Source organism: Argiope bruennichi, chromosome 6 (genome assembly GCF_947563725.1).
Source record: "Argiope bruennichi chromosome 6, qqArgBrue1.1, whole genome shotgun sequence".
In the NCBI taxonomy this organism is placed as follows: Eukaryota; Metazoa; Arthropoda; class Arachnida; order Araneae; family Araneidae; genus Argiope; species Argiope bruennichi.
Genome location: NC_079156.1, coordinates 90,260,275 through 90,321,222, shown reverse-complemented (window position 1 = coordinate 90,321,222; position 60,948 = coordinate 90,260,275). Strand labels below are relative to the sequence as shown.

Below are 60,948 nucleotides of genomic sequence, written 5' to 3'. Positions count from 1 at the left end.
CGTCGGTGGAAATACGTAGAATTAGCACATCTTCTTTATTTGACTTTCCGTTAAGAATAATAATTGAATATCCTGCCGTCTGTTGGTCTATTGATTTTGATGCGCGTGATCGGTTAGCACATAGTCTTCTGATTCTTGCCGCATGTTGATCTTCAGATTCTGAAGCACGTGAATTTGCAATTTGTAAATGATCTGCTTCATTGTTTGTTTATCGTTCCTCGTTTATTTAAGAAGTTTGAATTCGCCTATTTCTACATGTTGCGCTGGTAGATCTACTAAGTGATGGAACGGTTGGAAGACATATTTTTTGACATAGAAATTAACATAATACACGCTTGTATAAACCGAAATATCGTTTGTTGATTCACAGAATGAATAAAAAAAATCGTTGTTTGCAATGAAAAATTTCCATTATATGCAACTTACCTTAATCGGCATCAATAATAATTCTATTTTGTATGTGTGAGATTAAAGTCTAAATAATATGTGCGGTCCGTCGCAGCCAAAATATCGCGCCCGTTGAGAGACAATATCTTGTGTAGATAACTATTCATGAACAGGGGAAAAAAAAACTGCACTTGCACTAAATCTTTTCGATTTCATTTCACTCACATTGATTGGCATCGATGACAACTTCATTTTGTTTGATATATATGCGATTAACTCCTAACGACATGCACCATTTGCCGATTCTCAATTTTAAAATAATGTAGAATAATAGAAAAGTATGAAACGATTTGGCTGCAAATTTTATTGTGTTCAAAATAAATGCTAATAACTGTATTATACCTATAACCTTCACGCAAGTACAAGCAATAAGTTGCTAAGTTTTTATCGCAATCGGATGAACAGTACGGCAGCGCATAAAATTCGAACAAATGAACACTTTTATATATTAGTTTTTTTCCCTGTGCATGTTATTAAGATTTCGATAGTAGCTACGATTTTTTATTTTATTTTTTAGATTTATATATTTTATAAGATCGTGATTTTGATTAATTTCAAGATTAAAGTATCTGCAGCAATTAATTTGTAATGCAGCTTAGCTACACAAAGGGAAATTATCTAAATTCATTTTCAAATGATAATCTTAATTAAATATCATATTTTAAAGAAATCATTCAGCTTAAAATAAATAATGTAAGAACCTAAATCATTAATTAGCTGCAAAATGTGCAGAGTATTTTCAATTTGCTCATGCATCAAAATTTAATTCATATATAATTCCATTTAATTTCTAATTATTTGCAACAATTAGTGTTTTCTTGTGTATCAAAAATGAAACAAGTTTAATTCTAAATTATGGGTAACATCAAGATATTAATGCCAATTTGTGGAATGCAAGTCCAAAAGTAGTTTATAAATTATTACTTGGGCTTATAACGATTTTGACCTTAGTGCCTCTTGGCATAAAGATTCAAGGAAAGAGAGAATTATGTGAATTGTAAATTTTTTAAAGGGAGGGGACATGTTTTAATATTTACCCTGGGTGCCATTTTATGCAGGTATACCTCTGCATGTAAGGGATGTTAAAGTTAGCATTGCAATTATTCATTACAAGCAATATAAAATACTTGTGTCAAGTTTATATCTGCAACATGCTGATAAATTACATCTTCAATCATTTGAATAGCATTAAAAGGAATTTACAGCTAAAGAATAATAATAATAAAATGCATAATCATATTCCATGAAAATTCTTTTAAATTTTTTTCTTTTAATAAAAATTCAATATTTTATTATATTTTTTACTAATTTAAAAAGAATCATAAAAATTACATAAAACTCCAGAATTATATAAAAATGCAAAAATTTTGTGTATGTAATGAAATATACGAAATTTCATTTAATAGAAATTAAAAAAATATTTATTTTTTTAATTAGTTGATGTTTGGGATTAAATCTTTTCATAGACAACATTTTTAATGTACATGAAATATATACAAATATTATAATGTACACAAAAGAAATATAATGTATTTTTGTATAAAATTTTATAATGTACAAAATCCTTTTGAAGATTCACATATTAAAATAAAAGAATTTTTTTTAAAAAGTAGCAATAGATTAGTTCAAAGATTTCATCTTCACAAAGGAGTATCTATAAATTTCACAAATTATTTTCTCAATTACAAATGAAAGAAAATTGCACAAAATTTAAATTGATATAATTGAAAAGGTAAAATTTCTCAATTTTATGATGGTGTAAATTTTTTCAGATTAACTTCCTCCTAAGTTTTTGTGAAATAAACACAAAATAATGATCTATGGAAGCAGCTGCTATCGATAAACATGTTCATTTCTTGCCCTCCATTTCAACAATTGACTTATGATAGATTTTTATGCACCTTAAAATCAATACGTTGAAACAAATGAAAATGAAGCATAAAGATATGTATTAAAATTAAACAGAAACTAAAAAATAATGAGAGTTGATCAATTTTTGTAATTAGTAAAATGAACAAAAATGCAAAGGAAAAAAAAAAAAAAAAAAGGATAATTATGCAATAATTTCAACAAATCACACATATCTAATTGCCTTATATTTCTTATCAAAAACCTCAAAGTTATTTACACTTCCTTAGTAGTAAAAGGTTTTATCTATATTTGTATAATGAATGATAATAAATTATGAAGCAATTTTTAGTTAACAAATGGATTTAAATGTGAAATATGTTTTAAGAAATATATATAAACACACAAGAATCACAGATCAATCATTGATGGAAAGTCAGCTATTCTGCTTCCATTTCTGCATCAATATCTTTAAATTTTCCTTTGGCATCCTTGTATTGCAGTATCCACTCTTCAGGTTTTGTATCGGGCATAATCTAGAATGAGAACAATGATACCTGCATTTATTTCCTAAATCAATAAAAATGTATAGCTTAGTAGAACTGTTGCATTAATTACAATTTTTGAAGCTGTATGTTCAACTACATAGATCGACACATATTTTGATGCTAGACTTTTAAACTAATTTTATGCATATTTAATATACTGGAAAGAGATGGAATTAATTTTTAGCTACCAGGCCTTATAAAATTTGGCAGTAAGGTTACTTAAGTTAATACGTTAAGCTTAGGGTAAAAGTGTTAAAAACTATTTTCATCATTAAATTATGCAAAAGAATTTAACCAAGTGGACCTTCTCTTCCCCCCTCCCCACATTCTTGAATCAACTTGATTTACACAATTAATCTTTTTATGATTCATTCCAGCATTATTTTGTTATTATATGATTATCATAGTATCTATCCTCTGTTGTTTATGGGTCCTGGAGAAATCCTTACTTTCATTTGTTTACAATGAATATTTATAATTAATAATTTACTAATATTGCCAAGAATTACAGAAAAATTATTTAAATGGCTGTGGTAGTAATGAAGATACTCATGCTGTGCGTCCACCAAAAGAACACTTCCAGACAAATGTCTATGCTTACGGCGGTCATTATAGAAACAGGTTACTGTAAGGAAGACTTTGTTTGCATAGGAAGAAATTCATTCAAGTTTCTTACATTCGCACGTTTAGTGCTAAATTAGTGATATTTGCTATTATAGCATTTAATTTTGAAAAAAAAAAAAAAAATCAAAAAACTTACTAAGTTGAAAATTATTTGAATACTCGGAATATTGAAAATATCTTATATTCCTGCCATATGTATACAAAGAACAATGTAAATCAAATAGAAAAATAATTATTTGTATGCCTAACAATTGCACAAGAAGAAAAAGAAGGAAAAAAAAAAAAAAAAAAAGATTAAGAAATCTGAAGTAGAATCATGCATGGCAAAAAATTAATCGTCTTCATTTCATTTGTTTTAAATTTATGTAAGTATTTAATATCAAATTCTCTGGAGCAAATGGGAGATAATCTGCCTAATTTTACATAAAAACAATAAAATAATTAATCATAATTATTTCATAATTTCCAAAAAAACTTCAAAACTTTTTTTCACAGACTGTCATTTTAAATAATAGGGTGATGAGTCAACTTTTCTTTTCAATGTATATCATCAATAAAGAGTAGTATAGCAAAAAAAATCCAGAAATTTCTGCATTCATTTTATTATTTGGGGTTGAAAATTCTTCATGCCCAATATCACTTCAAATTGACGTCATGAAAAGAAATAATTCCCAGACTTCTGTCTGATTCCTCCTATTTGAAATGGATATTCCCTACAGAAACCTGTTTTTATAATGCCTGTCGTACACATAGACATTTGTCTTGTGGTGATCATACAGTACTAGATCCAAATTTCCAAAACTATTCATTTAATTTCTTCAACCTTGCTTAAGAAAGGAAAATTTTTAGCTTTCTACTTTTCTTTCATGTTACACTTTCTTGGTAATTTTCTTTCCAAATGTAAAATTTATAAAAATATATATTACTGAATATGCTTTATTGTGTGTTAACTGTTTTGGTAAAGATTTCAGCATGTGTTATTAAAAGTTGCTAATGTATATTAAAAGTTTTACGTTGATGCTTATAAGTATGTATTAATTTAACAGCAATCAGTAAAAGTTATTCAAGTAAAAAAAGAAAATTTATCTCTTTGTCAGATCAAAATATTTAATAAGATAACTACGAAATTTGAAAAGATTCATTTTCCAACTGTAAATGAATCAGGTGGAAAAGAATTTTTTTAAAAAAAACTCTCATAAATGGAATGCAACAAATGTGAATTAGAGAGCTGTAAAAATATAGATGACATACATTTTTGATAGATTATCTATTACTTAAAGAAAAATAATATTCAAATATATTGAAATTTAAAATTGTCCATTAAAAGTTTAAGAATAAAAGCATTAAGATAAATCTTTAACTTTATAGCACATTTCTTTATATAACAACATAAATTTCTTCTTGCATTTATTTAAATTTCTTACACTAATGCTTCATTTTTCATTTGAGCTCCAAAGAAGAAAAAAAAATTGTTTTTACTGATAGGGTTGCAGTGCATTTCTGCCCCACAAATAGCAGCACAATTAAAAAAAAAAGACTTCATATCATATACTCTTGCAGGGAGCAATGAAGGGATAACTTTATATAAAATTTTATTTTGTGGCATGAAAACTTTTGAATGCTTCTTTTTATTTTGACAAAAAATTGTGTAATTTCAATCTCGAATGGTGAAAGACTGCAGATACAATCATTTGTCTTGTTTATATATTGATTCAGTTATTATTATTATGAACCTAAAAATTTATTATGGGATGCAATTAATTCTAATATTACATTAGTATTAGATCAATTTCAGAATTTCCAAGAACCTTTTCTTTTTGTCTGTTGTTGAAAACTACAGAAGAATGGTAATAAATTTAATACAATTAAGTTGTAATTCACTATACTTTGAATATATTAATAAATTTATACAGAATAGTCTATAAAAAGATATAAGCAACACAGGAAAAAAAGGGGAGGGTTAGTAATCTGCCACCCAAAATTAAATTGCAAAGATGATTTTGCACATGAAAATGCTTTACAGTCTTATTATTATTATGTGTAAGAAAGATAAAATATTTTTTTTTTCTCTCTGAATTCTAAAAAAAAGTATAAAATGTGTATGAGAACTTACCTTGCAAACAAATTCTTCCAAAATATCTTCTTTCAAAACCTCTTTATGAGCTCGTTCTCCCCAAGTTAATTCAAATAGTGGTGGATCTTTTGATAATTGACGACGCACTAAATACATCTGTTTTACTAAAGTGCCAGTAATAAATTTTTGAACATCTCCAAAAATAGGATGGGGTTTTCGGGACCTAAAGGGGCATTTAAAAATATTAAAGAAATTTTATAAACTATACATTAAGTTCAAATATAAATAATTCAAATGACAAAAATGAAAATCAATTATATAGCTACTTTATTATTTCTCTTATTTTTGTTTGTTTTTGAAACATTTTTATATCAAAAATCTGATAGAAATATATATCCAGTCATTTATCTATCATGTCCTGCAATAATAATCTGAGTGTGAAAAATCAACCATTATATTATAGAAATATAAATAGGAAGTAAAAGCAATTAGTGCTATAAACTTATCAGCTCAAAATAAATTACTCACTGAAGTATGTAAGAATTGTGTAAGTGCTTAGTGAGCATAGCAAATTGAGAACTATATAAAGAAAAAGTGAAGACTGAAATAAGTCTTAGAAATATTACAATACAAATAAAAAATAGTTATATATCTTGCTAGAGTATTGCAACATTATCTCAAAAAATGTATACTTATTTAGTAACTAACCTCTTCTGATAACCACTTGGTTCACTGAAATCAATAATGAATATAAATCACTATTGATTATATAATAATAAATTTCAATATAATAAATGTTTTTAATTAATTATGTAATTTGGTCTTAATGGCTTCTCCAGGAAAATAATTTTACACTTAAGATTTTGATAAATATTTTATACATACAATCAGACCTCAATTTAACGAATTCAACAGGATGGAAAATTTTATTCATTAAATTAGGGTTATTCCTAATATTGAAGTTCAAAAATAAAAAAAAATTCAGTTAATTACCTTATGGAGCAACCCTATTAAGCAATTGCACAAAAATATCCATAATTAGAAATTGTACATTTTTTGGAGCTAATCCTTAACAAATAAGGTACGACATTTTTGTGTGGCTTAATGTATATTTCTCACCTACTTTATTTTCATATGAACACAAGTGAAAATATTTCCGCTAAATCACTGAATGCATTAAAGGACAAATCTGATAGCAACAAGTTTAAATGCCCATAAAAATTCAGCTTTAAATGATTGTTCTTAAACTAAAAAGGTCGAAATAGGTTTATTTTCTGACATTAAATCTAACGTTTTCGGATGTAACATTAGACACTAAGTTCAGTGTCAATGATAACTCTTTTGAGCTGGCACAGAGTCATTTATGTTATGTCTGATTATGTTATATGTTTACAGCAATTTTAAAAAGCATTAAGAACATAAATCATGAGCATGTTGGGATTGGAATGTTCATGTTGGGTGTCGGACTCCAATCACAATACTTTATTACAAAAATAAATTTATTTTTGTAGCATTAAAATTCAACAACACATTTTCATCCTAAGAACCGAGCCGAGCCTGACCACGTGCCGACGATTAGAGTGACGAGAGTATAGTGTGAATTCGTTTTCGATTAAGATCACGTCTGGATCACTAATGTGGCGGTTTGTGATGAGCGAGGATAGAACCTGGGACCTTGTGGTTCGCAGCCCAGTAACATGACCACAATACAAAAGCAATTGTTCGGGTAGCATAACTGTTAACTGGCTTATAAGCTTTCACCACAAGAATAAAATGTACATACTTGATTTCTATTCCAAGAGGTTCTAAGGCTTTCCACAACTCATCTAGAAAAAAAAATTTAGATTAAAAAATTATTATTTATTTATTTTTAATACATTAATGTCATATTCTCTTTAGAAGCAATTTCAAAACAACTAGAATTTTCAAAATATTTTGAATAATTTTCACAGAATTATATTTCACAGAAGATTGTTCTTTTAGGTATTTGACTTTAATTCTTTTATTACAAAAACTTTTTTAAAATATTTTTATCAGTTTCTCATGAGAAAATATTAAAAGTGCTTACATTATTTTCCACAATTTGCTTTTATTTTATATTTTTCTAAATACCCATGCAGAAAAAACTGTCATTACTGATCATTTCTGATCATTGAAGTTTCGAAAAAACTGGTATTACTACTCTACTTAGAAAAAAATTAAAATTAATATACAAATGCATTCGCTTTCTTTTATATGCTGTATTTTCAATAAATGAGGCAAAACGATTTTCATTTTACCAAAACAATTTCAAGCTAATTTTCTTGGATCAATATAACATAACATCTAAATATTTTGAAACTAAATGGCAGTTTTTCTGAAATATTTTAACGTGTTTAAAATAAGTGTTTGGTACTGTAATTTTAAATCAAAAATATACTTTACAGAAATATTAAGTATTTTAAAATTTTGTCTGCAGTGAGTTTAAGACAGACAAGAACTGATTTGTTCTGACAACTAAAATTTTGATACTTCATAAACACTAATCATGATTCCCTAAGATCCTTTTTTCGCAACAATAAATGTCAGAATTACATTTAGGATCAATTAAAAACTTCCTTCAAACAAGGAAAGGCATAAGGTTTGCCAGATTGATAAAGAGTTAAAAATGATATTATAATTTGGTCAAAGAAAGAAAAGAAGAAGAAAAATTATTTTCGAACAAGTCAAATTATCTTTAAACAAGCTGTAATAAATCTCATGTCATATGATTTGAAACCAAATTTTGGAAATTACTCCTTTTCAGTCTGATCATAACTTTTTACATCATCCCAAATTTCTAAAGTTCTAACTTGCATGTTATCCAGCCATCTATAGAGGAAAAAATTGAATGGCTTTTTTTTTAGAAGGAACTTTAGTATAGTCTTTTTTTCATGTACCAGGAAACCTTTACATAAACAATACAGAATTGTAAATACTATCCAAATTTCACATAGTTGCTCTATTTCCTAGTTTAAACACATCATTTAAAAACCACAGCTGCATACATTTAGCAATTCAGTATGGGACTCATCTTTGATTTGTTCTTGTATCGTGTGGAAGACTTTCCATTTAACTACTAATTACCCCAATGAAATCTGTATCATTTCCTAATATCTTTTGTGTGTGTGTGGCATTATTAAATGCTTTTGAAGCATCTTTTGCTGTGGATTGACCCATAAAAAGTGAGGTTAAATACCTTATTTGAACTTTTAGGGCATTTTACTTCCATCCTCTCTCTAACATGTTCATTTGTTTGCTTTGTACAGGCTTGTTTAATGTTTTTTTAGTTAATAAAGGATATTTTCAACATTCCATAGCGAATTATAGTGTAGTAAAATATGGATTAATTCCAAATGAACTATTTTACAATTCATTTAGCAAACTTTTTGATATGAAAGATCATCAAAATATTGTTTATCATTATATTTAAATATAGTTTTGTTTACTCTTAGATTTACAAATACAGTTATACTTCCAATATTAATTAGATTTTATTCTATTAACAGAAGTAAAGACTATTTAATATTATATAATGCTTCATTTTTCAAATATACTTAATATATAATTGCAAAAACATCTTTATACATAGTATTATTTAATGTTACACCAATGTTTTAAGAAAGTGAAAATACATTTTAAAACAACAAAAATAAGAAGGGAAAAAAAAAAAGGTTAATTTTTATGGTTTCAGTATGCATATACAGAAATATACACTTGAAAAGAATTTATAAGATTAAAATCCAAAAAGCAGATAAATGAGAATGAAATCTCATTGGCTTTTAATTAATCTGGTATTTTCAATTATAATCTTATATATTTAAGCCAATTTTTGAATTTAAATAAATCATTAATAATTTAAACTGAATTTTACCTTCCATGATAGAATTTTCATTCATGAAAATTAAGGTAAGTATATGGAATGTAAGTCCTTGTATCTGCCTCTCCATGCGAGAACTGGAAATAATAGAACACTTTAAAAATGGAGTTGTGAATTTAGTGAATAATTATTTTATTCAAAATTAAGCTCAGAATGTGAAAGATTTAACATCATTAATTGAAATGAATTATGACCTGCAATTAAGGCAACAAAGCTATTCACTGTAACTGATTAAATTGTTTTATAAAAATTGAATCTTTTTATTAACATTCCTCTAGTCTGATGAATCATATACATATAAGGAAAAGGTGCATATAAAAGGGAAAAAAAAAGGTGCATATTAGCAAAGCCTATTTAGACACAAAGTAACACATCAAAATACCCAATACAAAAAGTAAAATTCTCTAGCAATCTTCTTAAAATCACCATTTAAAAAATATTTTTTAAAGTGAAAACAAAGGTTACATAAGGATTTAAAAAAAACTGAAGCTGTATTATGTTTTAAAATTAAACATATTATTACTTAACTGAAATATTCTAAGATGAATCAAAAATATTAGAATACTCTAAGACAACAATAGTATATACTAAATATTAGCTTAAATATGTATAAAATTAAACAGCAAACTTATATTGATGATAAATGATTTCAAAATTCTTTTGCAGGACTTTAGCATTATCTCAATTCAATTCACAATGACTAAAAAAATATACCAATCTATATATATCCATTGATTTGTTTCAAAACTGAACAAGCCGATAAACATCATTTAGGAAACTTATTTAAAAGTACTTAAGTATTAGTATATCTCTTTCTTATTTCAAAAAATTAACTTTTTAATTTCTACAATGTGTATCATATATTTCATTCTTGTGAATCAAAACAAAGAGTATCATTTCTAACTTGAGATTTTTCAAGAAATTTCATTTTTCTTCTTACATAATAAAAGCAAATCTACATAAATAATTCTATAGTAGATTAGTTCATTTTTCCTGGGAAAAGTATATTAAGAATAAAGTATTTCATTTAAAATTTGCTCAATACTGAAATGCTTAGTATAATAACTCTTTAATAAATAATCATTCCACAAATTACTTACTCTAAATGTAAAAAACATATAATATGATTCTTCAGCACAAAAGTTGTTTATAAAGAGTTATCTATATAAATATAATCTGCACTATAAAAATCCACAACTACAACACTAAAATCTGACAATTTGAAACTCAGCACAAAAAGTGCATATTTATTTATTGGATATTTCATACAGTGACCAATCACACAAGAACAATAGATATCATGATATTCACTCTGCAGCAGCAAATTTCAGTTCTCTAAACCTACATTTAAAAAAAAAAAAAAAAAAATCCCACCATGCAATAAAAAGATTCATTGAATAATAACTAATCTTTTTCCTATGCCAAATAGTCAACAAACTATAGCTGAGTTTTTAAACTTTTAAGAAGCATTTATTTCATTCTGGTTTCAGTGATTAAGATAGTAGCCAATAATACAATCTGATGAGCAAACAATTATTGCAATACTAAAAGTGATTTATTTGAACATTTATTATATCACAGTAACTTTATTATGAATATAACTTATTTTTTATATGAACTTTTAAACACAGTGTTTATCTATCATTTTTTAAGTTTTGCTTTAAATAAGCAATCTTGTACAGTATCTATTGCAATTTTAAATCAAGAGTAACTATGATATCACTTGATTTATTTTAATTGATAATAATAAATAATTTAAACAGAAAATTTATACACAATTCGTATGCAGAAAAAAAATTAATGAATTACACAATATGTAAATTAAGATTACATGAAAGAAGGAATCCCCCCCACCCCAATTTGACAGTGATTTTTACTTTTTCAAATGCATTGTATATTAATTAGTTTATCAATTCCAGATTCATGTCAATCTTATAAACTGTCTTAGGTTAAAATAAATCAACTCACATCTAAGAAACAATCAAGCAGCATGAAGTAAAAATAAATAAATCTTACTATTCAGCGTATTCCTGAACATCATATTGATGGCACAAATTATTTACAAGTAAATATTCATTTTTATTGCTTTTAAGCTCCATAAGTTCAAATCCGAAAATCTGGAAAGAAGAAAAGATACATTAAATTTTAAAAACAAATTACAAAGTTTCTCTTATTCAAATTAAAATTAGATTTTTTTTTCCCACAATGTAAAAAAATAATGTCTGGTTTGGTTTCAATATACAAATTTTTTAAAAAATGGAAATTTTTCAGGAGACAATAGGAATTATTTAAAATGTTCATTAAGAATATGAATCTCATAACTGATTTAGAGGCTTTAAAATAATATTCCTTGATTTCTTATTGTCCCACATCTGAAATATACAAAAAGAAAGTATTGTAATTGTCAAAAAATTGCAACGATTCTCCACATTTCAGACTTCATCAAGTTCAAAAAACACATTTTTGGAATTAGGTCTATTTGTGAATGGAATAACTAAGAAAAATTTTGACCTAAATGAAGAAGCAAAAGAATTTCACAAATGATAAAAGACTATCATGCTAAATACAGGAATTTATTAAAGTGTAAAAGAAGAAAATATTCAGATAAGTTTGATTCCAACCTCACAGAATTTAGAGAAGAAACTAGACATTTATCTGATATTGCTGACTTGTATTAAAAAAAAAAAATGCCAGCTACGGAATAAAATGTTTTGAACAATCAATGCTCTAACAGGAAAATGGTTATAGGTAATATTGATATTGTTACTACAAGTGCTTTGAGGAAGAAAGAAGCAAGAAAGAGTAAAGAACTACAGAGAAAAGTTAAGTTTAATCAAGAACAGACACAAAATATTAGTGCATCAGAAATGATTACTGGCGACAATGACAACACTGAAGAACATCAGTGTTCTTTATAAAAAAGGGCAAACCAACCAAATCCATCAAATGAATTAGAAGAGATAAAACTACCAGGTGCCTGTGTGGTTTAATATTAAGTTACCTTTCACGTACTTATCGTTTCAAACGTTTTTTTAATCTTATCTCATATTCATGGTATCTCTCCAATAATCTCAAGAATGTTATAGACCAGATTATTCAAAGAAATGGGTACTTTGCTGCTTCAGAAAATATTTCGCCCATGTTAAGTGATGAATAAAAAATTCAAAGAGAACTTAGTTTACGACACGTTTTAAAGGCAAGAACAGAAAGTAAAGACAGAGCCAGGAAGTATAAAGTTTTAAAGATAAACGATGCAAATGATTAGATTAACGTGATCTCATGGTTTGAAAATGAATTAACTGAAGCCCCCCCTCCCCCGCTAAAGCATGTTTCCAATGACTCTCTCAAAGATTTTATACAGAAGGCATCTAAAGCTGAACCAAATATTAAAGGGGACTTGGTTATCGACTTTCCACGGTTTCCTTGTCACATGCATGCAGTGGAAGGAGCTGTGAAACTGGTTGCCAAATTGGCTCAAAATGTCTGTGGTGCAATTGCAAGAGAACAATACATAAGAGCAAAAATTGATTCACATGTGAATATGCCAAAATTTGATTTAAAAAAAAAACAGTTTAATGTGGCAATGATTTAGAAACAAAGATTTTGCAGCTGAAACATTTGTAATCATTAATTACATAAGAATGTAAAATTTGACAAAAATACTTTTTTTTTATTGTTATACTTTCTAATTAATATTTTTTTCCCAATTGTAATAATTATATATGTATTTAAAATCCTTTTTTGTAACATTATATGAATGAAAAATTCATAAAAATATTTTATCAAAGTTTACAATTTTTCATTTTTTATTTTATTTATTTATTTATTTTTTTACAAATGTTAAGCTCTTTACAGCACATCAAGATATTGTTGCATTGCAACCAGAATTTTTAAAAATTCTTTTTGAACCTAAAAGCTAACTTTTCTTCACTAATACTAAACTAAAATCTAGAAATATTTTTTAAAGGTCCTGCAGCGGCCAAACAGGCGATAAATGACTGTTTGTTTCGCCAGTTGGCGATAAGCATCAATCATGCCTTTGGAGATGAACTTTGCTCTCCAACGGATACGGAGTGACTCACTTCCTGCCTTCACGAGATGGCTTAGAACTTCTGCCTCGTGCTGGTAGATGGAATTACGGCCAATGTATCATGATATATATTTGTTAATTTAATTTCTAATTAAAATATATTATTTAAATGGCTGGCAGTTTTTATTAAGTAAAAATGTTTAATACTTTAATTTAAAGTAAATTTGGCAATGCGTGTTAAACCACGCACCAAAGTCCTTTATAAAAATTTCCATTTTTTTTAAAAAACAAATTTCATGCTTTTTGCGGCAACTAACTTTTTAAAAATTGTTTTTGAAACTAAAGGCAACTTTTCTGCACTATTACCAAACTAAAATCTAAGAAAAATTTGTAAAGGCCCATTTTAAAAATTTCCATTTTTTCAAATTTTTTATTAATTTCAAGCTTTTTGTGGCAACTCAAGATAATGTAATACTGCAACAATTTTTTTTAAAATTATTTTTGAACCTAAAAGGCAACTTTTCCACACTATTACCAAACTAAAATCTTTACAAAACACCTTAAGGCCATTTTTGTTCCACCTTAGTAGACAGTCTCTCATGTAGAGTATTAAAGCAAAATAATTTTGGTCAATAAACAGAAAACCCTTCAGTTTGGCAGAGAAGGTTGGACCTTGACTATATTTTCCAGAAAATTTATACAATTTAGATTTTGTTTTTGTTGTTTGCCTTTTTCAACATATTTACCACATTCTTTACAATTTCCATTACAAAATAAACATAATCAAATAGACATACTTTGAGTACTCTTTCAACAGCAGTTGCATTCTCTATCCACCTAGTTTTTACCAAAATTTTCAGGGGGATTTTACATTCCCTGAAAATTTTGTCTATCTCATAATTCTGCTTCTCTCTCATTAAAATCTTTGAATAAATGGCATGCACTAAATGAAAGGGCAGTGCCGGGGTAGCTTGGTTGGTAGGGCTTAGATTCGTGTCCCTTGGGTTGCGAGTTCGAACCCTGCCGGCCGAAGACCCTCCATGTGCGTGGTGGCTGGCGCACGTATAAAACTGTCGTGGCCACAAAGTCCTCCATGTCAAGAGTAATACCACTGGGGGTACTGGATCAGGGGTGATCGTTCTCTGATTCAGGTCTAAATTACAATCTGTGGATGAATTAATGAAGTTTGCCCCGTAAAAAGGGTTGTGACATCTGTGTAGCTATGTCGTATGTTTGACCCTAGATGGCGCTACTGAAAAAACAAGAGACGCACCCTTGGCTTAAAATCACTGACTTCTTAAGTCAGTGTGCTTGTCTATAACAAGTGCTATTAGAAACAACAACTAAATGAAAGTTGTTTAATATCTCATGTTGATATCATTTTGAATCTACCAAACTATATATTGACAACATGTAGGCTGCAGTTACTTCCATTTAATAAAAAATACTTAACCTGTTAATTATATTTTTTCTTTCAATAAGTAAAACTTTCCATTTTAGATGGGTCAATTAATAAGATCGGTAAAATGTTTCTCCAATTCAATTTTTTCAGACAATTTAAAATATCTTCGCTGCAGAATGAACACATGAAAATAGAAGACACATAGAGGTTTCGACCTTCCTTTTCATTCTTTTTTCATTTCAAAATTAGGATGTATAAATCCATTTGTACATTTGAAAAAAATTTCAGAATGCTTTTTCAAATAATAAGACTATACATCTTAAGATCAACCAAACACAATAATGTATTGAGAAATGTTAACAAAATTAAGGAAGAGCATTTAATTTTAAAGTATCCATTTAAGGTTTCACAGAATAGAAGGATAGGGGGGGGGGTCAATGTACTATTGTTTATTATATTACAACCAAAGTCTATATCCAATTAAAAATTACAATTACATTCCTGAAAAGAATATAGATAAGAGAAAAATTAGTTTTCACTCTTTAACATCTAAAGGGTGAAAAGAATTTGTAAGAATTACTTAAACAGAGACATAAGAATTTTATGCTGACCTTTTGAAGACAGGAAGCAGCCTTTTTTAATATTTCAGGAAACAGATGAGTATTTCGTCCATCAAACACATGGTGTATGATATCTGAAAAAGTATAAATTTTTGTATTAGCCAAGGGAGTAAATTACATTTAAATAATAACAAAGTATTATTAATTTTTTAATTATTGATGGAAAAAATTGTAAATTTTTATGGTGAAACTGGATAACAGTTTTCTTTTTTCCAAGTCCCTGAAAGACTTTAAGTTTCTTCTAAAAATTATCAATTTTTTTATCCCTCACTCATTAACAATAAACCAATCTACCTTATTTGAAATAGTAAAAAAGTGCGAGTAATATTATTTTGATAATGATTGAAGACCCAAAATGTAGGACCATAATGTGAGTGTGATCCTATATAGCAAGTTATATGGCATATGTACTTAATTTACAGGTAGAAAAAAAATGCACCAATATATATATATATATATATATATATATATATATATATATATATATATATATATATATATATATATATATAGCAACTTTGCTTAGTGAGCATAATTCATTCCTAATTCTTACTTATTATGCGAAACACTCATTAAGTAAAACACTTTTTCCACAGGAATCTATGCAAAATAGGATAATGCATTCCATTCTGAAAAAATACTCAAATTTATAGTGCTACGTAATTTATTATTTATAATGTACCTTTTTAGTATAAGAAAGTTGTCTAAAGACTTTTGCCTATAATTATGCCTTAAAATTTGTTGGAAATAAGATGCAGCATTACTGTCTGATTGGGGTGATACTCCTCAAAGAAATTTCTCAAAAATGTTAAACAGTTCCGATGATTTCAACATCTTCCTTATTTTCCTGGAAGTTTGTTCCTCTGTCAATTATATTCTTTCTACTTCTAACCAAATCCCAACATTGTCATTTTGCTGCAAAGCAAAACAACAGCTCCAAGAGCCCTTCGACAGTTATGTTTTCCCACAAGCTTATCAATGCCATTGCTATCTATTTTTAGCTCAATAATCTTTGCCAGTAACATAATTATATCAATTAAAGTTTCACAAATATTTGAAATATTCAAACTGTCAGGAATTCAATTTTCAAACCCACAGGAATTGCATTCAACAATGTTTTCAGAACAAGTTTCTTACATGTAGAAACAAGGACATGCAGCATGCCCATCCTGCATGTGACATCCCAAAATCTCGTCATTCATTTAGAGAACTCATTTGTTTAAGAAGTATATTTTTTTTCACACATTGTGTTGATTGTTTCATGAATTCTAACATTATGGGAGGTGCCCGTTAAGCAATACGTGACTGCATTATTTCTAATGCCCTAAAAAAAATTCCAATTCCAAGTGATATGATATACATTATAAAAAAATCTTTACCGAAAATCTAAAATCATTTAAAATATTTTTTTACAGGGAAAACAACTGCTCAAATTATCATTTTTTATGTCTTGAAATAGATAAATATTCTTCAGTATTAAAAATATTAACCTTAGCTTTATAATTAATTTAATATCCAATTAGAAAATATCAATATAAGAACTGTGAGAGCATTCAAAAAGTAATTCATTTTTATAAATTATGCAAAAATCCAAATCACATGAAAAATTCTGAGAAATATCGTTTAACATTTTTAAAGTGAATGAGCTATTTATTCCATTCAAATGTATTTTAATAACAAACAAAGTGTTACATTTGAAGGGATTCTATTTAGTGTAATTAGATATTAGTAAAAAAAATCAATTAGATTTTTTCATCAAACAAATTCAAATTTTGTTCAACCATTTTAAGTAACAATAATTTTGAAAATGTTGTTCTTGTTCAAGAATAACAATCGAAATTTTTGTAAAAATCATTAAGAATTTTTCATTTTACTATTTAAAAAAATCACTTATGACTACTAGACATATATGTTCAAGCCATTTATTAATGAGTACTCCATAAAGTTTTTTAAAAAATGGGTAAGGATAAAAGTAATATTTTTAATTGCTTTTAAATTCATAATGAATTGAATACATATTTTGCCAGCATATCGTTAAAAAGTCCTAAAACTTTTGTACAAAAAATTACTTGAATTTAAAACACAAAAATCCACTAATAGTGACTAAATATTGAAACATAATTTGCAATGATCTACAAATAATCATAAGTAGAAATGCCGTGTATGACAACAGCTGAGATTAATGTTAAAAACTAGCTTACATGGTTTTACATGAATATATAAAATTGTCTCTAAAGATAAACGATTTTTCCCCAATATACATAAGAAAAAAAAGACGAAAAAAGAGTTTAATTCGTGTAAAAGGTATATTTTAACCATACTATCAGTATTTCTAAATTAAAATATTTTTCTCTGTACCCTGAATTTATCACAAATCCACTGAGTATTGAAAGATGAAACACAACAAAGAAAATATAGTCATATAATTGGACAAACCTAACATGATTCTATAACATGATAAAATACCCCTCCCCTCGTGTCAGAAGAAGAAAAAAAAAAGTGTCTAAAATATAACAAGCACTTTTAAGACTCTTATATAAAGATTGTTAAAAATAAGCAGTTCATAAATATTTATAATGACGCTAAATATTCTGCACTCATATTCAAACTGTACTTGTACTTTTTATCTAATACAGCTGTAACAAATTCTTTTCCAGCCAGAATGAAACAGGTTATTCAGTGAGCAACTATTCTCATACTTGCACCAAGACTGGAAGCCGATACTGATACAAATATAATTCCAAATTGAGATTTCACTATTTTCGAAGAGTATCTGTTTGATACAGTATAGGCTAACTCCAGAAAGTTTCTCTAATTTGAATTTCTAAAAAAAGCAGCATCTTGAATTACACATTCCCTTCAAGTTTAAAACCATAATGGCTTCAACATTAAGGTTGAAAGAATGTATGAAAAATATATATTAAAAAATTGTATTATTATACAAAGGAATATAAAATAAGGCAGCCATGTTTTGCAGTATCAAATCGGTGAATCTTTATGAATCTGTAATATGACTTGAAATTGAGAGAAAAAGTAATTGAATGTTTTCTTTGGAGAGTTGATCACTAGGAAGTATTTTCAGAGTGCTTTGCACTCTTGTTGTCATTATAAATCCTGTCTTTGTCTTTTGATTGTGTTTTGTTACCTGTGTTTTTGTGCTTTCTTGTCAAAGCATTGATATCAGTAATCGAATTTTCTAGATTTTCTACCATATACTCACTGGATAGATTGTACTCTAACAATAATACCATGACTCAGTTTTTAAATAAGTACTAAAAGAAAGAAAATTTTGAACAAATTTTGATTTTCAGATTCAATTTTATTTTTTTTTTCACAGATAATTTCAAATGAAGTATTAAATGAGGATTTAAGTGCAATGCAGGAATAGCTAAATTGCAGCTTAATCATTTTTTTATTTATTTTTCTCATAAAGCTTTGGCTAGTATAAACAATTAAAAATTTAGTTCATTCTTATTTCAAAAATGCAAAACTAACGGAGATCAGAATTCATTAAATTAAAAGTAAGCGTTAAAAAATAAAATTAATATTACCTCGCTTTCTTATTGCTTTTTTACTTCGATCTGCAACCAATATGTAGAAAACACATTGATTAACCTAAAAAATAAAAAAGATATTAAATTTTCATCCTGAATTCAATATAAATTTAAATGATATATAAAATTTAGAAATACACTTACAAGATTGCTTGGATCCACTGATGAATTTTCACTCTGCAGTAAAAAATTTTAAAAATGCAAAAATTCAATCGACATTTTCTTTTAAAATTTACAAAAATAAGCATGATTTTTACATTTAAATTGTTCTTGTATTTTAAGCATAATTCATATCTGATTTTTTTAACAAAAAAAAAAAAACTATTTGAAAAATTGCTTGAAAACTTATGTAACATGAAGGAAAATTTTAGAAACAGTTAATAAATATTATCAGCCCACAATGTTATTTTTCATATGTATATTGCAGAAGAATCCAATTTTTAATTGCAATTTGCTACTTACTCTTACTGTCTTCTTTATTGAAGTTTCCTCAGCCTAAACAAAAAATATAGAAATGTTATTTATACAAATTTATAAGATTTTTAATAATAAAAAAAATAATAACTTAGACAGTATGATATTATATGATTAACATAGAAGTTTAAAAAAAATATTTTTCATTATCAAGAGGGAGAAAAAAACCATGAAAAAAAAATGTTTTAAAAAAATGTAGGAAAAAAAAAAAAAGAAGCAATGAGAATGAATGTAATTTAGTTTTACAAATGAGTGACAACGGGAAGATAAATTGGGGAGTTAACATCCAATTTATTTCCCCACAAAATGACATGACTGACACAAAGGGTGGAACGTGCCTATTTGCGCTGGGACAAGAAAAAAAGTCTCCCCCCTCCCTCCCTCCCTTCAGTGCTTTAACTGAGAGATTCTTATAAGGACTAATTTGAAACATATCAGTTTAGGAAAAGGAATCTGAAGTATCTTTGGAAGTTTTCCGGTGAGCATTAGGAATTTTTTTTTATTCCTTTGCCAGCTGCATAAGAGTTATATATATATATATATATATATATATATATATATATATATATATATATATGAAAGTTTTGCCAAAATATCTATATAATTTAGAACTTTTTTTTTAGTTTATAAAATTTATTTGGATAAACATGGGATGCACATCAGTTCCAAACCTTGCCAAAGACCTTTCTAGTAAACAATTATTTCTTTGTTTTTCACAGTGTATGCACTAATATATTTAAAGACAGATGAATACTGTTTTCAATAAGAATCCTGCTATTATGAATTATATATTATACACCATTCAAAAATTAAACACCATGTTTAAAAGCACTCAAGCGAAATACCTTTATTTATAGCTTTACACTCAAGAAAGCAGCATATAAAGGGGGAAAAAGAGGGGGATGAATGAAATAAAATGAAAGTTTTGTTTGCATGCAAAAACACATTGCTTGAAAAAGTGACACGACATATAATTTAGACTTTGTTCATCCACTTTAGTCATCATTTTGAAAACTCTAAAATCAGCAATGCAGCATTAATATTCCTTGATATATATATATATATATATATATTCCTTGAGAATACAGAATAATTACAAAATGGAATTTAAAAAAGAAAGAATCATTGTTCACTTGTAAAAATCAAGGAAAAAAATACAGCAATCATTCTCACTCCATTTAGAAAATCCTGAAATTAGTGTGAAGTAAAAATAAGATATAATATCAAATGATTTATAAGGTAAATGTGATGCACATAATACATTGATATATTAAAAAAAATCTTCAATACAAAAGGAAAACAATTTTCAAAAAATTATGAAAATTAATATACATTTCATTAATGAGCATATTTTTAAATATTTTTTGATGTTCATATTTTCAAACATTTCATTCAGCAAAGAAAATGGCAATTTTGAAAAGAATTATTCACTACATATTGCATAATATTACTCAGAATCCCCACCTCTACCCCTCCAACTTTTTTTTAAAAAACGATTGGTAAATTTTGGTTACTTCCTGCAAGGACTAGTAGTGCTTGGAACTGCTGTATTTTTATTTTTCTTAGCTTGTAAATGAAAGTTCAGTTTCATCAAGGCAATAGTTCTTCTTTTATTTCTTCTTAATCATTCCAGAATTTCTTTAGAATCTAAATTCCCTGTTAAAATATCTTATTAACTGAACTGAAAATGGAAAGAGATGGGCTCTTCAGAAATAAAAAATTTTGATCAGATGTCATAGATGTAAGATTCAATGAAATCTTGATTGATGGAGTTTTATAGAATTTTCTGACCTCAAACTTTAGCATGATTTTTTCATTAAAAGAAATAAATATTATTTTACAGTCTGAATAACATAAGACTGTATATACTCATAAATGTTCATCACTTATAAAATATTACCCAAATAATCAAATGTACTTTCAAAAATGTGTCCACGATAGAAAATAAAACAGATTTAATAGCTTTGTCAATATTAGGTAATTCATTTTTGCACCTTCTTTTAATTTAAATATTTCAAACCATTAAGTTCACAGCATCAGTGTCATTCTGCTATTGTCTAATGTTTAAGGCAATTGAATAATTATTTGACAATTTTTTATTTATCTCTTTCTATTTCCTTCACCATGAAGAGCAGAATTTAAATTATTAAATTTGATTAAGATATTTTTTCAGTATGTATACAGCTTATTTAAAGCCTATTTTTTTTAATGTATGATTTTATTTTCTAATGAGCAGACTTTGCCAAAATTCCTAATAAATTTAATAAATATATTTAGCCAAGAAAATTTAACAAAAATTAAGTAATTAGGAAGATGATTCATGAAATTCTGAATTTAAATCTCCAAACTTAAGTTAAATATTAAAATGATGTGTTTGTTCTAAATAGATCTAAAATTAACTAAAGTCTTGTCATTAGGGACTGCAATATTAGACCAAAAGTTCAATACCAGTATTCGGTATTTTTTAGATCTTAATACCGGGATACCGGTAGTAGAAATTTTAGAAAAAGACAGAAAACACAGGTGTTTCTTTGTTTTATTTGCCAGTTTTATTAGAGAGATATCACAAAAAAAATTGTAATTCATAAATTATAACAGTATATAAAGAATCCCAAAAAAGTAACAAACATCTTACTTATTTAAATCACAAAGAAGTGTATTCGGTCTGTGGTACTATTACAAATTTTTGAAATGCTTTGAATGCCAGGCTTAATGACATCAATTGTGCTGTCATTAAGCCTGGAATGTAATCATGTACAAAAATTACCAGATGTAGAAAACGCTCTTTCGGCATCTACGCCAGTTGGTGGTACTGTTAGCAATGCACAATATACTTTCTCCAAGTACGTATTTATCTCTAAAATCGATTTCTCGTCGGATGGTCTTGGATATAGCTGATTTCTGTATCGAATTTTGGTTTGATGAAATTTTTTTATTTATCGCTAATTCTAATTTTTGTTCAAGAGACAATTCCTTTTCACTATCGACATTAGTGTCATCATAATCTTCGATAACTGCCCGGAATTCTTCTGAATGTGGATAGGGTTGTGGGTAAACAATTTTATGAAAATTCACTATAAACTTGATCAGATTTGAATTGGTTAGTCTCTTTTTCGGGTTTTTCATTTTTATTTTTTAAAATCATTATAATTATGTTAACACCGTAAGGCATTTTCTATTTCGGTATACCTTTCTTCTGTGCGATTTTTCTATGTAATATATAATTCTTCATATAGTTGCAGTCCCTAATATTCTTTCATGGGCTGCAACAAGAAATTTATTGTTGCATTAGCTGTTAATAAATTAGAATCTCTCCGACATTATGCCTCAACAGCCAGTTTTATTGGAAGTAGAGCTGATACAGTTCTGGATATTAAGTTGAATTCACTATCTGAAAAATTAATTTGCAGGTTTAAGTCGATTATTGCTTTTTGTATTGAGTTTCTCAGTTTCAAAAATCGTTCCATCATCAGGAGTAAACTGTTCCAACGTGTTTTAGAATCTAATCTTAGCATATATTTTGATTTATTTTCAGTTAGTATATATTTTTGTAAGGGAATGTTTAAATATCTTAACAATTTTTCGAACTTTATAAATTGCAGGAAGCAATTCTTGATGGGTTAATATTTCATCCTCATTAACAATATCTTCTTCAACATTTACATTGTCATTATCTTCAATGTCAATATCACTCTCACTTTCACACTCTTCAAAGTCGGAATCCGAAGTTTCTATATCCACAGTATTTGGATTCTTCTGTTCTTTATTTTTTTTGGTATAATACATCTATTACTATTAATTGAATTCCATGAGTATAGCACAATTGTTGGTTTGCACCAATCAACTTTCCAACGTTTTCCATAATTGTTGCTCCATCAGTCGTTATGGATACAATATCTTCTTAGGAATAATCCATGTTTCGCTAATTTAGATGTAAGCCCTTCCACACATTTTTCGGCAGGCATACTTACCGAGACATGTGTAACTCCTATATTCCAATTTTTTTTCTTCCTGAATGAATATTTATTTTTAAATAGCGTCTATTTCTTACACTTGTCCATTCATCAAATGTAAGACTAAATTTTTCACCATTTACTTTTAATTGTATTTGCTCGTGTTTCAGAGAATTGCGAACACCGTTACTGTAGTTTATAACAGTTCTTCTTATAGTGTTAATCAATGTTGGTAGATTTTTAAAACCTCTGGCGGATAGTGATTTTCTTAATTCAGTAGAAGTGCAAAACACTCAAAATGGCAAACCATCTAATGCTGTCATTTTAGATCGGAGGGTTTTACAATCCGTTGCCAAATTGTATTTTATCACTTCTCTTGATTGTACGATGCAACTTTGTATTCACAATCTAATTAATTTCGCTCGTTAGGGGGACATAAAAACAAAAACGTATACTATTTTGCTGTGTTAGCGATCCCTGAGCATATAGTTTAGACACTTTAAAAAATTTCTAGTAAATATCGAAAAAAAGGTATTTAAACTTGTGAATACCGGTATTACAAAATTGTACAAATGGCTCAAAATACCGGTATTCGGTATCCCAGTATTGCAATCCCTACTTGTCACCTAGTTGGTGAATCATTCTCCAAATAGACACTATCTTGGATAATGACAAAAACTGAAGTTCTACTAAAGAAACATTTATTATTATTATTTTTAGGATTGAATTACAACGGCCTGAATGTTTACATATGATGAAATATTGTTTTTAAAAAATTCCAAGGAAAAAAATTTTACATTCCATGAAATACATATACTTATTACCAAACACTACTTTGTAAGCAAGGACAGTGAATTTCATTTACGCATTTCAATACAAATTGTTTTAAATAATAACACGAATTAAATATATTTGTTAAGTGTTTCAGCATTCTTTAGTACATTTTATTTGTATTATAATTTGCTTATAATGAAAAATCCAATAAAATGATAATTTTTACTACAATCTGCATCACTATAATGGGTTTTTATTGGCATTAAGATAACTAAGATATTTTAAAAGTTAACTTTTATGTAGAGTTTCAGGTAATTAAAAGAATAAAATATAGTATAAGTATTTTTCATCCCCCCCCCATTTTTAGAAATTCACTAATCAAACTCTTTTTAAAAATAAAAAATAATCAATAATAAAAACAGAATTGATTCATCTACGATATTTTGTTTTATTGACATTCTTTAAGGCTATTTTAATTTAATAAATTTTCAAAGAAAAAAAATACTAAAAAATAATTTAAAATATGTAACAACCTTTAAATGAGATCTTGCTTTAAATGTGATAATTCTCTTTAACAAATAATGTTAACGCAAATTTGTAATAAACTCTTACTTTTGCCTGAGCTTTAAGCTTCTTATCAGCTTGCTTTTTTAACAATTCTTCAAATTCAGATTCCTGAAATAAGAAAAATTTAATTTGGTTCGATAAATCATGCAACAAAATATTTATTTTACAATTAAATCTTATATATTTTACAATAAAATAATTACCTATTTTTCAAAGAATCATATTGTTTGGCTTGAAAACTTATTTCTTAAAGAAGTCATTTTATTGAAAAATTTTGCATATTGAATCAAAGAATTTTTTTAAAAATTATAAATAAAAAAAGTTAAAATGAAAACAAATTTTTTTTTGTGAAACAAATCAAAAATTCTTTTGGATGACCATCTATTAGCACTTTAAAATGAGAAATTATTAACCTTTAAATGCCCTAAGTCACAAATTTCATATCAAATTGAATTGTACACTTGCAATTGGTTTGTTTTTAATATTTGGTAGTAAGTATGTTACCACTGCATAATGTTCTTTTGAGCAAAAATTTAAAAAATAAAAGTCACTTATCAAAATTGTTCAAATAATACAACATTTCACTTTCTCAATGTATTGAACAAGTGACATATTTTTAGAAAAATTTCCGTGGAATAAATCTTTTGAGATAGGTGAGTATCTTATTTTTACTATAATCTGATTATTTTCAGCAAGGCCCTGATTTGCTTGAAGAAAATTTTGCTATCTTTGTGAGTATCAATTTTGATACTTAAGGCTTAATTATATATTGTGATTTTTCTTATTATTTTGCCCTTTATCTGGATACAGCAAAGAACATATTGATATTTTTTTTTTATTTGATTTCAAAATTTAGGCTAATAAAGGTTAAAATAAATGGTTTCAAAAGTAAATTTATCACAAAAAAATTATTAAATTATAACATTTATAATATAAAATGAAATTTTCTCTTAAACTCTTTTCTAAAGAGAATAGTTAATCCAAAATTAATTCATATATATATATTTAAAAGAAAATTGCTATAAACCAGCAATTTAATGCTGGAAGCATGCTTGCAATAACAATCTGGTTCATCATAAAAATAAAGAACCTTAAAAAATAAAACACAAAAAAAAATCCTACTTAAACATTCTCACATTGCTATCTGTTGTCAGGGTGCAATGAATGGATCATCATTTGGAATGGGTTTTGATTCATTTTAATTTATAGTTTAAGTTTTTAGACTGAGGATACAGATTATTTTTATGTCTTAATATAAATAAGATTACCAATATGAAAAAAAGATGAAGAAAAAAACAGTACAGATTTATCAAAAATTTCAACTTCTCTTGTACAGGAATAATCACACACAACTTACTCTCCTCTCCCTTTTTTACAAACTTTCTGATTTAACCTTCCTTTCTTTACAGAAATTTCACTTTTCTTTAAAAAAATAAACAAAAGATTTGCTATAATATCTGACCCTAATGAGTTAGAAGCTGACTTTTGGCATCAGAAAGGCAAGTGCATTTGCTAGAGTAAGAGAAGTATGAAATGGAATGCAAGTCAAAGAGAAAAAATAAGTTCATAATAAATATGATTATATCAAATTCATTGCAATAATTTCCTTCATCATTTTATTATCGATTTATTTTTTATCACGCATAAAGATAAAAGTGAAATGTAAATACATCTGGTAAATTTTGGCACATGCCACTCTCCTAATTTATTGAAACAGATTTGTTTGATATTATAAAATTCTTACATCATACCAAATCAACTTATCAAAGCCATGCTATAAAAGATTTTTAAAAAGACTTCAAAACAATTAGACAGAAAATATAAAAGACTGCTTCATTTTTATTCAAAAACAAGCATTTTTCCTTCATTAATATTCCTAAAACATTGATCCTCATCTTAAAGACTGTAATTGATATTGATGGCTATTTATAAAAATAAAAACAGTAGAAATATTATTTAAAAATAGATAATATTAAACACTATTACTTTAAAAATAAAAGATTTATAGAAAAATATACTTCAGAAGTAGATGATGGAGACGATGAAGACACAACGACAGGAGGCTTTTTAGAGGTTTTGGTTGCAGGAGTTGGAGCTTTACGTCTTAACATTTTCCGTGATAAATTTGGTGAAACCTAATAGAACATAATGTATGATTAAAACGAATTAACAAAAAAATTCAGTAGCATAACATTTTATATGATTAAATTCTTAATTATGGAAATAAACAAATTTTATTTAATAATATTTTTTATTTAAAATGACTTTTGCTCCGTAATAATACAGGAAAATTTAAAAGCATTTAAATTTTAAAGCATACATATACTGTATTTCATCAAAGTTTTATAAGATGTTCAACTTTTCTGCTTAAGTATAGATCCCTCCCCCAAACAAGTTTCTACCAAATCCTACTGCTGTTTTTGAAGCTTTTATCATATTAAAATGCCAAATTTTGAAATTCTAAAAGTATTCTAGTTGAACAAATCACAAAGAATAATAAACATATTGAAACACTTTTAAAAATTAGCATGTTTTTTTAAAAATATGGTTGGTTTCTATTCATCCTTTTACATAAACAGAGCAGAATAGTAATAATCAGCTAACAGAGAAAGAAATTGTGCATTAAAAATTTTTATATTAACCATTAGTAATTAAAATTCCCTATTTCAAAATACAATGCAAATTTATCACTCATAAAAGGTAACTATTTAAAATAAAGAATGAAGTGTAAGAAATAAATTCAATACCCTGTTATGGCTATTTGAAAAATTACTTTCATTTAATCATTTACTGTACAAGATCATAATATGACACTTATCTGAAGTTATTATAGGCACACACATACATATATTCCAAAATACAAAACAAGATACAATCACAGTTACTCAATGAAAATGTAAATTAATTTCACTTTCTAAAGAAGGCTCAATAATTTAAAAAGCTATTTGTTGACTAACAATAAGTGAAGAATTATTGAGTCATATTATAGATTTCCCTCCTCTAAAAGTTGAAAAGTACATGAAATATAGTAATAAACTAAACAGATTTTAAATCTGAAAAATTGTAAAATGTAAAAATTTATTTAATGGTTAATGAATTCTATTATTCATGTTATTCACTTTATAAAACTTCTGTTTTCATTAGTTTTACCATTCCTACTCCCAAACATTGATTTCATCATTCCCACACAAACACGCAGAAAAACCCAAGAACTTTTAATTACATTTATGACTCTGAGTAACAGTTATAAATGTCACCAGACCAAAATACAAGATTATGTGACAAAATTGATAGGTAAACAAAGTTATTGGATGAAGGAATCTACAACTATTCAGGTATAATATTTTATAGTATAAGTATTAATTAATTAATATTTATTGAATATTAAGATGTTAATTAAAATGAATTAACATTAAATTAATTAAAATGTTAATTAAATATTTTATATCTTAGTAAGTTCGATGAATAGTAAATTCATTGAATCAAGAACAAACAAACATATTAAAAAACAGGTCACAGTTGATTTGGGGGGATTTGATATTGTTTTACTCAAGTTACTATTGTTTGTATCAAATGATCCTAATGATGAATAATATAATTATATCAAATGACCCTGATTTCTAAAACAATATTATAGGTCATAAACTGAAATTGATTAATTAAATCAAATTCATTTAGAATTCATTAATTACCAGATGAATTTCATAAAGTAAATATTTCCCAATATTCCTAATTTGAATTTATTTTTATTAAGTCAAAACTGTAATAAAAAAATGTTTTTGTTAAAAAAATTTCAAATCTATACAGAAATGTGCTATATAATTACTCTTATTAACATCCTGAAGACCGTTTATTTCAATTATTTGTTCAATAAAATTAATATTTTGAATATTATTTTTATATTAATTTTAATTATTTATATATTATTCTTTCTAAATGTTAAAAATTAAAAACAAATCTTTATTGCCATTTTGGATTAAATATTGTCATTTTCTGCGGTGTCATTTCCAGATCCAGTTTTCCTTCATTTGAACAGTTATTGTAATCTATCAATTATCCAGTTTTATAGCATAATCAAGTACAGAACATTTTTTGATACTGTTTTGTAATCATGAACTATTTTAAAACATTTTAAAAACAAAAACAAGAGAGTACTTCAGAATCAGAAGAGTCAGGATCTTTGGAGCAACCTGGACGAGATAAAGGCACTGTAGAATTTAGAGAGCTCCTCAGTGATCTTGTAGGTTCAGTCTAATAAAATTGGAAAGAATTTAATTAAAACATGCAATATATTTTATTCAAAAAACATATATAGAATGCAGAAAATAACTAACAATAAAAAAAATAATAAACATTTTAAAGGAAAAGTTAGCTAAAGCAGAAGAGCTTCATTCTGAAGCACTTCTACTTTACAAGGGTTATTATTTTAGGATTGGTCTCATGTTTTATCATTTTAAAGTTTAGCATGAATCACGTCAGGGCCAACAACCTACTCTCTAAACTGTAACATCATACTAATAAATTAATAATATTCTTAAAGAGAAAAAAACAAATTCTCAATTTGTACCAATAATAATGATAAATTTTCGTGTATTGGCACATTGCAATGCAGGCCGTTAAACCTAGAGCTACTAAATTTGGCACAGACTGCAAAAAGTAGAAATGGGTAACTTGTGATTTTTTTTAAAAAATATATCAGAATTTTAATTAAAAATTAAGCTGAATTTTGGCATTTCCCACAATAGCTTCCAAAAAATATTACATAAAAATAAATTTTTATCCCCATTCAAGATTTAAAAAATTGTCTGTTGAATGATACCAATTTAATAGTCTTGCAAATATTTCTTGAATTTTGGTATTCTTTAATTTCTTTTTTTTTCGGAGGGGGGGGGGGGCTACATTATAACAATAGATTACACTGGTCCTCTGAAATTTGACAATATCCATTGTTTCATTAAATATTTAATTGCATGATTTTCTGCAATTGTTGAAAGAAGGAAGAAAGATTTAGTCTAATATCCATGTAGTATCCAAGACAAATAAAAAATTGAAGTTACAATACCTATCATGAATGTTAGAAGACAGATACACAGGACAATATTTTTTTAAATGTTATAATGCCACAGCGTTTAACTAGATTAGAATGGTTCATAGAAATAATGGACAAAACCAGATGTTTATTAAATTGACATAGCTTTAATTTCTGTCATAATTTGATGCTTAATATTTTATTGGAGAAATTATGAATGTTAAATTATGTGTAAGATTTATTTGAAAGTAACCACAATTAAAATTTCCAGAGAATGGAGCTGGGTAGTAATAAATATTTTTGAGACAAACAGGGAAGGGCTAAAAATTAATCAATACATCAAAGAAACTACAAGCATGTTAAATTTTGAATTATATTTTTCATATGCATAAGCTTTCTGGTGAAATGATGAGTGGTCATCTCCCCCTGGTTTTACTTTTTTTTTATTAATTACACTGTAATAATCAAAGTATACATAGAAAAATAAACATAATGTATCTATTGTAACATCTCTTGAAGGTCAGTTAAAAAAAGCAAACTTTGTCTCAATTGCAATTACAAGATGATTTTTAAAGTAAATGGAATATATAGGATGCAGAATTAACATAAGCAGTCGAATTTAAAAGATTATAGAAAACCCCAAATTCAGCACTGAAGAAGGTTTTTAAAGAAATGGAAAGCAAAAAGACAACATTGAATAAAACATCTCTGTCTGCAAATTAAGTATAATATTTTTTTTTTTCTTTATAAATTAAGAGTATGTAAATAAATAAGATGTACAAACAAATCTAGTAGGTCATTAAATGCGATAAGGTTTAATTTTAAATTGTTAACAAGAGATTTAGAGATTTTGTTAAATATAAGATAAATTAATAGATATATCTTAATGGATATGGAATATATGGAAACTATTTTCAATAATTGTTACTTTAAAAGGATTTAATAACATTTAAGGTACATTAAAACTACAAAGGAATTAATATGAGAGAACATATAAATCATGAAGAAATGAAAAATATGGTACAGATAATAGTGGGGGAAAACTCAATGAATTCTATTCAACAATATAAAAATTCACTTTTATAAAATGGATCACAATGTACAAAGTGTACAGTGTATCTCATTATTAACACTATTAATAACTCGTATAATATGGCGACATTTATTTTTAATTAACTAATTCAACTTTCACATTTTTTTTTTTTTTTTAGGTTTCTATTGTGATGCAAGGAAGAATAGTTAAATTCCTTAAACTAAAATATGCATTGATACTTCATTAATTACAATCACATTCTAAAATTGTTTTAGTTCTGAAATATATTTGTTTACATTAAACATTACAATCTGCACTTGAAATATCAGCATGAAACCTTGCTTAATGCTATTTCAATACTACATGATAGGACCAGAATTTCTAAGAACTAAAACAATTTTAGATATTGGAAATGCTGGATTTATTTATTGCAATGCAGGCACTTTCTCAGACAATAAGTACCAGGCTTTGTTAACAAGAGTCAATATTTTGTTAGTCTTACTGTTGGATTCAGGTAGTAACAAAATACATTCCTGTTGCTTTATGACTAGTTATCAACATTATTTACACATAAAGATGCAAATATATTAAATACTTAAAGAAACTCTTATTTTTCACAATGAGTGATCACAAAGAAAAAGAAAAAAAAAGCATTTCTCTGGAAACCAGCATGCAAGGGTGCAAATAATAGATGCAAGTAAATGCTAATCTGATACTGATACAGCATTTAATTGCCTGTTTCAAGAATACACACAATTTTAAAAAATAAAGAAAAACTTTTATCATCAGTAACTTCAAGTACAAGTTAAGCAACTAAAAATTATTTAGCTCAGAAGTAAATGTGATAGAGGAAATGGAAAAAATTACTTTCTAACTGAATTCTTCACTAATGCAGTATGCCATTAAGGCACGAAATTGTAATGCAAAAGATGAGAACAATATTGTAACAACAACTGTAATCAGAATGAAAAAGGTGAAAACTTTGTAGCTAATTAAAGGCAATTCCATCAGTTTAAAAATAGAAACAATTTTCACAACAAACAGATTGCTAAATGAAGAAACCTGATTTGAGATTTCTTAGATATCTAAACAATGTTAACCTCAGTAACCACTAATACAAGATAATAATTTCCCACAATAGGATAAAAACGGGGCTGGCCATCTGGGGGGTGCAGCAGGTGCTATGCACCTGGGTCCTGCGAATGAGGGGGCCCCCACCGTGATTAAAACAGACACTGTTCTGAACAAAAATAGTGTTTATACATACTGAAAGTATACAAGTTTGTTTCCACGTGGATGGCTGTGCTTTGACTGACACCGTTATTAGGGAATGATCACAGTGATACCTATGGGGGGGGGGGAGAAGTTGATTTATGAATAATGAAATCCCCTTCAGGCATGTTAAGACAGAGCGGCTCAACTTCTGGGCACTAGCGGCGGTCAGAAGTCAAGTCTGAAGCTGAGGATGGGTTCAAATGGACTTGTATATCATCAGCTGCATACCTTTTTCTGCATCTGATGTAATATTTTTTATGCATGCATTTATTATACTTGTTTATATTAAGTTGCTGAAACAAAAAATAAAACGAAGATAAATTAAACGATCAACGCCTAGCAATGCACATTGCCTTTCTGCATCACTGGCCTAGACCGGAATGAAAAGAATTAAGGAAGAAGTTTCAATGTAGCAGTCGGCGGATTTGGATATATATATGAAGTTCATAGTATATATTATAGTCTTGTGCAAGTGTGCAAAATAATGTTAATATAAGGTAAATAGATTTACAATCACTTACCTCAACTACTAAGTAATAGCTTATAGTATAGCATATAATAATTTGATATCCATTCTATAAACTACTTAATACTGTAGATATAACCATGTCCATACCAAGGAAATATCCCTCTGGGTGTCAAAAAAGAAAATTATCAGAAAAGGAAAAAGGAGAAAAGTTAAACTTCAAGAAGTCACAAGTAGACCTGTTTTCTTAGCTACGAAGTAATTCTAACAAAGAAATTGCTTCAACTTCAGAAATTACAATTCAAACATCAACTGGGGAAGAAAGTTCTGCACAAAATACACAGTTTAGCAATAAAAATGTTGAAACGGTGAAATTTGTTGAAGAATCGTGTGTTTACACAAATGTGACCGAATCAGAAAATAATGACGAAAATTACAATAACAAATATGATCAAGAGAGTATAAAAGATCCTGCTTTAGGGCCAAGTATTATAACTGATAAATTTAGAATGTTTTGTACTAAAATCGGACCTGTGCAACACAAAGGAGTTTTTGTAGATCATTTTCCACTAATACATACTTTTTAAAAAATGCTAAACAGCGAAACTCAACTCCACAGCTGGTTAGTTTATTCAAAGACGCAAGACTCCATATTTTGCTTTTGTTGTATACTGTTTTCCAAAAGAAGAGGAAATGACCAAACTACATGATTTATAAGTGGCTATAATAACTGGAGAAAGCTGTCAAATGTAATCCATGATCATGAACGTTCTAGATGTCATATTAATTTGTTTATTGCTTGGAAAGAATTATTAAAACGACTATATTTATGTTTGACTATTGATAAAATAAATCAAGTTAATATAAGTAATGAATCGACACGATTGAAATTACTATTTCAAAAAATTGTAGATGTGATTCTATTTTTAGCTTATTATAATCTTCGACTTCGAGGAACTATTTTTAGCTTGTAATAATCTTACCTTCAAAACAATAGGTAAGTCTAATAATGGAATTTTTTTTTTAATTTAATCGAATTATTAAGTAAATACGATCCTGTGCTAATGGATCATATAAACAAAATAATAAATTCAAAAAATAGAATTGTGCATCATTTAGAACATTGGTCACAAGAACAAATTATTTCTGCATTAGGAAATGAAGTCCTTAATAAAATTAAACAATATATAAAAGCAGCCATGTACTATAGTATCCAAAGATATTGTATTCCTAATATTTCCCATAAGGAATAAACTTCAATCATTATTAGATATGCAAATTTTGAATAGAAAATGTTAACTATAAATGGGTCATTTATAGGGTTTATTGAAGAAAGTGATCTGACTGGTGAAGGATTTGCAAAAACTCTATTGAAAAGATTAAACGAATTTGATTTAGATATTATGAATTGTAGAGGGCAAGCATACGACAACAGTACCAACATAAAAGGAAAATATAATGGTGCACAGTCTAGAATACTTTCTCTAAACCTGCATGCAGTTTATGTGCCTTGCCTATCATACTCCTTTAATTTATGAATTTGTGATGCTGCTTCCAGCAGTATATATTGTAAAAAAATTTTTTTTGAGATATTGCAACGCTTATACTGCTTATTTTCTGCATCTAAAAAAGATGGGAAATTCTACAAAAGCATTTAAACATTACACTTAAACTATTATGTGACACTCGTTGGGAAGCCAAAATTGATTCGGTTAAAGCTATATATACACAGTTTGAACAAACTTATAATGCCCTAGAAGAATTTATTGATGTAAGTAATGATAATGCAGCAGTATCTGAAGCTAAAAGTTTATTAGATGCAACACAAGAAATGCCATTTATTTTATGTTTAATAGCATGGTTTGCAATATTGTCCAAAATTAATACTATCAATAAACTATTTGAAACAAAAACAGTTGTTCTTGTCTTGGCTTTCAATTTAGTCAATAAAATTGAAACTGAAATCCAAAATTTAACACATTTTTAGATGAAGCAAAAGTGTTAACACATAATTTGAACATTTCAGAACATTTTTCTTCAAAACGAATTCCAAAAAGAAAAACATTATATTCAAAATTAGCAGAAAAGGAAGTTATGAAAAAACCAGGTAGAGGAATTCAGGTATTATCTTTTTAACACTGTTATTGTACAAATAGAAGATATATTTAAAAGTATACCAAATATTATTTCTGATTTCAAATTAGTCACTGATATAAAATTTTTAGAAAAACATGAATTAGAGAAATGTTCCAAAAACTCTGTAAAGTTTTCTAACAAAGAAGTAGATGAAAACCTAATCCAGAAAACGTGTTTGCTACTGGATTTGATTTTGAATGAAAGAGATGTAATAATGCACAAGACATGTTGCAATACATGCTAAATAATAATTATAAAGAGTTATTTCTAAATGTATTAACTGTGTTAAAACTATTCTTTACGTTACCAGTTACTACAGCAAGTGCTGAACGATCTTTCAGTAAATTAAAATTAATCAAGAATTATCTTCGGTCTATCATGTGTTCAGAATGCTTAAATGCACTTGCTATATTAAGCACCTAAAAAAATTGCAAAAAGTTGCAATTTTTCTGAATTAATTGATTATTATATTAGCAGAAACAAAATCGTGCATTAAATAAACATGCATTAACAATATGTGTTTGTATTTTTTTTTTATTTTTTTTTACTTTATAAAAAATTAAGACCCCAAATAGCGTTTTGCACCCAGGCCCCTTCATAGAGAAGGCCGGATCTGGACAAAAATATATGTGTGTAATACTTTTAACATCAAAAATATAAATAAAAATAAGCATTACATATTTTAGATTACGCATATGCATACATCAAAAACACATAATATACACATAAAAAAACAATTAAAAAATGAATATATTTACATCATAATCAGATAAATTGCCATCGTCCCTGGAACAACCTGGTTGTGAAAAAGGAACAGTTGTATCTTGAGAAATTCCTAATGAGCTGCTGGCTGCATTTGGTACTCCCTAATGCATAGTAAATAACAGATATATATTTGTTAATTTGATAACATGCAGTTCAAATTAATCAATGAACCACTTCCTACAATAGTAATGAATGCTAACAGAATAAAATAAAAAATGAATATTGATAATAAATAACATTATTAAAAAACAAAAGTTAAAAAAATGAACCTAATTTTTTTGTCTTTGAAACAAAAAAAAATTAGTATACATTTAATTATAATACAATATGTTTGTTCCTACAAACACATCAGGAAAATTTCTGTAAAACTATTAACATAAATTTATATTAATATAAGAATTCATTCTCAAAAATTTTTATCTAGTTTTTTTTTAATTATTATTTATGATACATGTAAAATTTAGCACATAAAAATGATACGACGTTCTTTGTTAAAACTCAGATTGTTTTTACTATTTAATCCATTAAAATTTATAATTTAAGGAAAGTACTGCGATTAAACTTTAGATAATAATAGAAATTTTAAATAAAACTAAGCATTAAAAAAAATATATATTTAACATGGCATTACAGTCATTAATATCAACTTTAAAATGCCAAGTACCTCAAGAGAAATTATTATTAACCTTCTTAAGAACAAAATATTCCATTAACTTAGCAACAAACTGGTGTACATAAAGAAAGATGATTTGTAACATTTTTTTTATTGAACTCAGTAATGCTCCATTAATTCAAGAAACTTAAGTGACAAACTTTTAAAGAATCAAAAATCTCCTATTTTTAATATATGAATACTGACAACGCTCATAAAATAAATAATCTGTTTCAAATTAGTTCATATAGAGTTGTTACATTCAAATTAAAACCGAGTTCAGTCCTTTAAAAAAAATTGGAGACAAAAAATAACTATATGAAAATTTGGATAGATTAAAATTTAATTTGCTGCTTGACAAAAAAAAAAAAAAATGCATCAAAATGATAAACTATTAAAGTTGTTTAATTTTATACAGTTTGATTGTAAAGCATTTCAAGCTCACTATTTTAAGAGAGAATAAATGAACGATGTTGAAAGTCGCAAACACTGAGCTAAAGAACATTTTCTCTGAAAATTTTTTAAAAATGTAAAATAAGAATAAAAATCATTCGATATTAGTTAATTTTACATATTAACACAGACTGTTCAAAGCTGGTTTATCTTTATCCTATATTTTTATTAGATTCATTTTATTTTAGTTTCTATCTCGATATTCATAAAATACAGAAATAAAATTTTAATTTACAGTACAAATTTATTTATTTAATTTATCTTTGTTATTCCCACTTTAATTTGTAGTAAAGTATATGTAAAATTAGATGCATTAGCAATTCGCATTAATGATTATAAATGTTGTACAAGGCTATTAAAATATTTTACTTTAATTAGCAAATTTTTAATATGATGTTTAATTGTTAAGAAAAAAAATAAAATGATTTGATGAGGTAATTAAAATGCTACTTCTCAACCAAATACAAAAGCCAATGCTAATAAGATTATAAATAAAGATTAAAGAAATTCATCCATTTGAAAAATAAGTCTTTTCTGTGATATTCATGGCACTGGACATCTAGTCAAACAGTGATAATAGAAAAGACCAGAATAATTTTAAATGTATTCAAAATAAAAGTGATACTTTAAGGGAACATATTAAGTTTCAAGTATGTTTTTTTTAAATTAATTTTAAAATAGAAATTATCATTACAAGCCAAATAAGATACAAGTAAGTTATTTGTAAAAATTGCAAATGAACAGGAGCCCCCACCTTTGATTATGAAACTATGAATCAATTTCCTTATTTTTAAAAATTACAAATAGTACTTAAATGGGGTCATTTACAAAACAAGCATGTTGTGAACTCAGCAGAATAATATTTTTGCATACTTACCCACATTTTACTAAAATACAATTATTTAGTGTGTATATTATATATATATAGTAACCAAAAATATTAGCATTAGGTAATTAAAACCTATAATTGAATTGATCTAAAATTAGATATATTTTGGAAACGAAACTAAATTATTTCGGAATCGGAACTAAAAAATTATTTCTGATTGAAACTAAAAACTAAAAAAAAGAACAGAAAAAGCACCATTGTATTTAGTGAGTGCAAATGCAGCTGCTACTAAAACACAGATGAATCAAGACAATAATAATGAAAACCAAGTTAATAGGGAAAAAAGTATCAAAATTAAACCAAATAAAATAAGAATCCGGCCTGAAGACTTTCTCAAGGGTCACCCTCAGGCAGGGATTCAAAAAAGGGGATTTTTTCTGTGAGGAAATACAGGCTAAAAAAGTCCAACTATTGATTCCTCGTGATCTGAAAATTCCCTGAAATTAGGTCTAAGACATACACCATTTTTACAGAAAAGAAAACAAAAAAATAAATTAGAAGAATACGGCCACTTTTGTCATCATTAAATACACCAGAGAATGGTTTGTATTTTCATTCAATAATCTGCTATGTTATTACAAACTTTAATTACCTGAATTTGATTAGTATTTGCAGCTTTTCTAGTTCCTGTGGATTTCCTGGCACTTTTTCTTACAGTGTTTGAAGCTGATGAAGAGGCTGCATTTGATTCAGACTACAAAACAATAATATTATACTTCATTATCCATCAAAGATAAAATTAATTTTACAACTCCAGTTGAATATTTACGAGGAATTTAAAAAATCAATTTGTTAAAGAAAAAATTAAATAAACAAATGATATTTATAAAAATCTGAGTAATTTAGATACTTAAAAAATATAAAAATTAACTTAAATATTTATTGGGAAAAAAATTATTTTACTTTCAAATGCCATAAAAAAATCTTTAATTTTAATATAAAAAGAAAAATCTCATTGTAAAATTTTTCATTGATGGCCTTTGGATTGCAATAATTATGCCAAGACAAGGCTTTTAAAACATGGAATTCTTTTGGATGGAAATAAATTCTCCTCCTCAATATAGGAAAATGTTTCACAAAATTAAATAAACATGCATGTGGTGAAATAAAAAAAAAATATTAAACCTTAACCATTTCTAAGTAAAAAGGAATTTAAATATAATTATCTAAACACTTTTAACAAGTTCCAAATTAACATGATTTTTTTTTTTTTTTTTTTTTTTTTTTAAGATTTCTATTTTAAATTATAAATAAATCTGTATAAATCTCAAACATAATTTTCAAACTTTTAATAGTTAACAACAGAATTATATTACAATAAACTCAATGATGTACTTTCTTTTCATATATAATTCTTTTAATGCCAAGTATTTTGATATTGTAGCTCTCAGATTAGAATAATTAATATTTTAAAGGGAATTAACATAACTGATATTTTAATCATAGTTTCAAATCTTAAGAATACTTTCTCTATGATTTTTTTAATGTAAATATATTTTTTGATACAAATTACTGGCTTTTGAGCTGAATATAGAAAAAGCCAGTTCTACATTCTGAAACTTATCGACATATTATAATTCTAGTATTCCTAATTTCATTTTAACACTGAAAACAGCAAGGTAAATACAACAATAAGTAAAATTTATAACCAATTTTACACCAACACTTTTTAAACTGCATTATAACCAAAAATAGAATATTACATATAGAATATACAACTACTAGACGATTGCACAGCAATCCTCACAAGTTTGCTATTCAAACATTACTCGCTTCACTCATTACAATGAAGATGCTGTGTCCTCGTACAGTTTTGTAAAAAAATTATATTTGAACTTTAATTCATTTGTTTACAATCTTTAATTCAAATTAGAACTTAATTAAGTTTATTAACTTTGAAAAAAGATTTTTTCTCGGTTTTTGTAAGCATTTAGAAAAAGAATGAAATAACAAAGAAAATTTTGAAAATGCAAAACATGGGAGATAACAGCTTTTAGATTATTTAAAGAGAATCCTAAAAAAAAAACTATAGTGTTGATTTCCAGATGAACAATATACTAATATTTAAATAACCAATATATTAATATCTCTTAGAATTTTCCAAAATAGCATATATATATATTTATAAACAATTAATATACTTACAAGTCAAAACATAAAATACATTCAGAGCAATTTCATAAAGGTTATATTAAAGTTTACCATACCTCTCTTTAAATTCAGTTGTATACTTCTTTGGATAGAAAGATCACTTTCAAATATCTCGTCTTAGACAAATCAACTTAAACTTGACATGCATAAAAACAGGCTTGCTCAACATTAAATTCATTTTACGAAAAGGCTGAACTTGCAATTTATTAATGGTCATCAAAAATGTCAAGTGTTTAGGGAACTGTTTCCTGTTAAACTTAAAAGGCATATCACTATCTAATGGGATGGGTATTTGGTATTTTGTCTTTAATATTTGGTATTCTGCAAATTAGGAATGTTTGACACTGTGGCGGATTGCGATGAGCGAGGATAGAACCTGGCACCTTGTGGTTCGCAATCCAGTAACATGACCACAATACAAAAGCAATTGCTTGTGTAGTATAGTTATTAACTGGCTTATAAGCTTTCACCACAGACTCTCCCTCCAGTGAATCGGAGGCGAGACAAACGATATGACTGCTGTGTGTGGTGATGTATTTATTTGAGTATTAATGCACTTGTACCCAATTGAGTAGCGCCAAGCGCTATGGTGAGTGTGTGTGGGTGAGTGGTTGCTGCTGCTGCGTCAAGTGAGTCTGACGGCTTTCTGTTGCTGCGCCAGGTGAGTCTGACGACTTTGGTTTGCTGTGGGTAGATGGCGCCACAACAGCTGTACGAAGGTTGAAGGTTCAGTGTCCGAGGTCACCAATATGGCGGATTGAATTGAGCGAGGATAGAAACTGGGACCTTGTGGTTCACAACCGAATAACAAAACCACAATACAAAAGCAATTGCTCGTTTAGCGTAGTTGTTAATTGGCTTATAAGCTTTCACCACAACACCAAAGGGATTTTAAACACTAAATTTACAGTCCTCTCACCATCTAACAATATCATAGCAATTCATGTGAATCTAACTTGGTTAATAATATGAATAAGATGAGATGTTTTCCTCTAATAATAAGCAATAGATGTTTTTCTCTAATAATATAAATTTAACAGCTATTTTTCTTGCACTTGTAGTTCAATCAAAATAAGAAAAGCTTAAGAATTTGTTTTTCATACACTGCACTAAGGATTATTTTTTTAGATAGCAATTGTTTGCTTCTTGTTCCTTTTTTTCGCATAAGCTCAATCTGCCTATATTTTCATCATTAATACAGATCATAGACAAATTCATTTGTGAAAGTAAATTTGCAAGAGGCAGTTAAATTTTCTTCACGCCTAACCCATAGTTATTCAGAAACTAATTAATTTCAAAACTAGTACATATTGCTGTCTGGACTTGGAAAAACAATGTACAAAATCTTCTCAAAGAATATCTTTAAACTGCTCTCATAACGAACAAATATAATTTACTTTTCCAGATGCACAAATTATAAAAAAAAAAAAAAAGCCAATGCAACTGGCTAGGTATTTTGATCTTAAATGCACCAATCATTGTATTATCAGTGTTGCCACTCAAATCTGGAAAAAAGAATTCCCTGTGTTTTCCCTGTATGTATATGCAATAAAAGAAGATATGCATGAATAGCACTCATGTGCTATTAATAATGGAATAACAATACTGCACAGTCTTAATGAATAAAAAGAGCAAGATTCTTCAATAATCATGGATTTAAACAAGATGCAGTTTTTAAAATAGCAAAATTTTTAGACATGAGCTGAAATATTTTTTACAGAATTCTTCCCAAATATAAAGCACACTGCTAAAAAGCAATTTTTTCTTTTTCGGTTTCAGTAACTTTACTAATAATCAAGTAACTTGTAGTCATTATTTCAGTATTGTTACTTTTTCTCAGCTTCATATTTTTAAAATCATCAAGCTCTATCAAAAATAAGCTGTCTAAATATTTTTGCTACTTCAATCATGTTTCTTTTGACAGCATTTTTCACTACTGTTCAACAGGAATGCCGAAAAAAATATTTTGTCACAAAATATGTCGTTGAAAAAATCCGTAACAAACAATGCAAGACATTTTTGTATGATTTAAAGTACATTTTTTACTATTTCACTAGCAGTGAACATATAGAAAAATATTTCCGACATATCATTGTATGCATTAAAGGACGAATGTGCTGTAACAAATTGTAATGCCTACAACAGTTCTGTTTTTGAACTAAAAAAATCGAAATCAACTAATATTCAAATTTGATTTTCTTCTGCATTCTTTTTAGTCCAATATTAACAATGACTATTTTTAACTGGTACATAATTTTACATTTTTTCCTCTTTTGATATTATAGTGAATGCCTGTTTTCCCACATTACCTAAGCTTATAACCTTCTTACAAAGCGAGCAATACACAACAAACGAAATTTCTCTAACCAGTTTGGTGAAGTCAGGATTCATATTTTTATCGGTCAAATCTGTATTAAATAGATTTTAAGGAGCCCATTATTTAAAAAAGTTCTCTAATCTACTCTGATTAAGCTCACAATTTCTCAAATAATAAACAAACCCCTCAATACACTCATGTGCAAGTGACTAAACACCACTGCAATACTTCAACAGATTAAATGTTGTTATTCCTGCCAGAGAAATTTATTCTATTCTCTCATGCATCTACAATAGCTAAAACTCGGGAATCTCATAAAAAGAGAACAACTGTCTTTGAAATTGAAATTAGACTGATCCACACAAAAAAGAGGGGGCGAGGGGCAGGTAGAAAAGGAGAGAGTTTCCGCAATCTCATACTTGTTAAATTTTTGGTACAATGGCTACAATCTTTTATTCCCGCAATATTTAGAAGTCGGCATTTTTCTTTATAGATGGAATAAAAAAGAAACTTAAAATTCCCTGCATTTTCCAGTTTTTATGGAAATTTTCTACATTTTCTGCATATTTCCTGTTTTTTTTTTGTTTTTTTAGGCAATTTTCAAATTTCCTGTATTTGCACAAGAGATTTGAAAATGGCACAGATTTTCCCCGTGCCATAGTAACTCTGATTTTGCAACTGATGACCACTTGCAAGTCCAGTTTCACACATGCTTTCTGAAGTATTTGAAACAGTTCTATTTACTTTTTTAAAAAGATAAGCCTTTGTAGAAAAGATAAGCCTTTTTAGAAAATCCCTAAATCCCCCTCATTCAATCAATCAAAAAAGATAAAAACTAACTGCACAAATCTTCAAAGTAATAATTTTCTTAGATAATATATCTCACTGTCTTGTTAATTTACAACTGGGATTCTCTCAATAATTTGCTGTCCTTCTCCTTGTCTTTTTTTTCACCAGTGCTTGAACTTTATCAAAAACATAAAATTGTGATATATCTGAATAGTAGTAATTATGAGCTTCAATTTTTCAAATAATCAAAGGTTTATAGATTGATTGGGCAACTCAATATAGACAAACATGTTAATATCATCATTTTTTTTTTTTTTTTAAATTTCTGAACATGAATCTAAAGTTATAAGAATATGAGCATGAAATAAATCTCCTTTTTTAAAATTCTATAACAATACATCATCTTTTTTTTTAAAATTATTTTTTTTTTATCATGTGAGAACATGATATTGTTTTCGCTTGAGGTTTTTGGAGCCTCAAAATGTAAAAGCAACAAATTGGCTATTTATTCGATTTTTTTTTTTTTTTTTAGAGTCGGCTTTTACACTAAAGCTTTTCAAATATCTATCGCCAGCTAATGTAGTTATATTTTGGAGTCGGCTTTCACAATATAGTTTTTCCATTATCTATCTTCTTCTAATGTAGTATTTGCCCTTGGAAATCACAATGTTATTGCTTAACTCGTGCAATGTTTTTTTTTTTTAATAAACCTAACAAGCTAAAATATTGTTCATTTAATTGATAAAAATTGTTGTTTCAGGGATAATTTCAACTAATTAAAATAGGGTTATTAGAAAATAATACAGAAGGTTGTCACATTTGGCGATTTATAGCCGATTAAAGTTGCAACTTGATTACCAACTCATTATACATTCTCTGAATTCTTACGAATTGTCTTAAGTCATTAACCAATTTAAACCGGTTTGAAACAATCATGAGACTATAGATTACGAATGCGTCGATATTTAGAAAAATAATGGGTTTTTTAAATCTCAAAATCGGTTGAACTCCAAAACTTTGTTTGCCAGCTAGAAAAAAATTGAAAATGAAAGTTTAAAAAAATTATCATTATATATAGAGAGAAAGGGGGAGAGAGAGAGAGAGAAGCCTAGTGATTGTTCCAAACTGGCTTAAACTGGTTAATGACTCAAATTAATTAAGACAAATAATAACTTAAAAAATAATAGTGTTCTCACACGATAATTTGAAATTTACGAAAGATTTCATTTTTTTTTTTTTTTTTAATTTTTGCTGATAGTCAGAATTTTTCTTTTTGTCATTATTTTATTTTAAATTATTTTTACTTTTTAAATTATGTTTGCATTACATGTTGGTAAATTTGGATGAAATGGTGTGGCATTTAGAGCATCTATGCTCTGGATTCTCTTTTATAATTAGTAAAGATAATGAACTGTAAATGAAAAGTTAGAAATAAGAAAAAAGTGAAAAATAAAACATTTCTTCTAAACTGATAATATTATTCTTTTAAACTCTCTTTTTGTTAAATACATTCCTCCTCTTTTTTTTTTTTTTTTTTTTTTGCTATGTTATCTAAAAGTTTAGAACTTAATTTTAAATATCCTTACAATATTCAACAACATTGCTTATCAACAAGAACATTTAATACTTCTGCCCACATATGATTAATTACTCATAAATGTAACAAAAAGATATGGCTACCCAAATTTCTACATTATGCCTTAGTATCTTGATAGTTTTGTTGCATGTGGTGAGGATTTTCTGTCAAGTGCAGTTTCAATTTGTAATGCATCTAAATGTTCACCATAGTATTCAGCAAATAAATCTTTTTTATTTAGCCCCAAATAGTTCAATCCTGCTCTTTCAATCTTAACATAGGCATAAACTATAAATTGCTGAAAGAGTTTTACTGCTGTTATGTAATACACAAAATTCATTATAAACACCAAACCTGTAAAAATAATATTGCAATTAGCTAACTAACATATTTTGCAGATATTCTTTTGTCAAAATATTCCATACGAGAATTTTCAACCTCTTTCTCCATGAGGAAAAAGAAGAGGATCAGGGGTGTTTGTGGGACCCCAAAAAATCCCCGGAAACTTTTACGGACTTACTACCGACATTTTGGAGTTTCGAGAAGGGGGGGGGGAGAGAAATGAAAAATTACGATTATGAAGTATTGAATGACCTAATTATAAAAGTTCAATGAATTACTTTTTTTGCAAAATTAATAACCATTAATTTTGCAAAATTAAGACCTTTGAACCCAGGTCACGTGATCGCACATCTGGTCGAACAAAGTCTCTCCCTTTTTTTTCTGCCGCGCCTACTTGCCGAAAAGAATCAAGAAGAGAATGTCCGAGAACCGGGGGAATGAGTCATAACTCGCAATAAGGAAAGAACAAAAAAGAAGTTTTTCCCCCCTTTTCACGCATTATCACTGCCTTTGGAGAAAGAAAGGAAAAGTTTTCACCACACACACTGACCTTGCGTTTTCTGCTTTCAAAGCAAACAAAATTACCCAGATCAAAATAAATAATTCATTATTATTCCTACTTCCTTTTGAACGACGATCCCCGGAATTTCCGGGTATCGAAGTTCAAAATCCCCGGAATTCCGGGGTTTCCCCGGAGCACAAACACCCCTGGAGGATACACAATAGTATCTGAACATTAATTATAGGTGAAATCCTTTGGTAGTTAACATCAGCAGGATAAATACAAATATCACAGTTTGCTGGAGGTCTTTCGTCAGCAAAAATTGCTGCTACTTCATTCCTTTTGTAATTAAATCTTTTCTAATCTCAAACAAGTAAGATAATACTAATGGCATTGTATAAAAATGCTTATTTATATGCATAGTTTGTATAACTCTTCTCTATTTATAAAATAGTTTGAGATATCTTTCATTTCAGGTGTGAGGGAAGAAAAAAAACACAATGTATCATTTTTGTATAAAATACATTCTAATTAGAAAAACTAAATACTATTTTAAATAGTTATTTACAAATTTAAATAAAATGTTAATTTAAATAAATTGTTTTCTGCTTATATTTAATATCTGAAAGGATTCTCTGCAACACTTTTTGGATCCAGTAACTATATTTATATTTTACTAATGTGGCTCTCAAAAAAATGTATTATTTAATGTTAAAATATTGATTTATTTTTATTTAAAATTTTTCCATAACAAACACTTATTATCTAAGAAATAAATATGTGCTAAATTTGATAGTTCAATGAAAATTTAGCATGATATAATTTATACCAGGCTATAAACACATCATCAAATTAAACTTTGCCAAATCTTAGCAATGAATATTGTTGCAGACACAATATTGGCAACATTCAAACTTGGCAAAGATTGGAGATGTGCTAAAGAATAACACCATTTATCTAAATTTCCTCATATCATGCTACATAACAGATGTAATTGTTAAAAATAAATCAATAAATTTTAAGGATTTTACTATTAATCTAAAGTAGAGATTCAATTAAATACGTAAGAAATTTCTGAGTATATATCATGAATTTTTAATAAATAAACATATACTTGAGTCCTTTATCATAAATCGAGTATAAGTAATTTGAATAAATAAATATATCTGTAATTATTATTAAAAAGAAGAGTAAATCATACCTCAGTAATATTTAGTGTTACACTTGCATTTCCCTGATTCCTTGATTTTCTTGCTGTTCTCGAAGGTCTGACTTCTGAATTCATTGATAAATACACTTTACAAAAACAAAAAATTTATTAGTTGTGACTTTAAAACAAGGAGTCAAAGAATAATAGAACTTAAAACAGAGAATAGCACTTAATTTAATTAAAGATAACTTTTTAAAATATTAAATGGAATCTGCAAATCAAATGAATCATAAAATTTATTATAAAATTATTTTACTTAACTATTGGGTATAAGTAAAAGTTCTGTTATTTTTTCTAAAGAATTTTTTTTTCACTTTTATTGAAAATTAAATCTAAAATATAAGCTCCTTTGTTAGTTACAACTGTCATCCAGCGCCAGAGTAGCTTATGTAACTCTTGGAAAAGAAGTCCTCTGTTTTGGAGCCAAAGTATTCTTCCACTGCCATATGGGCACTTTCATAATTTATATATTTATTTCTATCAAGAAAGTTTTACAGCAATTTGAACAGATGATAGTCAGATGGTGCAATATAAGGAAAATATGTTGGCTGACAAAGTTTTCCAACTCGACTGAACAATTTTTGTGTGGTTTTTCTTGCCATGTGTGATCTAGCATTGTCATGATGAAGAATTGCCCCCTTTCTGTTGGCCAAAGATGGACATTTGCATTTAAATTCTACATTCAAAACATCAAGTTGCAAACAGTAACAATCAGAATCGACCGTTTCATTTACTTTAAGCAACTCATAGTGCATTATAACTTTGCGGTCCCAGCAACAATACAACATAACCTTCTTCTGATACATGCCAGCTTTGGATGTGGATGGTGGTGTGTTCCCTTTGTAAACATATGCCCTTTTTCTAACCATGTTCTTATACACTATTCACATTTCATCTACAGTTCCTTTTGTGACAAGCAAGATTTGGAGAACATATAGAAAATTCTTTTCATTTTTTTTTTTATTTTTTTTTATTTATTTATTTTTTTTTTTTTTTTTTTTTTTTTTTTTTGCTTAAATCTTGTGGCACTGAACAGAAAGTTTGGACATGAAATCAATCCTCTTAATGTGATCCAAACTATAAGTCTGATGAATTTCAAGCTTGAAGCCCACTTCTGTGGAAGTTAACATGGGATTTGTCCTGATCATACCACATGGCACTTCATCATTAACATCTGATGGTTTTTCTGATCTGGATTCATCTTTCAAAGAAAAACCACCCGAATGAAATTTCGCAAACCATCTTTGGCATGTTTGTCACTGTGTCTTGCCAAATATGCCACATAAATGTGGGGGGAGGGGTCTCCATCACACTATTGTATTTGGAACTCATAAGACATACAATGCTTTAAGTGCACTTTTTCTTTACTTTACTGATTTTGACAGTTTTACAAATTTAAAATAACCAATTAAAATACGAAAAAATGTGTATCAATCATCAATTACATACTAACCTAACTGTTTGAACCAGTTTCAGTTCAATCAGAATTCTTGTTAAGGATCGACCACACATAGAAATGTTGTGTTAAAAATCAACAGAACTTTCCCTTATACCTAATAAAAATCACAACCATTTACAAAAATATCTAGAATTTTTCTGCTAACTAGGTCATTTCAAATTTTCTTTACAACTTCAGTAAAATGTCTTATACTGAACCAATTACACCAATTATATTACACCAATTTTTTTTCACTATCAACATTAGTGTCATCATAATCTTCGATAATTGTACCAAATTCTTCTGAATGTGGATAAGTTTGTGAGTAAAAAAATTTTAAGAAAATTTACTATAAACTTGATCAGATTTGAATTGGTTAGACTTTTTTCTTTTTCATTTTTAAAATCATTATAATTATGTAAATGCCATACGACATTCTGTATTACTAATTATCGCTAATGTTTATGCCTCGTAAAATCACGAGTCTTCGTTGTTAAATGTAAACATGTCCTTTCATCTTTCCTCTCACCTCTATTTTGTCAAATTAAACCCATCTTAATGCATGCGCAAAAGCCCATGTTTACTGTTTGACAATCCATTGTCAAAGAGTGCTTTATCACTTCTCTTGATTGTACGATGCAACTTTGTATACACAATCTAATTAATTTCGCCCATTAGGGAGACATAAAAACAAAAAAGTATACTATTTTGCTATGTTGGCAATCCCTGAACATATAGTGGAGACAAAAAAACAGTATTTAAATTTGTGAATACTAGTATTACAAAATTGTACAAATGGTTAAAAAAACCGGTATTCGGTATTGCAATCCCTAATTGTGAGGTAAAGTGTGAAAGATTTTTCACCTGACCATATACCTGCCTTCAAATCAATCAACCAGGTTTAAAGATTATAACACCAGTATTGATGACATTTGGCATTAACATTTGTAATAAGTGACTTGGAAATTACTGCTCTATCATAAATATGTAACAGTCAATTAACTTGTATTACCAACCAACTTGTATACCAGCATGTATTACCAACACTGGAAAGTCCAGATGCTAATTGAGTTCTGCAGTCAATTTGGTTACCATGGTTTTCCTTTATGACATTACAATCCCTTTCAATATCTGACGGTCTTTTTACTTAACTTCTCGGTCAACTATTTTGATTTGCCAAGCTTATCTTGCCTTGCTGTGTGTATACTGTCACAAGTTTATACACCATACCTCTAAAAATATTCATAAAAACTGGGAGGTTTCTTTTCAACTTGCTCCACTAAATCGAGCTCTCACAATCTCAGCACTTTGAAAGTCTGCAAGGTCTGACAATTTACACTTTTGACAAGAATCCAAGATGTATACAACTTCACTAAAGCTACCTCATACTACCAGGATAGATACTTTTTGTATTTATCAAAGCTGGCAGCTATGGTTATATTTTAATGCTTAAAGTGCTTTCTTAAATTCACTTTTATTCACATTTTTTCATTATTTTGATAACTACCTGTAAACTTTTGTAATGAGGAGCAACTCAACTATATTCATGCAGGAACAAAATTTTGTTTAGGTTTTTTTTATTATTATTATTAATATGTTAAAAAAAATTTCACTACCAGAATCAGAGTGAGTAAGGATTCAGGAAGGCATTTTCAATGTTCTGTTGTTTTCCATTACATATCAATAACTCCAGTTTTCACCTAATGTCCTTAGCAACAAAAATTCTATAGCTGTTGGAAAGTATGTGCATTTAATACATTCCCTTTGACATATTTAGACCAATGCTTCAACCATGCAGGATTTTTTTTAAAAAAATGAGAGATGATACTATAGATTTAAATGCATCACAAATAAATCTTTACAGCTGGAATCTTACAGCAAAAAAAAAGGGGGGGGGAGGACTTACATTTGGTACTCTAGAATAAATGAATGCTGATTAAGAAGTGAAACATAGTCACTATTGAATTTAACATTGTTACGGGCTTTCATGGAGCGAGAGCCAACTGTTGAATTTAACACTGGGACTTTAATAAAATAGTTAGTAATATTAACATCTATTTTGGAACTATAGATGAGCTACTTTGGGAATGAGATTATTATTTTGTACAGCCATGCAGGAGAATCAAGTACATGTTCACGAATGGCACCCTGAAGTAAATTTTTTTTAAGACGAGAAGTTGACATATGTGTTAATTTTTTTCATATTCTAATAAAACTTATCAAAACTTGCCAAACTCACTATTATAAAGGGGTAAGATCTTAAGATTCATTTGCAACGCCAAATTTCGCTTCAATTACGAATGCCGCAAAAACGAAATGTTATTACATTATATTTATGTTAACTAGAACATTTCTAATTCAAAATAGGAACAAATCTGATGATTTTTACTTTACCTGAAAGTAGATTAACCTACAGAATGTCTTTAAATTCTCTTCTAATATATAGATATTTTATATTAGCAAAAATCTATGATTTTTCACGATTCGCTCAAGAGTATTTGAGAAGAGCGCGAAAATTAACTATTATCACTTGTGTTTTCGCTGGCCTGTATGGCATCTGTTGCCTACTTGTGTTTTCTGAATGTCCATTATCTGCCAACGCAATAACTGTATTAGAAGCAAAAAATAATATTAATGAAATATTGAAATTAGGTTTTTTTCAGTGATAATGTATTTATTATATAATTCCACTACTATATTAATTTTAATAAAATAAATATATTTGAACAAAGAAATTTGCTGCAAAATAATGGTTTCAAAAACATCTAACTGTATAATTATTCGCAAATGGAAGTTAGCGCGAGTAACAAGTCTGTTAACCCGAATGATTATAACTCCAGCTCTATTGAATAGATAGAATCCAGAATTGAATTACTATCTATTGAATAGATAGTAATGCACAATTATCCTCTCTGCCAAGTTTGTAATCTTGAAAACATTGATCATATCATCTTGTTTTGTTCCAAATACGCAACTCATAGGTCAAACCTTTTTTACAAAACTTAATATCGATCATTGTTCAAAGCGTTTATTCAAAAAGCTGTTTCTAATAAGCAGTATCTTCGGACCCTTCTCCAATATCTTAAGTTTTTAATGTCTATTGAATGTACTCTTTTGACATTAGGAAATAAAAGCCTTTGTTGCCAAAATTCCTATTTTAATCAATTTTGATTCGAGTTGAAAGTGAATGCTTTTCTAGAAATTCATGCTATCAAAGCAAATAATCATCATTATCCGCCTGTAGAATTCATAAAAAGAGAGATAAAAAAATTTTAATTTGTTTTTGTTTCATTATTAGATTTGAATAGGTGCAAAATTTTTAAATGAAAAATTGCCATTTAAAAACAGCCAATTATTTGAAATGTTACGTTTGAAAAAGAACAAAAATATATTATGTACACTATACGACCGTGAAATAAATGCTACTTCTACACCCTATAAATTAAGTCTAAATATTATGTGTCAGCTAATCCAATCAAAACAGTCATTTTATGAATCTTCATGGACCAAAGAGTCGTCACGGCCTATTGTATATGACGGTGGGCTTATATATTTCAACAATCATAAAAGTTGTTATAATATCTATGGTTATGAAAACAAACCTAGTTTAACCAAACTTACAAATATTAATGGCTCAGAAAGAATACTGGATGTGATTTCGTATGCTGCACCAGTATTTAAACAAGAATGTAATTGTGAAGTATGCCCTTGTTCTTGTCTCTCAAGATCCATTATATACATAACTAAAGATAATTGGTTAATTCGAAGGAATCCAATTACTGGTGTTATACTCAATAAAATATATACCAAGCGTTTAGATCGTATTTTTAATTTCCAATATATTGATTGGAATATTTATTCTAAAGAAGTAATTCTTACTACAAAATTAAATCCTGAAAAAGAACCCTCCTCTAATGTTGATGTTGTTGTTAATTTGGCAGTATTTACATCTTTTCCTTTGGAATTCAGAGCATTGTTAGAGATAAGACGGAGTGTATTTGGGAAAGCCTGTAGACATGTGAATGTTTCGGATCAGCTTCTTATTTTAGGAATGAACTTAGATTGGGTGCATATATATAGTTTTGAAGATGTTTTGGCAAACAGTAAATCATATTTTTGTTTCATTTTAAAATAATATGTTTTTATATTAATTATTTATGATACATTTATTTTTATTTTCTATTCAGGTATTTTCACTCCGTATAAGATTGGAGATCATTATATGAAAGGAATTGTTGGAAGTTATCCTTTTGGACTCCCTCTAAATTGTATACCTCAAGCTGTACCTCCTCTTCTATTTGATGTACAAAGCTCTCAACAAATTTTTCACTTTGGAGGTTATCCTTATCATTGTGTTTATGCTAGTCCTCATAAACATGCTCGCTATGTCCTGAAGCAAGTTGAAGAAAATGTAAATCATAAAAACTATTTTATAGATAGTAATAACACAGATGATGAAACAGATATGATATTGTTTCATCCTGATAATTCAAACCGAATTGTATTAAGAGAAGATGGAATTGTACGTTGTTTTCAATTGGTCTATTCTCCTAATGAATCAAAAGTTCAAGAAATTTTTTCTATGGGTTTTTCATCTTCTGTTATGCAAAGTAAAACAACCACAGTTAGTTCTTATGGTAGACGAATTACAAAACCTATAAATGCGTATGTATTAAATGAGAAGTGTGTTTTAGCTTTAGATTATGATGATGAATTAGACTTAATTGGCATTCTTGGATTTCATTCTACTGATCCATTGTTACAAGGTTTTGTCAAGTTATATGATAGCATGTATGGGCAGGAAGTGAAATGTATAAAACTCAAACAAAATCTTTGTGAAACAAATTATTATGAACTTAATATTGATCTGGATACTTTGATTATAATAGAAAAAAATGAAAGAAATTATTTTAGAGTATATTTATATAAACTAATGTTTCTAACTGACTAATGAAAATTATCTACTTTATTTTTTAATTCTTATATTTTACTAAATACTTTTATTTTATTTTAGATTTAGCATGCATTTTTTACGAACTTTTGGGTTGTAAATCCAAATATTTCTATTTTCAATCTTATCAACTGTTAATGACTGCCATTTTTCTAAGCGAAAAAAAAAGTACAAATTATATACACAGAATAGAAAATAATATATATATATTGCACTAATATAGTTATTTGTTGTCTCCTTCTATATTATTTTTCTAACATATTACTAGCATGAACCATAAATAAAAATATAATATATATCATTTTCATATGTATAGATTTTACACTTTGTAAATAATCATTCAACTATCATTCCATGTATAAATGAATCCAATTTTTTCTTGGTAGTTAGTTATTGAAGTTCCATTGTATTAAATTACAGAATTATTTTCATTCATTTTGTACACAGATTAGTGTATATATATATACTATTGATAGGCTATTTTTCTTTTTATAAAATTCCTGCTGTCAGTATAAATAAAACTGCCAATTTACTACAGTTTCTTGATATTTAAATGTTGCATAAAATTTCTTTGTTTCCAATTATTATAAATACAAATCAAATTGTCTTTATGTTGGCCAGTTGTGAAATTCTGCCCAGTCTACTTAATATTCATAGTTCAATGCTATTAAAATTCTACTATTTTCATAAAATTCCTATTGAATTTCTAGTACTTCCTATTGAATTTCTAGTATCTAAAATGGAGTACTTAGCATGAAACTATTGAAATATTTATTTGACATGAAAAAGTGTTCATATCACCAACAACATGCAATGTATGAAAATTGAGTAGCTTGATGTAAACTTTCCTTTTACAAACAATCAAATAATGTTCCAAATTTTTATTTATAAGCTGGCATATATTTTCAAGGCATATTCATAAATTTCAAGACATAAGTTTATATATTTCAAAAAGATTTCATTTATTTTATTTGTTAAATTTTTTAAGATCCTGTATGTAATAACTTCTTAGGCAGGAATGAAGGTGTGTTCTCCGGCTATGCTCCAGAATCCAATAACTTCTTATTCCTACCATTATACATATGATAAATAAGTTGCCACTAGTGAGGGAGAAAGAAATGTTTGTTTAAAAGGATTGTATATTTTATATTTCAGTGATTTGAGACTATTACTAACAGTAAAAAGAATATTAATACATAAGTGTAAAAACTGTACTTACTTATAATATCTCTGTGAAACAAGCTATTAGATATGTTGTTATTTATTAGATATCTGATAATAATGCTACAGTTCGTCATCATATGTAATTGCAAAATTCCAAATGTTTACTTTTTTAACATTAGCCTTTTAAATATGTTGTATATGTTTATAATGTAAATAAATGTTTTGATATATTTGCATCAAATTGGTTTTTATAAATTGAAAATAATAATTCCTGTTCATGTTACAAATGTTCATCTAAATATGAAAAATTTCCTTTTCATCCAAAGGATTTTTTCACCATTAATTATATTTTAGTCTCAGGTACAAAATATGTTGTCCTCTCTCTCTCTACAGGGGGGTAAGTGCAATTTCTCTTATTTGGCTTCAAAATAACACATAATAATTCATTTTACATTAATTAATTATATTGATTTTATTAATTTTTTTTTTTTATTCAGATGCTGATCCTTGCTTTCACTCTAAAAATTTATAAAGATATTTGCAAAAAATATTCTCATTTTTTTTTTTTTTTTTTCCCTGACCATCAAAAGATTGTCAATATTTGAGTCAATCTTTTTTAGGAGACTCTTAAGATTTAATTTCTCTGAGATCTAATTTATTTCATTCTAGATTTTCTATATAGATAGAAATATAAATTGTGCCAGAATGACAAGTCATGGTTAATGAACAAATGCATACTCTTATTTATATCAGAAGCAATATGAAATGATTATTGAAACTAAATTCAAAAAGTTTTATAAAAGAAACTTTTTTAGAAATGCAGAATAGTTAAAAAAAATTATATATATTCAAGGTTTTCGCAAAAAAAAAAATTACGTAGTCCTCTACCTAAAATAATTTTTAAATAAGGAATGGAACAACGAGCAGGAATTCAGATACATTTCGAATCCATACGCTGTATTTTGAATTAGTGCGTGGGCTCAAAAAAATTTTACTCTAATTCGGACATGAACAATTTAGAATGCAGAAAAGATACAATGAGGTTTCTTATGAAGGTTAGAAAAAATGTTTTGCAAATATATGAACGAAATATTTTATATAAGAATTGAAAAAGGTTCTTATGAAAAATTGACTACTTAAACATTTGATTCTTCATCTATTTATTCTTCAGTGTATATTTAGGCTTAACAAACTAATGCATTTTATTAGGAAACAATTATATCTTGAATAATTCCCCTATCTTCATTTTCAATCATGCGTTCTTATGGTTAAGTACTTTTTCCCCCGAAGTTTTGCAAGTGAACCCATAAGCCTCTTAAAAAGTTAGTTTTATACCCTCAGTTACATGTACATGTGTTGATTTTTCTTAATCCCTTCATATACAATGACAAGTCTGACTCGTGCATAGAATTGCTAAATTTTAAATCAGCAGTTAAATGAAAGTATTAAGTAATTTAAAATGCACAAATAACCTAAAAATCCAACATTACCTCAAATACCTTTATATTATTCTAGGGAATAAGATAATAATAATTGTCCCCAAAACGATGTGCCATTTAATTAAGAAGTTAAGTAAATTCGTATTGTTACAAAATTTTTCTATACAGCAAAATACCGTCGATCAATCGTAATGACGCAGCACATTTAATTGCTATAGTTCAGCAGTTTGCTGTCTCATCCTCTAATTTCTCTTATTTGTCGGCGACTCCGACTCCTCTCACACACACAACTTTTGACGATCCACACAACTTCTTTTGCAGCTTGATGGTTGGGTTGACGGAGCGCCTAACCCCGGCAGGGGCTTATCCCCGGTAAGGAGAGACTTCACAGTGCTTTCTGTCTATACTTTGCCGTGGCCGTAACACAACTTCTTTTACAGCTTGATGGTTGGGTTGACGGGGCGCCTAGCCCCGGCAGGGGCTTATCCCCGGTAAGGAGAGACTTCACAGTGCTTTGCTGTCTATACTTTGCCGTGGCCGTCTTCGACGAAATTTGGAGATGACGAGTGTCAGGACTCATTGTGATTGTCTGATATTAGGGTGAGGGGGGGGGGTACGCTGCCGTTGGGCTTAGTAACTTTTTACTGCTTGTGAGCTAGAATTGGCTATTGAGTTACTGTTTAATTTGAATTTGAAAAAATAAAAGTTAGGAAGAAAAACTAAGGGGCTGAGATATATTAAAGTAGTATATTACGGGGTCTTCTAGAGTTTGTAGATGGTTTATATTTAGGGATTTTAGCTATTGCTTCATTTTCATTCTTATCCATGTTTTTAAAGAAGTTAGTGGCTAGATTTTTAATGAATTTTTTAAGAGGGGGATAGTCTAGGCATAAGTACATATTTGTATTTGGCATGTAGTATTTCATATTGCAGAAATTTCTAATTAAGTTATTTTGCTGGCGTTCAATAAGTCTAAGATTAGTCTTGGCAGCATATCCCCACACAGGGCAGGCTTAAGTTAATACTGGACGCAAGTAGGCAGAGTAAATAAGCATTTTATTTTGTCTACTCATTTTGGAGTTTCGAGAAATGAAGGGATAAAATTTACGAGTTAGGTCTCGAAACTTTTTAGCTGTGTAAATAAAGTGGGGTTTCCAAGTTAATTTACTATCTAGAATAACGCCTAAATATTTGCATTCCTTAGACCACGGGACAGTTTGATTTTTAATTTTAACTGGGGAGAAATTCTTTTTACAATTATTTTTATTAAAAACTATAGCTTCAGTTTTACTAGCATTTATTTCAATTTTCCATTCGACGAACCAGTCCTCAAGAGATTTAATATGTCGGTTTAAAGCTATGGTAATGAAATTTTGATTTTTGTTTCTAGCTAGTATTGCAGTGTCATCAGCGTACATGCACAACATAGTGTTAAATTGCTTGGGGATATCATTAATAAACAAGGAAAATAAAATTGGCCCTAGTTTAGATCCTTGAGGTACACCTGCAAGAATAGGTTTTACTTCCGAAAATTCATTGTTTATCTTGATTTTAAAGGATCTGTAACTGAGGTAAGAAATTATAATTTTGATAAGGTGTGGGGGTATGTTGTAATTAATTAGCTTGTATATAAGACCATCTTGCCAAACTCTGTCAAAAGCTTTCTGAATGTCAAGGAAAACCGCTGCAGTTTTTTGTTTATTTTCAAAACCTTCCTCAATGAATTCTACTGCTCTAATTAATTGGTGGGTTGTAGATAGGTTACGGCGAAATCCAAATTGTTCAGGTGTTAGTATATTATGTTCTTCTAGGTAATTATTTAATCTATTGAGAATTATCTGTTCAGCAACTTCTTTTACAGCGATCTCGATCTCGATGGTGGGTTTGTCGGGGCACCCGTCCTTGGAGAAGGACTATCCCCTTAATGATGTGGCTGATTAGAGCATTACTTTTAATATATTGCCATGATACTGTTATAATATTGAAGTTTAAGAATCCTGTTGTGAACTTGGTGAAGCTAGGTTTATGATTGGCTTGGTTTGGGTGAGTTTTGGAATGGCGTGAGGCTATTGGTTTTTACTGTAGGAGTGGGTGAGTGGGCATGCTGCCAGCGGTAACGGGTCTTTGCGATGAAAATCCAGTGCAGGGGAAGTTACAGATTAAGTTTAATAGCACTAGATGGCGCCATGTGCATTTAATGTTTACTTTATTTAAGCAGGTAAGGTGAAAGGGTTATACCAGTTAGTGAAAGGGTTAGATGTGTTAAAGGAGTACGTTTTTTGGTCTTTTTATTCGCGGATTGGGTTCGTATTTAGGGATTAGTTTTATTGCTTCGTTATCGATATTTACAAGGTTGTTATGGAAGTTAGTGGCTATTTTTTGTATGAATTTTTTGAGAGGTGGGTAATCGATAGCTTTATATATTTCAGAGTTGGAGAAATATCTGGGTGCTTTACAGATACTTTTTATAATTTGGTTTTGTTGTTGAATTATTAATTTTAAGTTACTTTTGGCAGCATACCCCCACACTGGGCAGGCATAGGTGAGTACTGGACGCAAATAGGCTGTGTAAATAAGTAATTTATTATCCCTATTCATTTTTGAATTCCATGAAAGTAGGGGGTAAAATTTTCGCGAGAGATCACGGAATTTATTTTTAACATATAAAAAGTGGGGCTTCCAGGTTAATTTTCTATCTAAGATTACGCCAAGATATTTGCAGTTCTGAGACCACGGAATAATTTTGTTATTAATTTTAAGTTGGGGGAAGGATTTATTAATAGGTGATTTGTGGAAATTTATTGCTTCTGTTTTCGAGACGTTAATAGTAATTTTCCATTTTTCGAACCAACCTTCAAGTTTGTGGAGGTGTCTATTTAGAGCTAGCTGTATGTAGTTTGGGTTTTTGTTTTTAGTGAGTATCGCTGTATCGTCTGCAAAAATGCATAGCATAGTGTTGAATTGATTGGGTATATCATTTATAAATAAGGAAAATAGCACTGGGCCAATTTTTGATCCTTGGGCAACGCCGGCTTGGATGTTTTTTTCCGAGGAAATTGCATTTTTTAATTTTTACTTTGAATTTTCGATTTGACAGATAAGAGTGAATTATTTGAATTAGGTAGTTGGGGATATTGTAATTAATTAATTTGTAGATTAGACCGTGTTGCCAAATTCTATCGAAGGCTTTTTGGATGTCTAAAAAGACTGCTGCAGCTTTTTCTTTATTAATAAAGGCTTCTTCGATGAATTCGGTAACACGGTATAGTTGATGGGTTGTCGAGAGATTTTTTCTGAACCCAAATTGCTCTGCGATAAGGATATTATTTTCTTCTAGGAAGTTATTTAGTCTGTTAAGGATTATTTGTTCTGTTAACTTACTTATTGAAGGTAGTAGTGAAATAGGTCTATAGTTTGTTGGGTCGGTTGGGTCTTTACCGGGTTTGTGTATAGATACCACAGTTGCTGTTTCCCATCTTTTAGGAAAATACCCAATAATTAAAATTTTATAGATTAAAATTGTTAAATCATAAATAATATTTTCCGGGAGATTTTTGAGCATTTTATTATTAATACCATCATGTCCTGGGGATTTATTATTTTTAAGTTTTTTAATAGCTAATTTAATTTCGAGGGTGGTGGGAGGTGTTCTGATTTCTTTAAAGGTGCTTTTATTAAATTTAAAATGGTCAACAGTTTCATTTACTATTTTATCAGTGTCAAAGTCTAAAGTGTCATTAGTTTGAAATTGATTTTCTAAACTATTTGCTATGCATTCTGCTTTATCCTCATCTGTTAGAGCAAGTGTGTGTGTGTCTTTAAGTGGTGGAATGTTTTTAAATTTCTTTTTAAAGGGTTTGACAAGTTCCCAGATTGTATTGTCTTCAGGATTTGCTTTTACTATTTTATTAATGAAATTGTTATGTTCTATTGTTTTGTTTATTTTAGCGATTTCTTTATTTAATTTATTGGATATTTTCTTGAAGGTTGGGTCTCTGGTTTGCTGAAACATCTTTCTAGCATAATTACGTTCTTTGTTAAGTTGTTTTAATTTAGGATCAAAGTGTATATTAGATGTTGTGATGGGTTTAGATGCGGTGATCTTGGCCTGGTTTATAATTTGCTCAAGAGTGTCGACTGCGTTATCAATTTTGTTTTCGGAGTCTATGCTTATGAAATTTAGATTATCTATTTTACTTAAATTATTTTTAAAAAGGGTCCAGTTCGTTTTATTTTTTCCTATGCTATTTGGTAAGGTATAATTAATAAAAAAGTTTAAGTGAATGGGGTTGTGATCCGAGCTTAATGCGGGTAAAGAATTTATTTCGTAGGGATATATAAAGTCTCTGACTAGTGCGAGGACAATTGTGGAGGTTGAAGGATTTCCAAATCTTGTGGGGTTGGCAGGATCAATGATGTCAATTCCAGCTCTATTGCAGAACGTGTTAAGGGAAATACCTCTAGGTGAGTTATTGTTGCATCTCTAGTTCTTGTGATGTGCATTGTAATCACCGGCAATAATTTGGTTAGGGCTGATTTGGATTAAATTTTCTAGATCGAACGTGAACAGTGAAGTATCAGAGTGGGGGGGGGGGTATGTAGATAGAGGTGAGCGTTATGGGTTCTTTATCTTTAAAATTAATAACTATTGCGTTTGCTTCTACGTGATAAAGGGTTGGAGTTATAAGTTCATAATGGGGGATACAATTTTTAATTAGCATCGCTGTTCCTCCTGCGGCGTTTTGTGTAGGGTTTATAATTTCTCGATAGCTGTAGTAAGAAGCGTAATTTGCTAGAAAGATTTTCTTATGTGGTCTCAGATGGGTTTCCTGTAATAATATAATATCGGGGTTATACTTATTTACGAACAGTCTGAATTCATTTATTTTATTCTTGATCCCGTTTGCGTTCCAGTACACAATACTTAGGCTATTTAGATTGAATTAAATTAATAAGGAGAGGTTGTGTCCTGGCTTTGAAAAGCCGTCATGAGTAGCTGTAGTTTGTCTTCTAATGAGTTAGCATTTTTAAGATCTTTTAGTGCTTTGAAAAGGTTGGGGTATTGTTTAACGAGTTTTCTTAGTTCTTGTGTAGCTTCAGCGATGTCTCTAATAAAACTGTCGCCTAGCGTGGTTGATAGATTGATGTCGTCTGAGTTTCTAAGTTTGTTGACAGTGATGGATGGCTGATCTCGTGGCGCCCTCTGTTGAGGAGTGTTGCCATTAAAAAGATCGGCAAAAGATTTATTTTCCTGGATGTAAGCCTGTTTGTTAATATTGTTACGTCTATTTTGGGAATAATAGTTGTCTCGAATAGCATTATTGTTTGGAAGTTTCAGAAAAGCTTCACATCCTCTGTAGGATGCTACGTGACCTGGTTTATTACAGTTGATGCAAATTGGGTCTTGAATTCTATCAGTAATAGTGCACTGATTTGTAAGATGTGCTTGATTACATTTTAAGCACCTGGGTGTCATTTCACAACACTCAGCAGTGTGGTGGAATCTATTGCACTTGTAGCATTGATTAACCATTCGTCTTCCCCTAAAGGGTTCGACC

At 28.3% G+C, this 60,948-nt stretch overlaps 2 protein-coding genes across 2 annotated transcripts; one reads left to right on the top strand and one right to left on the bottom strand.

The window, feature by feature from the left end:
* Nucleotides 1–2,012: 2,012 nt before the first annotated feature.
* On the bottom strand, nucleotides 2,013–50,376 carry LOC129972923 (melanoma-associated antigen F1-like). Its single transcript, XM_056087242.1, has 16 exons — nucleotides 50,231–50,376; nucleotides 46,390–46,484; nucleotides 38,104–38,205; nucleotides 35,511–35,618; nucleotides 28,969–29,064; nucleotides 26,832–26,948; nucleotides 24,859–24,921; nucleotides 19,508–19,540; nucleotides 19,190–19,222; nucleotides 19,043–19,106; nucleotides 15,483–15,565; nucleotides 11,456–11,556; nucleotides 9,434–9,516; nucleotides 7,325–7,367; nucleotides 5,581–5,764; nucleotides 2,013–2,831 (listed from the first exon to the last, which is right to left on the bottom strand). Exons 2-16 carry the CDS (start codon nucleotides 46,471–46,473, stop codon nucleotides 2,736–2,738), a joined length of 1,290 nt encoding a protein of 429 aa, XP_055943217.1. The 5' UTR covers nucleotides 46,474–46,484; nucleotides 50,231–50,376; the 3' UTR covers nucleotides 2,013–2,735.
* Nucleotides 50,377–50,635: 259 nt separating this feature from the next.
* Nucleotides 50,636–52,997, top strand: LOC129972205 (DDB1- and CUL4-associated factor 17-like). Its single transcript, XM_056086241.1, has 2 exons — nucleotides 50,636–51,939; nucleotides 52,024–52,997. Exons 1-2 carry the CDS (start codon nucleotides 51,198–51,200, stop codon nucleotides 52,785–52,787), a joined length of 1,506 nt encoding a protein of 501 aa, XP_055942216.1. The 5' UTR covers nucleotides 50,636–51,197; the 3' UTR covers nucleotides 52,788–52,997.
* Nucleotides 52,998–60,948: the final 7,951 nt, after the last annotated feature.

Excerpts from the sequence above, each read along its gene's own strand:
- LOC129972923 (XM_056087242.1), bottom strand. The coding sequence starts at position 46,473 with ATGAATTCAGAAGTCAGACCTTCGAGAACAGCAAGAAAATCAAGGAAT. Across the intron at positions 29,065-35,510 it reads GCAATTTATCTGATTATGAT|ACTGAACCTACAAGATCACT; the intron begins GTAAATATATTC and ends CAATTTTATTAG. Across the intron at positions 26,949-28,968 it reads CTGACTCTTCTGATTCTGAA|GTTTCACCAAATTTATCACG; the intron begins GTACTCTCTTGT and ends ATGTTCTATTAG.
- LOC129972205 (XM_056086241.1), top strand. The coding sequence starts at position 51,198 with ATGTTACGTTTGAAAAAGAACAAAAATATATTATGTACACTATACGAC. Across the intron at positions 51,940-52,023 it reads TGAAGATGTTTTGGCAAACA|GTATTTTCACTCCGTATAAG; the intron begins GTAAATCATATT and ends TTTTCTATTCAG.